The 60936-nt window shown below is 48.6% G+C and overlaps 1 protein-coding gene and 1 long non-coding RNA gene across 7 annotated transcripts; one reads left to right on the forward strand and one right to left on the reverse strand.

The window, feature by feature from the left end:
• Window positions 1–17728: 17728 nt before the first annotated feature.
• LOC311586412 lies at window positions 17729–20280 on the reverse strand. The gene is made up of 2 exons (XR_014775529.1): window positions 20109–20280; window positions 17729–19102 (listed from the first exon to the last, which is right to left on the reverse strand). It is a non-coding gene; the product is annotated as an uncharacterized lncRNA (long non-coding RNA).
• Window positions 20281–20664: 384 nt separating this feature from the next.
• On the forward strand, window positions 20665–47311 carry ZNF496 (zinc finger protein 496). Of its 6 annotated transcripts, XM_084762372.1 has the most exons (10): window positions 20665–20817; window positions 21019–21153; window positions 23386–23453; window positions 23830–24122; window positions 24422–24599; window positions 27813–27889; window positions 34285–34417; window positions 34784–34891; window positions 35743–35856; window positions 45047–47311. In XM_084762372.1, exons 2-10 carry the CDS (start codon window positions 21059–21061, stop codon window positions 45784–45786), a joined length of 1806 nt encoding a protein of 601 aa, XP_084618498.1. In that variant the 5' UTR covers window positions 20665–20817; window positions 21019–21058; the 3' UTR covers window positions 45787–47311. The 6 variants fall into 6 exon arrangements, with proteins under 6 accessions (XP_084618498.1, XP_084618500.1, XP_084618499.1 ...); XM_084762374.1 differs by lacking the exon at window positions 20665–20817 and having other exon boundaries at window positions 21018–21153; window positions 23364–23453; window positions 23783–24209; XM_084762373.1 differs by lacking the exon at window positions 20665–20817 and having other exon boundaries at window positions 21019–21208; window positions 23364–23453; window positions 23783–24209.
• The last annotated feature ends 13625 nt before the right edge of the window (window positions 47312–60936 follow it).

The following is a 60936-nucleotide window of genomic DNA, read 5'->3' on the forward strand; positions in this document are numbered from 1 at the left end:
AGCCGTAGACAACCGCTGGGAATCCCTCTCAGAAAAACCAAGCTGCAAATAAGAAGCAAAGATTAGCCAAGCTGCCCGGAAAAGGTGCGGACCAGCTGAGCCACCAGGATGGGACACCCTCCAGCCTGTGGCACTGCCTGCAGCCTGTGGCACTGCTCTAGGTTTCCAGCTTCGGCGAGGTGTCACCCATGCTGGGGAAACCTTTGGTGATGCCACTGTCTTTGAGTCATTTCTGCTCCTGTAAATAACCCTAATAAAACTTGCTGGCTCGCCAGACGCGGTAGCGCAAGCCTTTAATCCCAGCACTCGGGAGGCAGAGGCAAGCAGATTTCTGTGAGTTCGGGGCCAGCCTGGTCTACACAGGGAGTCCAGGACAGTCAAAGCTACACAGAGAAACCCTGTCTCAAAAAAAACAAAACAAAACAAAAACAAAAACAAAAACAAAACTCACTAGCTCACCACTGGACTTTGGTGGTATCCATACTTGGTCGGTTGTGGGCTCCTGATCTGGGGTGAGGAGACATGTGTGTGATGTGTCTCCCCAAGAAAAGTCTGTCAGCCGGGCGTGGTGGTTCATGCCTTTAATCCCAGCACTCTGGAGGCAGAGGCAGGCAGATTGCTGTGAGTTCAAGGCCAGCCTGATCTACAAAGTGAGTCTAGGACAGCCAGAGCTACACAGAGAAACCCTGTCTTGGAAAAAAAAGAAAGAAAGAAAAAGAAAAGCCTGTCATACAACATACTGTCAGCAGCCGGGCGTGGTGGCGCACGCCTTTAATCCCAGCACTCGGGAGGCAGAGGCAGGCGGATCGCTGTGAGTTCCAGGCCAGCCTGGTCTACAAAGAGAGTCCAGGAAAGCCAAGGCTAACACAGAGAGACCCTGTCTCAACAAAACAAAACAAAACAAAACAAAACAAAACAAAACCAACATACTGTCAGCAAAGGGATCAGCAGCAGCAGTAGGCTCACAGCACAAACCAACTCAGTAGCAGGAAGGAAGGCCAGAAATACCCTTTTTATCTGGCCACAATTGGGTGTCTCTTTCCATGTCAACCAGGACAATTCTTCAGATGAAGCTCCCTAATTTGTAGCAAGGTGACATTAAAACCAACCTAATAACTTTGGCCAAAACATAATGGAGTTCATTTTGGTTTTGGTTTTTCAAGACAAGGTTTCTCTGTGTAATAGCCTTAGCTATCCTGGACTCACTTGGTAGACCAGGATATCCTTGAACTCAGTGATCCACCTGCCTCTGCCTCCAGAATGCACCACCACACCCGGTTTGTAATTTTGTTTTTGTTTTTCGAGACAGGATTTCTCTGTTTAGCCCTGGCTGTCCTGGACTCTCTTCGTAGACCAGGCTGGCCTCGAACTCACAGAGATGCACCTGCCTCTGACTCCAGAATAATGTAATTTTGTTTTTGTTTTTTGAGACGTGGTTTCTCTGTGTGATAGTTCAGGCTGTCCTGGACTCACTTTGTAGACCAGGTTGGCCTCTGCCTCCTGAGTACTGGGATCAAAGGCTTGGAAAATAATGTAATTTTTAAAACCCAGACTTTCAGGTAACAGTATACAATATTAATGCTCTCCTGAACAAATTCCCAGAGTTCTACTGGGCTCTTTTCGTCTCAGTTAGCCAGCCACCTCAGTCCACATCACTTGTCCAAGTTCCAGGAATTCTCTCACACATCCCCCATAGTAGATGTGTCATCACCCTCAACCTGTGTCATCCAACCCTGTTCCTCCTCCCCAACACCCGGCCGCCCCCCAAATGATTGCTAGAAAAAAAAATTCATTTCAAATTTGTTGAAGTCAGCAAAACTGACTGTCTTAAGACCTTAATCATAGAGTTTTCTAATAGAGTTTGGGCCTGACTCCAAATTCAACAACCAAAACTGGGCGTTTACGGCTGTCTAACTAGGGTTTCTATTGGCATCATAAAACACCATGACCAAAATCAACTCAGTGAGAAAAGGTTCATTTCATCTTGCCACTCTCAGGCCATACTCCGTCACCTAGGCAACTCAGGCCAGGAACTCAAGGCAGGAACCTGGGGGCAGGAACGTTGCTGAAGCCGTGGAGGAGTGCTGCTCACTGGCTTGCCGCCATGACCTGCTCAGTGGGCTTTCTCAAACAACACAGGATCGCTAGCCCAGGGGTGACAGAGCTCACAGTAAGCTGGGCTCTCCCACACCAAGCATTAATCAAAACAATATCTTCACAGACATGCCTATAGGCCAAACCTCTGGAAAGATTTTCTCAATCAAGATTTCCTCTTCCCAGATTTGTCTAGGTTTGTGTCAGGTTAACAAAACTCAACAATGGCCAAGGGGTGGGGGCTGGAAGGCAGCAGATAAAGGAACAGAGATGCCAGCACAAGAGGGTGGACAGATGGCTTGGTGCCTGACAGCACTGGATGATCTTCCGGAGGACCTGGATTTGAGTCCCAGCATCTACATGGCGTTCACACACACACGTGGTACATAGACATACATGCAGACAAAACTCATACACATAAATAAAAAAAATTTTAAAAGAGCAAAGGACCATGACTAGATACATGCACACGCACGCACACACGCACGCACGCGCACACACACACAGACACACACACACACACACACACACACTCCACTTGTTCTGTTACAGTTGTGTTCACTTGCTTCCTCCAGCCATCACTAGTCCTGAGGAAAGTCTCCCTTGCTGTGTGGACAAGGGTCAGGGTCCCCTTTCCTTCACCTTTAATAACATCTGTCACTCAGATTCCTAATGGTGTCATGTCGAAAGTCCTAGCATAGGGAGTGTGGGTGGAAATGCAGCTGCATGGTATAGCCTTGGATCCAAGGCACAGAAGAGGAAAAAAAAAAAATCCCAGAATGAGATCATTTAAGCTTTGCCTCAGTCAAATGTTTCCCCTAAGCCAGTGGTTCTCAACCTTCCTAATGCTGTGACCCCTTAATACAGTTCCTCATGTTGTGGTGATCCTCAGCCATAAGATTATTTTTGTTGCTACTTTATAACTATTATTTTACTACTTTTTTTTTTTTTAATTACCGTATAAATATTTTTGGAGATACATGGTTAGCAAAAGGGTCGCCACCCACAGGTTGAGAACCATTACCCTATGTTGTTTCTATGTGCACAAAAGGCAAGTGTATCCTATGGCCTGAGGATTTATACCCATAATGGTGGATGGAAAAGTGAAACATTTTCTTCGGTGGTGTTGCCACTACTAAGGTGCACATATTCCTGAACAACCTTCAGGAAACTCACTGAAACATACACACATAGTGGCCAGGAGGAAAGTGTCCATGGGAAAGAAAAGGTGACAGGGATGATGACGATGATCAAAATATACTATGTACATGGATGAGAATGTCATAATTAAACCCATCATTATATATAATTCATATACTAATAAAAATCTTCAAACTGTGTCATTGCAGTAGGTTTCAAGTTCTAAAAAAAGATTATTAGCCAATGTGAACATTTAAAGCACTGCAGTGGTGTAGCTGTGCTGTTGCTTCCCTTTTTATGAACTGAGATTCTTAAACCAAAGAAAAGGAACTGGCCTCCACCTGCTGTTGCAATGCTTTCCTGACCACCGGGCTGCACTTCCGTTTTCTGGAGCCTCACTTAGGGGCTGCTCCAGCTGAGCTCCCTCCCTCCCCTCTTCCCCTTCCTCTGCTAAGCATAACCTGGCCAGGCTTGCTGGATCTCCAACTCCAATGCTTTTCTCATCGCTGTGCTGGGAAGAGGAGAGAGCACACCGCTTGGGCCCACAGGCACCTCAGGCTGCTTCCTGTTTGCCCACTGGTTATCAAGGATGTTGTGACAGTCTACCCTCCATCGCCATGCCAGATGGAGAGAGTGGAAAAGAAAAAGAGAGAACCAGAGAATAAAAAACTAGCTACTGAAAACAAGGCTGTGTGATCTGACCTGCTGAGGTTTCCAGGAGAAAGGCAAGGATGAAGGGGGAGGGTTGGAACCAGGCGTGGTGGCGCAGACCTTTAATCCCAGCACTCGGGAGGCAGAGGCAGGCGGATCACTGTGAGTTCGAGGCCAGCCTGGTCTACAAAGCAAGTCCAGGACAGCCAGGGCTAAACAGAGAAACCCTGTCTCCAAAAAACAAAACAAAACAAAAAAAACAAAAAAAAAAACAAAAAGAAAGAAAGAAAGAAAGAAAAGAAGGAAAAAGGAAAGGGGAGGATTGTTATTTGTGTGTGGGAGGGCTTGCCTAGCACTTAGGCTCATAACTTGCTACATAAATTTCCCTATATTAACCTGGGTAGTAGTGGCACATGTGTTTAATCCCAGCAGTTGGAAGGCACAGGCAGGCAGATCTGAGTTCAAGGCCAGCCTGATCTACATATTGAATTCCAGGATGATCAGGGCTACAAAGAGAAACCCTGTCTTAAAAACAGTCAGGCAAGCTGAGCAGTGGTGGCTCATGCCTTAATCCCAGCACTCGGGAGGCAGAGGCAGGCGGATCTCTGTGAGTTTGAGGCCAGCCTGGTCTACAAAGTGAGTCCAGGACAGCCAAGGCTACACAGAGAAATGCTGTCTCAGAAGGAGGAGGAGGAGGAAGAGAAAACAGTTTCCCTGTATTCCAAAAAAATTAGCAATGTAGACCCTGGTAAAGAATGTGGATTTATTTACATTTTGGCCTAATAGGGGAGAGAAAGGTTTCTAGTTTTTCTCTGCCTTTCCAGATCAGAATTGGAGGTTTATAGAAAAGGTGAAACAAAAGCCAGAAATACACACGTCAACTTAACTTTGAGACAAGCTGTCAGAACTGTGTGAAATGCCTTCCTGTGGGCAAGCTTCTCCCCTGGTGGCAGGGCCCCTGCCTTGGATTCCAGGAGGAATGTTGAGTCATAGGGGTCCTTTGCTTTAGGGTTCCTGTTACACTGGTTTTGATCCCCAGCATTTGGGGGTGGGAGGGTTCTTATTCATTATAGGCCACCAGGTCTACGATACAGATGTGCTAAGTGGAGGAGGAGAAGGTGAGTGGGTGGATGAGGACATTTTAAACAGTTTCATGTAGCCCAAGCTAGCCTCAAATCCTTTCTGTAGTCAAATATATATAACCACGGACTTCCAATCTGCCTGCCTCTGCCTCCTGAGTGCAGGTCAGGGGTCAAGCACAGGCCTCTGTGTATACTAGACAGACGCCTTACCAAGCAAGCCACGTGCACAGCCCTACACAGTTCTTCCTTTGAATTTATGTCAGAAATGTTCCCATTAGGACACACAGCCTTCAGTCCTGAAATCAGGATGCTACAGGCCAGCAGCACACCTCCCTCCTCGGAAGACCGTTAACACTTCCGGGGTGGGGTGGGGGAGCAAGGAACCGTGAGCTTTCACACTCCTGCTGCCCAGCCCTGTTGTCATTGAAGCCCCAAAATCCCGCTCAGGGAGGCTCAGGGACTGGTCCCCTCTATTGCTTGGGAAAGCAGCCAAGGGCCTCCTCTGGCTCCAGGAGTCCTGACTCTCTGGAAAGGGATGCGATGTGGAGACAGGTTGTTTGTGGAGTGTCTTGCTCCACGACGGCTCTTACACAGGGCTATTATGTTCGCTTCCAAAATGACCTCAGATTCTTCAGGCTCCTGAGGACAGAGGCTCTGTGAAATGATGCCTCCACTCAGATGGAGCAAGGCAACACAAACAAGCAAACAACAAAAGCAAACGCAGCTCTCGCCTCAAAGGCCACAAGATGTAGCTTACTCAAAAGCCAAATGTTGAGTGGCCGTGGCCCATGAACAGATTCAAGTCACCACAAATTCCATGTTCCAATGTGCTAACAGTTTGATGAAAGAAAGTCAAGGCTACATGGGGAAATCCTGTAAACCAGAGAGAGGGAGGGAGAGAAAGAGGGAGGGAGAGAGAGAGAGAGAGAGAGAGAGAGAGAGAGAGAGAGAGAGAGAGAGAGAGAGACTGTGGAGCAGGAGGGTGCCTGACCCTCCCTTCACCTTTGGGAGGTCAGTTCACACACCTCCCAGGATGGGGAGAAGCCATGATCACACAGGTGACTTTCCCAGGATGAGGCTAGTTCTTTGGATTCTAGATATGGGTGCTCTGAGAGTCTCCAAATGCTGCAACTCAAATGTGCCATCCTACTGTCCACCTGAAATTGGCATCAAATCCCACAGGCTGCTTCGTGTGGCGACACAGGCCAGTAATCCCAGCACTGGGGAGACGGAGGCTCCAGGGAGAGTTCAGAGTCATCTTTGGTTACAAAGAGAGTTCCACAGGCTAAGATTTCAGCCCCACGAGATTTCCGCGGTTCGGGTGTCACTCCAAGGTCCTTGGCTATCACTCCTAGCCAACTGGCTATAAAGTCAAGATTTCTAACTGTGCCCCAATCTCAAGCTTGAAAATTCATAATTTACATCTCAGAAAAGCACTTACTGCCAAGGTGACCCGTGCCTGTGGGGCAGGGAGGGTGTCAGCATGCATGTGGTGTCTGTGGAGCCATGCTGGACTGTGACCCTTCCTGACAAGTCTGAAATCCACTCTAGAGTCACAGCAGGGTTTTTTTTTTTTTTTTTTTTTTTTTTTAAGGACTGGGTAGCATAGGAACTGTCTGCTGCCCTCTGTTGGTGAGGACGAGAACTGTCAGGAACTGCCTCCCGCTGCATGCTTGATTTCCCTGATTCTTCTAGGAAGAATACCCAGAAAGTTGCATCTTTTAGTAAGAGTCTAGGGTTGGGATGACCTTGGACACTCAAAATTAAGATGGCGGCTCTCTTAAGACCAAATGCCCTCTGCGGTGCCCAACGATGCCAACCAAGCTCTGTTCCTCTGAGGCGCAGGGGTCGGGCGGAAGTGCTTATGGTTCAGTATCCCACCAGAACCAGCCAACTACAGGATGGTGTGCCAGAGGGTAAGGGTGAGGGCATAGTGCCCACTACAAACCACCATTCTGTTTCCAAAACTGCATCCCAGCTGGGCCAGTATTTCTCTCTCAGGTTTGCTTCCAGCGACGCCCTGGTTTTGAAATGGACTGGCTACTGGCTGCTCTCTCCTCACTCTGTATAGTCAGCAGCCCCTGGCCTAGTGACTGCATTGAAGGGTTACATCATAGAGAGCAGCAGGGGAGGTCGACCTAGGGGCAGACCAGCCTTAACCTTTGTTGGGCTGCCGTAGCCATTCAGAGGAACTTTTGGATTCACACCTCTTTGCCTCTGCTCCGCCATGCCCTTCGATTTAAAATAAGGAAGTAATATAGGATACGTCTATTGGTGGACAAACCTTTTCCTAATTGCATGGTTGGTTTTGGAATTTATTTATTGAGTAAGAAGTTTGAGAGGAGTTTAGGCCTAAGAAATCGGTACGACTGAGTTCTGTATTCTGGTGGGTTATCTCTCTCTCTCTCTCTCTCTCTCTCTCTCTCTCTCTCTCTCTCTCTCTCTCTCTCTCTCCCCTTTTGTGTTTCGAGACAGGGTTTCTCTGTGTAGCCTTGGCTGTCCTGGACTCACTTTGTAGACCAGGCTGGCCTTGAACTCACAGTGATCCACCTGCCTCTGCCTCCCAAGTGCTGGGATTAAAGGTGTGTGCCACCACTGCCTGGCTAGGTGGATTTCTATGAGCTAGTCTACATAGAGTTCCAGGCCAGCCAGGCCTGTACACACACACACACACACACACACACACACACACACACAAGAGCTGGGTGGTGGTGGCACATGCCTTTAATCCCAGCACTCAGAAAGCAGAGGCAGGAGGATCACTGTGAGTTCGAGGCCAGCCTGGTCTACAAAGTGAGTCTAGGACACCCAAGGCTACACAAAGAAACCCTGTCTTGAAAAAAAATGGGGTCTGGAAAGATGGCTCAGAGGTTAAGAGCACCTTCTGCTCTTCTGAAGGTCCTGAGTTCAATTCCTAGCAACCACATGGTGGCTTACAACCACCTGTAAGGCAATCTGGTGCCTTCTTGTGGTGGGCAGGCACACATGTGGGCAGAATACTGTATAAATAATGAATAAATCTTTAAAAAACAAACAAAGAAAAAAACTTTTCCCTCAAGCTGGACCCGGTAGCAATGCCTATAATCTCAGCACTCTGGAAGGCAGAGGCCAAGTGTATCTCTGTGAGTTCGAGGCTAGCCTGGTCTACAAAGCAAGTTCAGGACAGCCAAAGCTACATAGAGAATCCTGTCTCAAAACAAACAAAAAAACCAAAAACTTTTCACCCTAGAAACTAGAAGGTGAACTTCTGGCTAAGCTAGTCGCAGCTCCAACAGCTGTGGATGAATCTAGACAGTGTTGAAACAAAACCACAGCTCTCACCTCAAGAAGGATAAGAGTTCATTTATTCCGAAGACAAATGGGAGTGACTATGGCGCATCCAGTGTGATAACAGGAAGAGGCAGAAGCAGATAAGAATCTGACCTCAACAGACCCGAGAGTGTTTCTTAGCACATCCAGCGGGCAACAGCCCCTGGGCTGCAGGAAATGGAGAACAGGTTAGCTGGGACCCGTTAAGGAGGGTGTGAGTGTTAGGGATGAGGAAGTGAATACAGCTTCAGGCGGGACCATCAGTGGTCTGCAGTCTGCCCAGCCTAAAACTGATTGCCCAAGGCAAGACCAACTGTGCTAGGAGATAGACTGTATCAGCAGACATTCCTTTCTGGACTGGCCAGTAATGGTTGAGCAAGGCCACCCGGAATCTCATAAGAATTCTGTTTCTAGAGCCCCAAGCAGTGGTACATTCCTGAATCCCTGCACTCGGGATCCAGGAAGGCCAGCCTGGTCTACAAAGTGAGTCCAGGACAGCCAGAGCTACACAGAGAAACCCTGTCTCGAAAAACCAAAAAAAGAAAACCAAAACAAACAAACATTGATTGGTGAAACATGGAGTGGGCAGTTACAGCAAAACTGAGAACTCTCAGTGCAAACTTCAGCTGCTATCTGATAGCACTAGGCTTTGGGGTTGATGGAGAATAGAGTTTTGTTAATATAGTCCAAAAGGGCCCAATATGGTGGCGCACACCTTTAATCCAAGCACTCAGGAGGCAGAGACAGGCAGATCTCTGTGAGTTTTCAGCCAGCCTGGCCTACAAAGTGAGCCCAGAACAGCCAAGGCTACACAGAGAAACCATCTCAAAACAAGCAAACAAATATATTCTGATGCTTACAAAACTCAGAGAGCCAGCAGAGCTACTGCAGTTATGGAGAAGAAACAGCAAATGGTGCTTTCAGCACCAAGTCAAGCGTCCCACAGGGACCTGGAAGGAGAGTGAGCATCCGAGAGATCTGGATTACCCTTCCTCCCTGTGAAATGGCAGGTTAATTTTTTCCCAGCAAGAAGACACTCCAAGCACACAGAAATAAAGGGGAGACAATTTGGAGTTTATCACTGGGCGTGGTGGCACAGTCTAGGACAGCCAAGGCTACTGAGGCCAGCCTGGTCTACAGAGTGAGTTTCAGGTCAGGCAAGGCTACATAGAGAAAGCCTGTCCCAAAAAAACCAACAACAACAAAAAAGATTTTGAGTTTGAGTGCCCAACATTTCTCAAGGAGTTCAAGGAGCTTTGCCAGAAACAGAATGAAAGCATTATTTTCATGGGTTGAGCACTGTGCCTTATACATGTTTGTTTGTTGTTTGTTTGTTTTTCAGCCCTGGCTGTCCTGGAACTCACTTTGTACACCAGGCTGGCCTCAAAGCCACAGAGATCTGCCTGCTTCTGCCTCCTGAGTGTTGAGATTAAAGGTGTATGCCACAACCACCAGGCTTACATATGCTTTTATCTGCAGATGGCTTTTCAGGTTCCCACCCCCACCCCCCAAGTTACACCTCAAGCAATTTAACAGGTTTCACAGAAACAGAAACTGCAAATTTGGGTCCTTATTGGTCAAATGGGAAGATGTGCAAAGCAGGAATCCTATCACGACCATCTTTGAGGCAGACCAGATGCTCTTCTCGGTAACCGTTAGTCAAAGTCGTTTTCTCTGAGCAGCCTGGCTGCCTTTCGCTCTTCCCGGTAAAAGGATAAGACTTAATGACTAGGCGAGTGAATTCCAAAGGGAACAGATCCTTGGTGAATCTGAATCCTAATTATGCTAGAAGCACAGCCCTAGTTCCCTCATCTTTTACAGTTGCTAAGACGTCTGCTTCTCTCAGGGCTCCAGGCGAGGCCCTGCTCCTTCAGCTAAATTTACTTTCGTATAACTTGGCATTTGCTAAGCAGGTTTATTGGTAAATCTTCTATAACATTATCCTGTTTTTATTTTCTTTTTCATCCACCTCCACCCAGACAGGGGGAGACACAAAACTAGGAGTCATGGACCAAGTGTTTTGGTCCCATAAATTCCTCCAGATAATGTGTTCCTGAACCTATTGACTGTAGCCTCTTTTGACTCAATTATGAAGTTTGGTGATGGGGAATTAATCGGTATTGATTATCTGCTACTAGAAGCAACAAATTAAAAAAAAAGGGTAATCTGAATATTTGGGAAACAGAGACAGAAGAATAGCTTCTGGGTTACATGGCAAATCCCTGGCAGCATGCAGCTCCCCTGTGTAGCGCAGACAGCAGTTCAGAGACTGAACCTTCCTCTCTACTTGGAGGTGTTGGGATTTTTTTTCTTCTGGTTTTTCGAGACAGGGTTTCTCTGTGTAGCCTTGGCTGTCCTGGACTCACTTTGTAGACCAGGCTGGCCTCGAACTCACAGCGATCCGCCTGCCTCTGCCTCCCGAGTGCTGGGATTAAACACCTGCTGAGGTGTTGGGATCTTATGAGACTTATCCTAAGTACTGCCATTTTGTTTTCAGATTCCATTTTGATCATAAGGTGAAATTAAGTTCAGGCTCCCAGGCTCTAGCGGAGCTTTCCAGATGGCTAGCCAACTTACTCCTTAGTCTTCTTTTGTTCCCTCAAACATAATGGTTATTCCTAACCATGAAGGAACAAGTGATTCTGATAGTCAGCCTGGGTGTTTGCATTAGTTCCCAGTCTGCAGAGAAACAAAAGTATAAATCCAGCATGGAGATGCAGCACAATGTACGCGCCTAGCAATGGAAGGCCAGAGTTCCATCTGAAACAATGAAAAAACAAACAATAACAACAAAAACAAATAACCCTGCCCCCAAAAATCCAAAACACACATGATAGTGCACTGATATGAAAGTAGTACCCAGATGGTAGGACACAGCTATGATGATGTCAGGACACAGCTATGATGATGTCAGGACACAGCTATGATGATGTCAGGACACAGCTATGATGATGTCAGGACACAGCTATGATGATGTCAGGACACAGCTACGATGATGTCAGGACACAGCTATGATGATGTCAGGACACAGCTACGATGATGTCAGGACACAGCTACGATGATGTCAGGACACAGCTACGATGATGTCAGGACACAGCTACGATGATGTCAGGACACAGCTACGATGATGTCAGGACACAGCTATGATGATGTCAGGACACAGCTACGATGATGTCAGGACACAGCTACGATGATGTCAGGACACAGCTACGATGATGTCAGGACACAGCTACGATGATGTCAGGACACAGCTATGATGATGTCAGGACACAGCTACGATGATGGCAGGACACAGCTGTGATGATGTCAGGACACAGCTATGATGATGTCAGGACACAGCTATGATGATGTCAGGACACAGCTATGATGATGTCAGGACACAGCTATGATGATGTCAGGACACAGCTATGATGATGGCAGGACACAGCTATGATGATGTCAGGACACAGCTATGATGATGGCAGGACACAGCTATGATGATGTCAGGACACAGCTATGATGGCAGGACACAGCTATGATGATGTCAGGACACAGCTATGATGGCAGGACACAGCTATGATGATGGCAGGACACAGCTATGATGATGTCAGGACACAGCTATGATGATGGCAGGACACAGCTGTGGTGATGGCAGGACACAGCTATGATGATGGCAGGACACAGCTATGATGTCAGGACACAGCTATGATGATGGCAGGACACAGCTGTGATGATGTCAGGACACAGCTATGATGTCAGGACACAGCTATGATGTCAGGACACAGCTATGATGATGTCAGGACGCAGCTATGATCTCAGTACTTGGCAAGTGGATGAAGGATGGCCAGAAGGTTCTTTTTGCCAACATGAGACCATGTCTCAGACACACACATACAAAAGAGTTAGCCATCTGTTCTATATTTCTGTTGTGATAGACACCATGACCAAAAGCATGGGGAGGGGAGTATTGATTTTACCTAACAGGTATAGCTCATCATCAAGTTAACTAAGGCAGGAGCCTGGAGGCAGGAACTGAAGCGGAAACCAGGGACGAACGCTTACGTGACATTCCCTCAACTAGCTTTCATATACAGCCCCAGCCCACCTGCCTAAATGTAGAGGAATTTGAATCCAGAACATGGCTGCTCGGGCAAGAGATCATACCCAAAGACCGTCTAGGTCTGTGTGATCCATCTGGAATACAGACAGGCCTTTAATTCCAGGAGACAGAGGCTAGCTGACCTGAGTTCAAGGCCAGCCTGGTATAGAGCAAGTTTCAGGTAAAGAAAACCTTAGGTCTAGACGTGGTGGTACATACCTTTAATCCCAGTGCTCAGAAGACTGAGGCATGCAGATCTCTGAGTTCTAATTAGTCTATTCAGGAAGTTCAGTTGGGTCAGTGAGTTGAGAGGCAGTGCAGGGGAGTTGAATTCATGGCGGTACAGTTGGTGGGATTCAGAGGCAATTTTTACCGGAAGAGTTTTACGGAGAGAGGTTGAAGAGGGAACAAACTAGACGTAGGTAAAGACAAAAGGAGCAAGCGAATGAGAAGGAGCCAGAAGATTAAAATAGATTCCTATAGTTAGTTTGAGGCCAAGCAGAACACATCAGAGGCTGAGAAAGAAGTCAGATTTAATCAATCGGCTAGGAGAGGAATTTGAGCCAGCTAGTTAGAGCTCAGAAAGAGCTAAAAGGGTGAGCTTATTCAGCAGGAAGTCTCAGAGGCTGAAAACATTCCAGGCCTAGATTAAATTGTACAGCGGCTAGAAGCTTCCAGGGCTAGGCCTAGGTTAGCAAACAGAGACAATAAGCCTGGGAGACAATTCCATCAGGTGAGTAAGTTACTTTTTACACTTAAGGATGGTGTCACCCACAGGCCATAGTAAGCTAGGCCTTTCTACACCAATTAACAAGAATAATGATGCTGATTATAAAGATGCACAGGTTGTTGGGCCGACCAATCTGATGAAGGCAGCTGAAGGTCCCTCTGTCCAGGTATATCTAGTTGATAATCAAGAGCCCCTGTCACACCATGCCAGCGTTCAAGTGTTCAGCGGCAGAGAGGCATCGATGTCAGAAGTGCCAAGTAGGTAACACATTTGAAAGTTCCGAGTGCCTGGAGGTGTGGGGGAAATGGTTATGATAAACAGCAGCTGAAAATTGTCTTTTGCTCTGTGCTGAGATATTTTTATTTTGTTTTTCAAGACAGGGTTTCCTAGAACCCTAGCTGTCCTGGACTCTCTTTGTAGACAGGCTGGTCTCCAACTAACAGAGATCCGCCTGCATCTGCCTCCCGAGGGCTGAGATTAAAGGCATGCGTCACTACACCCGGCTTGTGCTGAGGTATTTGTAACTACAATTTTGCTTTATCCATAGGAACCAGGTGTTTTATCAACAGTTTATGAATGGAAACCATTAGGCAATGATCTCCCCCATTTAAGGAGACAGATGTGGGGGTGCTCTACACCTTCATCTGATGGAGGGATATTGTTGAGTAACCACCAGAGAAGACTACCTAGACACAGGCTTAAGCAAATAGAAAATCTTTATTAGCTGGCTGGAGACTACACTGGGGTTTTGGGATACCAGTGTAGCCCCAAGCCTTTCTCAAGGTGAGCTTTTGAGCACAAAAGAACATATCGTGGGTCAACAAACTTCAGTTAGCAAGAACAGTTAACCAGAAGCGGGAACTACAGAAGCCAAATATCAAAGTTAGTACATTTAAGAGACATTGCCAGAAGTGTGGACTTTGATAGGTCAGCTCTCTGTTCTCACTTTGGCAGGTGGTGCTGTCTGCATGTTGAGTTTCACAGCCCGAATGTCACTGCCATCATGGAGTCAGTTGTGCTAAGGTCTGGGGGCCTATTTCAGGAACAGTCTGCTCACATAAGTTAACAGGCCACAAGTGAGTCTGCGCTCTTACATGGAAACACAACATATGAAGGATGAAAACTCCAGGATGAGTATGTGGAATGGAATCAGGAAACGTCATTGGACTTCATCACACGAGGCTGTAGGATCTAGGATGCACAGTGATCTGCCTGCCTCTGCCTCCCAAGTGCTGGCATTAAAGGTGTAAGCCACCATGCCGGGCCTTTGTAAATCTCTTAAAGCTTCATAACTTCCGGATGCCTGACTATCCACTCATAGGCTGTGAGCACTCCACCCACACCAGACACTGAGAAGGTAAGGCTAGTTCTTATAACCTGAGGCAGAATGACTGAGGTGTGTGAGAGAAAGTATGCTAAAAGTCGAGATTGCTTCCAGGGATGGCTTGTGCTTTCCAAGAGGACAGCTCCTTAAAGACAGTAAGTAAACTGCTTACTCAGGACCAAAACGCTATTTAACCTTCAGTTACTAGCACCAACCCTTTTCTTTGTTTGGTTTTTCCAAGACAGGGTTTCTCTGTTGTCGGCGCAGCACCGTCCAGCAGAAATAAGATGCCAACAACCAGACTTCTTCTCAAGATCTTTACTCAGGATTAAGCTCAGTGGGAATGGGCCCCGAAGAAGGGAAGGGCCAAGCTTAAGTACAACTCAAGGGCCAATCAGCTCATGCCAGGCGCCACCTCCTCATAGGTCCGCGTCAGAGCAGGACTGCTCATCATCAGATCACCAGTTACCCTTGCACAGCCTTTTGCCATATAAGGACTTGTTTATCTTAGAGAGCGCTCGCCGTCGGGATGGCGGAAGGCGGAAGGCGGAAGGCGGAAGGCGGAAGGCAGAAGCCTGCGCCATGTTAAGGCGTGGCACATCGCAGCTCTCCACACTCTGTGTAGCCTTGGCCAGCATGGACTGCTTGGTAGACAGGCTGGCCTTGAACTCAGTGATTCAATAGATTTTTTTTTTTTTTACTGTTTTTTGTTTGTTTGGTTTTTTGTTTTTTTGTTTTGAGACAGAATTTCTCTGTCATAGCCTTGGCTGTCCTAGACCCACTTTGTAGACAAGTCTGGCCTCGAACTCACAGAGAGATGCCTCTGCCTCCCCAAGTGCTGGGTTTAAAGGTGTGGGCTACCACATGTTTTTACATTAAAAATTTTTTAAAAATAAATTAAATTTGCTTTTCTTTTTTCCTTAAGATTTACTTATTACATATACAATGTTCTGGGTGCACATTGTACACCTGCACACCAGAAGGCACCGGATCTTATTATAGATGGTTGTGAGTCAGCATGTGGTTGCTGGGAATTGAACTGAGGACCTACTGGAAGAGCAGACAATGCTCTTAACCACTAAGCCATCTCTCCAGCACTGTTTTTACTTTTGTTAACCTTTCATTAATCTTTTTTTTTTTTTTTTTTGAGACAGGGTTTCTCTGTGTAAACATGGCTTTCCTGGAACTCTCTGTAGATGGGGCTGGTGGCCTCAGGAAGCAGAGGCAGTCAGATCTCTGTGAGATGGAGGCCAGCTCGAGCTACAAGGTGAGTTCCAGACCAGCTAGGGCCACATGAGACTCTATCTCAGAACGAGGAGGGGAACTGGAGAGATCGCTCAGTCAGGGATGGTTAAGAGCACTGGCTGCTCTTCCAGAGGACCCAAATTAATCCCAAGTACTCACTTGTGGATTTGGGCGCTCTGTAACTCTATTCCCAGGGAATCGATACCCTCTTGTGGTCTCTATAGGCACTGCATGCCCATTATAACAGACACATGCAGGCAAAACACTCAACTACATAATACAATAAAAAAAATAAATAAATTTACATTAGAATGTCTCTTTATGGGGCTGGAGAGATGGCTCAGTGGTTAGGAGCACTGTCTGCTCTTCCAGAGGCTCCGGGTTCAATTCCCAGCACCCACATGGCAGCTCACAACTGTCTGTAACTCCAGTTCCAAGGGATCTGACACCCCCACACCAAATGCACATAAAATAAAACTAAATAAAGTATAAAATAAATAATTTATTTTTAAAACGTCTCTTTACTGAGGCCACTAACACATTCGGCCCGAGTGAAGGTCGCTAAGGGAAAAGAGAGCCCTTCAGACTGCAGCAGGAATGGAGTACAACTGTGCCTCTGTCCCTACGGCCAGTGACAATCTAGTCACACCTTCTGCCAGTGGGCTGTTCCCTAGCCCACCAAGCAAGGCGCCTCAGCCCTAGTTCTTTTCACCCCTCCCCACCTGGCTAAGTTCTCCTTTTGGATTCCTGTGATGGGACCCATGGTTTGGGTTCCCTCCCCATCAGCTGAGGGGACCCTGCAGAGAGTGAAAACCCAGCGCAGATTGCTTTCATCAGTTTCCAGGAGTCTATTGCCAGGTGGCTGGTTCATTGTCAGCATATTTAAAACCCAGGACAACTTGGAAAAAGCTTCCCAGGCAACCACCAGTCCAATTCCAGGTGCACGCTATGGAGAAAATCTTTTGTAAGGGCCGGGAGGGTGCGCTCTACAGCTAAAAGGCCTAGAACCTAGCGTGGTCTCTGACCGGTAGCATAGAGATCAGCAGACCATAAAGTACACCTGACATCTCCCCTAAGGACGGGTAACAGCCCAGGGAGAAAAAGAGTCTGGGATATTCATTCTGAGGAATTTGGGTCAGGTCTGCCTCTAAAGCAAAAGGTGAGTGAGGCTTGCCTCCACAGATAAAAAAAAGATGGCCAGGTCATTAACAAAAGCCACTTCCATCCTCTGGAGAGAATGCAGGTGTTTGATTTTTATCTCAGCTGAGGAGACAGCCCTATGTAACTAACATTCCTGGTTCTTTTTAGTGTTTTGCTCTGAATGCAAGAACCTGTGTCCCAAACAATGAGCCAGCAGCAACCTCTTACCTCCTCCATCTCTAGGAGTACAACAGAAGTTTCCAGAAGATGAGGTGGAGGGAGAAAGGAAACGTTGGGACAGGGACAGACAACACAGGGGGAGAGGGGGATGTGCACACACCTGTTCTGAAGATTCAGCAATCCTGATGGACTGATTTAAAGCTTCTCTGATTGTGCTGAGTTGGGAATGTGATTGACCCAAAGCCAAATTTTTCCTGGGCTATCTCTAGTCCCCTTAACAGCCATTCACTGGCCACTTCAGTGTCCGACCTAGCATCCTCAAGATCATCTACTCAAGCCGGGTGTGGTGGTGCACGCCTGTAATCCCAGCGCTCAGGAGGCAGAGGCAGGCAGATCATTGTGAGTTCGAGACCAGCCTGGTCTACAAAGTGAGTCTGGAACAGGAAGGACTACACAGAGAAACCCTGTCTCGAAAAAACAAGCAGTCCAGTCCTGGCTGTTCTGGACACCTCCAGATTACAGGTGTGCAAAACTGTGCCCCATCATTTAATGTGGGCAATTAATAAAACAACCCCCCACCCCACACACAAACCAACTTGTCATTGATTTGGACTTAGCATACTTCAGCCTAGCAAGCAAGCCTGTCTTCTTGGCTTTCTCCCCTATTTTTTGTTAAGGCATCTGTCAGTTGATGACAATATATAATTTTAAAAGCTTTTATTAACCCATATTAGTTATAATAATGGGTTTGTCATGACAGTGTTTCTTGTGTTAGCCCTGGCTATCCTGGACTTGCTTTGTAGAGCTGGTGGCCTCGAACTCACAGAGATCCGCCTGCCTCTGCCTCCCTAATGCTAGGAATAAAGACATGCACTTCCCACCCCCACTTCTAGTTTTTTGAAGCTGAGTTTTCTTAGGTTCCTCTTGTGTCACCCTGAGTTCTGCCTCAGTGACCTAGCTAAATTTCTCTCTCTGTAATCCTTTCAGAGAGCTGGGTGTCTAAAGTCCTAAGTGCCTTTTCTGGTGGGCCAGCTCAAGACTGGCTAGATCTAGCTCATTTAAGATGCAGCGAAGCTCTCCCACCTGCAGGATAAAGTGTCTCCTAGCTCCCGACAGGTAATAGTTACCAAGGACCATAGGAGGAATGCAAATTTTCCATGCTCGTGGAAATTTTCCAGAAACCCCCAGAGGAAAAAAAATTGAACATTCCTATTTTATTAGTAGATTTTCCATCTTTCTTTTTTCCCCTAAAGAGTCTTGAGTCAAGCGTGGTGGCCTATACCTTTAATCCCAGCACTCGGGAGGTAGAGGCAGGTGGATCTCTGTGAGTTCAAGGCCAGCCTGGTCTACAAATCGAGTCCAGGACAGCCAAGGCTACACAGAGAAACCCGGCCTCAAAAAACAAAAGCAAAACAAAACAAAAAGAGATAAGAGTCTGCCTATGTAGCCTAGGTGGACAGCTACTAGATAATGTAGCGGCATAGTGCAGGCTAGCCTCCAACTCTCCATCTTCCTGCGTCAGCCTCCCATGTGCTGGGACTGTAGGCATGCACCACGGCACTTGGCTCCCCCCATTTATTTAATCCCCACACCCAAGGCGTGAGAGGTTGGCTTTCAAGTCTGTCGTCTCTCATTCTTGGCAAGAGGAAAAGTCTCCCTCACTTCAAAGCGGTCACTCTTGTCTGACTAGTGGTAATAGAGATGGGGACATTGGTGGGACAAACATGTACCGGTGACAACAGAGCAGGGTTTATAAGCAGAGTGTCATCGCGCGGCTTCACCCAGAACTCCTGACCGAACCCCAGAGCCCCAACGCCTCCACTCCTTCGTTTCAAAGACCACCTTTGCGAGGATGTCCCCACCCTACTCTTTAACACAGTGAGGTGACAATTCCCAGACCCTGTTCAGTGCTCCCGTCTTGAAGCTGCTGCGGCTGCTTTGGATTCTTCCTGTGGCTAAGCGAACCAGAATGCTCATTGCTTGTCCTTCACGTGGCCAGCACTGTGTACAGATGTGTCCTGGGATCCAGATGGTAGCTTCCAACTGCAGACGCCTTGTGGACGCTCAGGGCACCTTTCCTGAATGACCACGAAACGAAGCAGACAGCATCAGTCTTCTCTATGAGGCACCTGGAGCACAGAAAGGTTAGGTAGGCCTGAGATCACCTGACTGGGCCTTGGTGGGCATCACTTAACACCGGTGCTCTGATTCCTGAACCCAGTCTACTAGTCCTCCTTGTGCGGGGCTCGATGAAGAAGAAACAGAAGATAAAAGCGTATTTGGAGCCAATGCCACACAGTGAGAAGAGACCTGCATGCTGAGAGGTGTGAGGTCTGGAGAAGGAACTGAAGGAGAGCTGTGTTTGGGGAAAACAAAAAAGCAAAAAACCAGTCCACCTGAGGCTTATCAGCCATCTCGCCATCTCACCACCTAGCGCCCCTGCGCTTTACCTGCTTGAGGCTAGGCAAGACTATGGTTTTAACAGTAGCCCTTCAGGATGCACAGCTGAGGTAATCTTCAGGCTTGCCTGGGGATCTCTGGTTGCTCTAGGCTGCGCTTCCTGGCTCGTGTTCTTGAAAAGGGACTGGCAAGAAGCTGTAAATCTAGATAAAGGAGGGTGCAAACCTCAAATCCCAGCCCTGGGTGAGCCTTGCTTAGATCAGCGGCACCTGGGGAATAAATAACCCCGTTTACTCAATCACTTGACTCAATACCTATTAGTTGGAAGTAATCATCCCAATTAGAAGAAAACGGAAACACGTAGGCCCACAAGACAAAAGCAGTGTGTGTCGGTGGTGGAGTGTCTCCGTCTGTCACTTCTTTAACGGACCTGACTTCCTTCCACTTATCCTTGAATCAGCACAGTAGCTCCCGGCTAGGCGGAACTTCCTTTGCCTCTTCCCTTTGACAGTCCGGTTCCATTGTCCAGACTTGGAGAGGAAATGGACTCTACTCAGCACAGGGTAGATACAGCAAGAATCGGCTCAGATGCCCTTGTTCTTGGTGGTCCCGCACTCTCCGTGACTCAAGTGGAAGTCTGTCGGGTCTCTCTTAGCAGCGTATCTTTCACTAAGCCAGCAACAAGCTCCCTGATTCACACTCTCAAGACTGGCAACCTTCTCTCTTCGTACTCACCAGGACCGTCCTAGTGCTCAGAGGGACAGAGTGCTACAACCCTCCTTAAACAGAGATCATCTACACGGCGCGAAGGCGCGGGCCGACGCTTCGGCCGTGCACAGTGGATCTCCAGCCGTGCGGATCTGGGTAGCTCTGGAAGCGCCGGCTTTGAAATGGAATTTTGGCTGGAAGGGGTTGGGCCACACGGGCACACACTGGATGCGCGTGGTCAGAGGGAGATTCCCCCCCATACCCGCCCCCCCACCACCACCTCATCTCTCCTCCTCCCAATTCTGGCATTTCGCCAGCGCCGCCAGACCAGCCCTTCCTTGCGCCCACACAAGAGGAGCGGCGCCCCAGGCCGGCCTCCCGGGCTAGTGGCCACCCGAACGGGCTCCCAGCGCCCGGGTCCCGCCCGGTCCCGCGCGCATCCCGAACCAGCCGCGAAGGCTCACAAAGCTAACGCCGGGGCCCCGTGTCCAGGCCGGGCGAGCACGGAGCGGAGCGGGGCGGGGCAGGGCGGGCCGCGCGGGCCGGGGGTGTCGGATGTCACCCCCCGCTTACACCTCGGCCGGGAGGCGGGGAAGCGAACCACTGAGATGAGGAGACCTCCTCGGTCCTAGAGCGGTGCAGGAAGTGTCCCAGGGGAGGGAGCCGGAGGGCTCCGGCCTTTCCTTTCCGCGGCGGCCCGGCCTGCGCGGCCCGCCAACCGGGACGCTGCGCAGCGGTGAGTATACCATGGCCGGGTTTTCTATGTCCTGCTGCCTGAACCCGGATCCTTCTCCCCACTTCCCGCGCTCTGATCCCCAGCCCTGCGCCTGAGTCCTGCTCCCTGTTCTCCGCTTCCCGCGCCCGGGCCCAGATCCCTATCTCAGCGCCGCGTCCTTATCGGTGCCCTCAGGGATGAAGCAATACGATTGTCTTTCAGGCGTCTCCCTTCCCTCCCAAGCCCAGCTGATGCATTCTAGATGATCCCGAGGCAGGGTTGGCCTGGGCAGGGACGGAGTCTGGCTCACGCAGAGGAGCCGCCTTGGCCGAGACGCCAGAGAGACCCGGCTGGAAGGTGAGGACCTGCTGTCCCAGGCTTCGAGGAGAAGAGCCAGCAAGGCTGAAAGAGTGTAAGCGACCGAAACCCTATAGCTCTCCTGGCCTAAAACACCCTCCTCAGTTCTTCCCTCGGATCCTGCTCCTTCTGTAACTGCTTAGGGCAAGCCCGCCCCTGCGGGAGCCCTCCCCTCACTAACGGTAGTTCATTCATAAAGCTTCCGCTCCCGAAGCTCCTGCGCGCCAGGTGCCAGAGTGACAAAGAGACACATGCCTGTCTGGCCTATAAGCTCTCAAGAGAGCAGCCCCACAGCTGAACTGGGTTCCGAGGGTGGGGTGGGACGCTGGGTCCCCTGCCGCCTGGCAGACTTGAACCATTCAGGGCCCAGCAGGTGGGAGATAGTGGGCGGGGGAAGCTGGGAAGAGAGCGGGCGGGGCTCAGATTGGGTTCTAATACCGGAGTAAATTGAGAGAGTAGTCTCGGGTTCACAGCCTGTTGCTTTCAGAGTGTTTTATTTTTGTCTTTACTTCGGAAGTCAAAGGGATACAGAAAAGTTGGGGTTCCAAGCGTTGTTCGGTTGCTTGGAGGCTTTTCTGGTATCGCTTATCTTGTTGCAAAGTGGTGCAGCCCTCCTGAGAAGCTCCACCAGGTGAGGTTGGTTGTAAAGAGCCGGTGGCCCCGCCTGGGGCTCCTAGAGACCTAAGGTTAGAGCCCCGAGTGCCTCCCTTTGCGGATTTTTTTTCTCCCAGAGTTGGGAAGTGTGGGTCAGAACGCAGGTCAGGTGGAGTGGCCGTGCTATAGCTGTGGCCCTGGTCAGCTTGCTGGCTCCCGCAGCCCCACCGTGCGTATGTGTGTGTGCACACGCGCGCGCGTATTCTGTAGCAGTCAGAGTTCCTAGAGAGCTGAAAGCCTGGCCATGACTGCCCCTCCCTCATGACCAGGAAGGGCTGTAAAGTCAGTGTGTAGCACTGCGCTGAACAAGGGACAGGAGCGAATGAAAGACAACTAGTTGGTTGTTTTGTTTTTGAAACTTCATTTTAAGATACTAAAGTATAATTAACATCATTTCCCCTTCCCTTTTTACCAACCCCTCCTACTCCCTGTCTAAATCCTGGCCTTTTTCCTTTTTTTTTTTTTTGTTTTTTTTGTTTTGTTTGTTTGTTTGGTGGGGGTTTTTGTTTGTTTGTTTTTGTTTTAAGAGACAGGGTTTCTATGTATCCTGGACTTTAATAGACCATGCTGGCCTGGAACTCATAGAGATCCACCTGCCTCTGCCTCTGTAAGTGCTGGGATTATAGGCATGTGCCACCCAGCCTGGCTTCTGGCATCTGGCCTTTTGCTCTGTTGTTGTTGTATTGTTTTACACACACACACACACACACACACACACACACACACACAAAACTATAACAAGTAAAAAATTTTAAGCCAGGCGTCGTGGCACCCAGGAAGCAGAAGCAGACAGATTGCTGTGACTTGGAGGCCAGCCTGGTCTACAAAGGAGTTCAGGTCAGCCAAGGCTACACAGAGCAAAGAAATCCTGTCTCAGAAAAAACCACATTTCTTTTTAAAACTTTTTCCCCTCCCCGAGACAAGGTTTGTCTGTGTGTAGCCTTGGCTGTCCTGGGCTCGTTTTTGTAGACCAGGCTGGCTTCAAGCTCACAGAGATCCACCTGTCCCTGCCTCCCGAGTGCTGGGATTAAAGGTTTGCACCACCCTTGCCCGGCTGACATTTAATTTTTTAAAATATGTGTACACCTGTGCGGACATTTTTGTGCGGGTATGTACACTTGAGTTTAGTGCCCATGGAGACAAGGAGAGGGTGTTGGCGACCCTGAAGTGACAGTGCAGGGCTTTGTGAACTGGGAGTGAGTGGTGGGGAAAGCAGTGTGCACTCTTAACCACTAAGCTGTCTCTCAGCCCCCAGAAACAATTGGTCTTTAAATGTAGGAGAAAGATGGTGCATAAGGCTTGTCATAAAGCGCTGGTATTTGAGAAAGAGGAGCAGTTTTGGTGCACAAACCCAGGACCTTGCAACTCCCTGGCCTTGCAATGGTGTTTTAAGTACAGGGCTATTCCTCTCTGGTACATGTCTGAATCCCTTCTCTGCGTGGGAGTTTTTGTCCCTGCCCACACAGCACAGGCTCTGTTGGGTTCTTGGTCATCCATTCTGTCCTTGATAGAGTGACATTGTTCCTCTTTTCCCTTGCGGTTTTTTTTTTTTCCAGTTTAATTTGTGACAACCTCAAGAACAAAGACAGTGACTTTGGCTCCAAAGCTTCAAGATTGTGGCCTCCGGGAGGACCTGTCCACCAAAGGTATCACAAACCTTGGTTACACGTATCTGCTTGTGGCCTTGTCCTCCTTGGATACTGCAAATGCCAGTGTCCTGTTGAAATGCTAACACTTTCCTCCCAGATTTCCTGCCTTCCTCGCTGCCACATTAGGGGACTACCTGGAGTGATGTTTGTGTGGGAAGGGTCATCTTTCTGTCCCCATGTGTAAGGACCTGCCTCACCCAGCACCGCTTCCATTTCCCTGGGATTCCTCAGAGGGCTGGTCTCCCATGGGCTCTGCCTAGCACCCCCCTCAGAAACCACCACAGGAGACCAGAGCATTGAAGCCAGTGATTTCTGTTTGGAAATAGGGTCGTCTTCTGCTGCTGACCCCCATCAAATCCCATCATGCCCACAGCCCTGTGCCCACGAGTCTTGGCTCCAAAGGAAAGCGAGGAGCCCAGGAAAATGTGGAGTCCTCCTGGAGAGAACCCCAGCCCTCAAGGGGAGCCTCCCAGCCCGGAGTCCTCTCGACGCCTCTTCCGCCGCTTCCGTTACCAGGAGGCCGCGGGCCCCCGGGAGGCCCTGCAGCGCCTCTGGGAGCTGTGCCGGGGCTGGCTGCGGCTCGAGAGGCACACGAAGGAGCAGATCTTGGAGCTACTGGTGCTGGAGCAGTTCCTGGCCATCTTGCCGTGGGAGATCCAGAGCTGGGTGCGTGCCCAGGAGCCTGAGAGTGGAGAGCAGGCTGTGGCTGCGGTAGAGGCTCTGGAACGGGAGCCAGGGAGACCCTGGCAGTGGGTGAGCACGGGGCGTCTGGGAGAGGGAGCCCTGTTGACCCTGTGAGATTTTCTGACCTCGAGATAAGAAATTCTTGTCTAGACCCAGTATTTGGTTTTCTAAGTCAAGACCAGAAAGGGAGACGGCCTCCCCAGACCTGTGCAGAGCATTATGCGCGGGGCTCTGTCATAGCCTCCCCACGTGGTCCTGACTTGTGCTCTCTGGGACTGCAGCTCAAGCACTGTGAAGACCCGGTGGTAATTGACGATGGCGATGGGCCTGGGCCTCAGGACCTAGAACAAGATCGCATATCTACAGAGTCCCAGAGCAACCCTGATGCCCAGCCTGTGGTCCTAGCACAGGGCCCGGGGCTCCTAAGCAGACCGCCATGCCAGCCTAGCGAGGACCCAGGTATGCAGCTTATAGTGTGAGTTGGGGAGGTGAGTTCTCGACTAAAAATGGGCAGTTTTCTCTTGTCTCCTCTGAGCTAGGAACTGTTGTTGTGGGCTGGGTCCTTCTGCAAGCTGCCGATCCAGAGTCTTCTTGGTGTTGAGTCCTCCCACGGGGAAGGGCTGTGTGAATGCATGGTGTGAGGTTTATGGTCTTCTTTGAGGGTGTTCTCAGTGGAGATGGAGATAGACCCTGTAGGACCAGGACCTGTGCCCTAATCTGAGCATGGCTCTGTCTTCTGTCTTCTCAAAACCACATTTTCTTGGCCGAGTTACCTAGTAGCTGTAGGTACATCCAAAATCCCCTTGAGAGAACGGTGGCCTCTCCTGCCCATGGCCCTAGTACCCGGTGATAGGGTTTGAGTACCTGTTCAAAGCATCCAGCAGCTGCAAAGAGGGGGATGTGTCATGCACAAAGCCCGAACCACCGTTCTTTTGAGTTACAGTAGGTCACCTCTTGGTTCCTTGAGTTTGGGACCCAAGGTAATCGTTCTCCAAAGCTTCTCAAGGCCTCAAGGCATGTTCCTCTTGTAAGATAGGCATTGCCACAGTACTCTAGTTAATAATGGGAAAGGTGCATTCCTGAGGCTTAGACAGGCTTTCTCTGTCTAATCGTTTTGGCTGTCCCGGACTTCCTTTGTAGAGCCAGCTAGCCTCTCAGAGATATCTCTGCCTCTGCCTCCAGAATGCTGAGATTAGAGGGTGCACTACCACACCCGTCACATTCTTGAGATTTTTAAAAAGATATTTCTGGCATTGAATCTGTTGGGTGAGCTGGGAGGTAGAGCCTTGCACGTGTAAGTCGGCCCCAGTTTGGTTTTTGCACATCACCCACACTAAAAGCAAAGGTTTGTCTTTTTTTCCTCTTCTTTTCCTTCCTCATCCTATACTTTCTCTTTCCTTTTTCTCTTCTCCCTTCCTCAGGCTGCCCTCAAACTCCAGAGTCGCCTACCTCAGCCTCCTGAGTGTTGCAATTGCAGGCCTGCTCAACCATACTTGACAATAATAGTCTTTTTTAAGAAAAAGAAGTGTGGCCGGGCGGTGGTGGCGCATACCTTTAATCCCAGCACTTGGAGGCCAAGGCAGGCTGATTGCTGTGAGTTCGAGGCCAGCCTAGTCTACAAAGTGAGTCCAGGATAGTCAAGGCTACACAGAGAAACCCTGTCTCAAAACAACAACAACAAAAAAAACAAAACAAAAAGAAAAGTGTGTGTGTGTGTGTGTGTGTGTGTGAGAGAGAGAGAGAGAGAGAGAGAGAGAGAGAGAGAGAGAGAGAAACTTACTGACTTCTGTACAAATCAGAACTCTTGAGTCCCTCTGGTGAAAAGTGAAGACAGCTGTGTTGCTTTCTTTGGTGCGGCTGCCCACCTATGTCCCGACACTGCATTGCTTACTTAACAGCAGTTTCTTTTCTTACAGCTGGGAGGCTGGTGGTCTGAACTGAAGTCAGCCTTGGGTTCTTCTGAGCTTCCTTGCTTTAGCGAATAACAACCACTTTTTTTTTTCTGAGACAGGGTTTCTCCGTGTAGCCTTGGCTGTCCTAGACTTGCTACCTGCCTGCCTCTGCCTCCCGAGTGCTGGGATTGCAGGCGTGCATCACTATGCCCAGCTTAAACAACCACTTCTTGCTGTGTCTTCCATGTGAATAACTGTCTTCTAGCTAGCCATGCAGTTATGTTGACTTTGGGCCAGTGCTAATGACCTCATTTTAACTTAATCGATTCTTTTAGAGAGCCTTCCTCCGAATACAGTCACATTCTAAGGCAACCAGGGTTAGGATTTGAGCCTGTGAATTTGCAGAGAACATAGTTCAAACATATCAGGAAATATAAGGAAAGAGCCACTCCCCAAATCAGCAGTCCTGTGCTAGCAGCCTGTATATACACATGAGCAATGTTGGGGGAGGAGTGCCCAGAGAGGCCTACTATGAGGAATCTTCTAGAACCCCAGTTGTATCCACTCTGGCTTTGGGCTGCTTCCTTGGGCAGTACTCAATACAAGATTTCCTGATGCACAGCCACTGGGAAAACATTACACATGATTTGCTAGAGATTCCAGTTGTAAAGCTTTTCCCCCAAAGCTAGCCTGTGTTTAGGTAGAAGGAGGCATGAACCCACCCATGACAGGTGGCAGGCGTTAGGGAACAAAACTAAAACTTGTCCTTCAGATACCAGGAAGAACTCTACGACTCTACCTGGGCAATCTATGGTACTGCAGGGTGAACTATATCTTGAGACCAGGTCTCCTTAGGCTGGACCTCACTGTATAACTTAAACTGGCTTCAGAGTTTGGCTGTTAGTGCCTCGGCCTACCAAATGCTGGGATTGTAGCTCAGCCCCCGCCCTGCTAAGGTTTTATAATTCTGTATCTGAGCAAAACTTCTCAGGCTCATCCTTGCTGCATGCGATAGGATTTCACCCTTTCTATGACAGAGTAGTATCTCAACTGTCTGCACTTTTGCTTGCATATTCTCTCTCTCTCTCTCTCTCTCTCTCTCTCTCTCTCTCTCTCTCTCTCTCTCTCTCTCTCTCTCTCCTCTCCCTCTCCCTCACCCTCTCCCTCTCCCTCTCCCCTCCCCCCCCCCTCTCTCTCTCTCTCGTTTTGTTTTTGAGACAGGTCTTCCTGATTGCTATGAAACTTGTTATGTGGACTCAGAGAGCCACCTGCCTCTGCCTCCCAATTGCTGAAAAGAAAAAAAAAATTTTTTTTTTTGTTTTTTCAAGACAGGGTTTCTCTGTGTAGCCTTGGCTGGCCTGGACTCACTTTGTAGACCAGGCTGGCCTCGAACTCACAGAGCTCTGCCTGCCTCTGCCTCATTGAGTGCTGGGATTAAAGACATGTGCCACTGAGCATATTTTAGATGCTGAAACAGGTTCCCAGATCTACAGAGGTTGACTAGCCAATTGATCTTGCCGTCCTAAACCCATCCATACCCTGAGATAGTCCCATTGTCTGTCTGTAAAGACTACCAGAGTCTTTGTGGTTTGCAAAGTGCTTATTTTGCAAGTTAAGGCAGAGTGGGGTTTATGCAGAGCACCAGGAATGGCTTCCTGTTGGGCCTCCTCTGCTTTTGTTTCCTTTCACAATCTGCAGCACAGAGCCACCCCTAGAAATTTGGGAGGTGTTGGGGACCAGGCTTGGCTCCCTTTGGGACATCTTTTTTCATCTCTTTCAGTTCCACAAGATGCTTTCCTTGTTCAGGAGCAGAGTGTCAGGGATGTCCAACCGGTGACCACCTGCCAGCTGACCCCGGTGAGTGATATCCAAAACAATGCATCTCTGAGCCGGCTCACAGGGCAGTTTTCTCAGGACTCTGGCCTACTTGCTGTTTGCCACAGGATGCTCAGCCTTAACCCAAAGAACCAAGTTGAGCAGGACTGGGCTTTAAGATGGCCGTTGTTGCTTCTGTTGATTCCTGCAGCTCCAAGTGTGGCTTGCCCTGCTACTCCCGGAAACTTGGCAGATGTACATGCAGAGCCCCTGGAGTAGACGTCTCTCCTTTTCTAAACTCACCAGTGAAAAGGAGAAACCATGAGGAGGGTTGTAGGTGCTCGTCTCAATAGTAGCTACAAGTCAGAAAGAAAGCATAGCAGTTGCAGCATTGTCACATGACTATGTGTAGGTCACATGGGGCTTCCTTGTGCCCTGACTCTGTTCTTGGGCCAAGTTTGCTCACTTCAGTGTTCTGAGGAGCACGGCTGGTGTCTGGAGTGGGTGCAGCTGGGACTGGTCTCTCAGGTGGAGTGCTCACTTCTTTTCTTCATCTGCAGAGGTTCTCAGCAGACCTATTAGCTTTTCCCTTTTCGTTGCCCTTTCTACTGCCTGCATGCTACTACTGTGTAACCACCCCCTGGGGAGTGTGGCCCCGTGGGGCACAGGGCTGCACCAGTAGAAGACTGTTAAGAACAAGGATGTGGGCTGACAACCACTCAGGGATGCTTAGGGTTGTTGAGTTTGAGGCGGGTGTTGAAATATTTGCATACATAAAATGAGAACTTAGGACAAGACCCAAGTTAATGCAGTTATTTTGTTTTGTGTTTGCTTTTTTTGTTTTGTATTTGTTTTTGTTTTGTTTTGTTTTGAGACAGTGTTTCTCTGTGTAGCCTTGACTGTCCTGGACCCGTTTTGTAGACCAGGCTGGCCTTGAACTCACAGTGATCCACCTGCCTCTGCCTCCTGAGTGCTGGGATTATAGGTGTGCACCACCACGCCCGGCTCTTGTGTTTGTTTTTCGAGATAGAGTTTCTCTGTGTAGCCTTGGCTGGCCTGGAACTCTCTGTAGACCGGGTTAGCCTCAAACTCAGAGATCTGCCTGCCTCAGCCTCCCATGTGCTGGGGTTTGTTTCATGTATATTATGCAACTGAAGTTCATTTTATGTTTTTGCTTCTTAAAGGATTATTTGTTGGTGCCTGCTGCCATGCTCCTCGCCATCAGTCGTTTATTTGGAGGCTGGGAGTTCTCTACAGCCCCAGCTCATACCCTGTCCTTTTCTTTGTAGCATCACTTTCTATGCTGTGGCCTGAATATTTGGTTTTGTGTGTGTGTGTGTGTGTGTGTGTGTGTGTGTGTGTGTTGGAGACAGTTTTCTGTGTTATAGATCAGACTGGCCTCACAGAGATCTGCCTGCCTCTGCTTCCTGAGTGGTGGGATTAAAGGCCCACCCCCTCCCCCACCTCCATTCTTTTGCAGAATTAAAAGAGAGAGCTTTGGGGAGGGGATGAGGTCATAGACTCAGAGTCCTCATGAATGAATTGGTGAGTTCCTAGCCACCGAGAGGCCCTTGTCTACCAACGGTGACAACAGAAACCAGAAAGTAGGTGGGATGGCCCCAGCGGAGCTTAGCCTTGTCATTCTGGTCACACCCACACACATGCAAATGGATGTGCATCTACATGCATACAAATAGGCCTCAGAACATAGTGAAAGTCCCCCACAGCTGGGGTGGGGGGGTGGGGGACACGCTGCAGAGATGGCTCAGCACTTAAGATCACTGGCTGCTCTTCCACAAGATTTGATTCCTGCACCCACATGGTAGCTCACAGCCATCTGCCACTCCGCTTCCATGGTATTGGGTGCCCTCCTCTGGCCTTCTTAGGCACCAGGTGTTCAAGTAGTGCACAGATGTACATCCTGGCATAGCACCCACATACTTAAAACACTTTAAAAATCTTTTTAATGTTTTTAAAAAACAAACAAGGAAGTGGCACTGTACAGATGGGGGCTGAGGATGGAGGGCTGTGACACATTCCATGAGCCCCTGGCTGCAGACAGTCAGCAACTGCAAAGTGTCCATAGGACCTGAGGCCCAGGAATTCCATAATGAGATTTTGGGAGTAGGAAAAAGATTGTTCTTTCTGAACCTTCACTGTTGTGGCTAACTGGACAGGACAGAAACTGTCAAAGGGGAAGGGAAGGAGGCTAGTCCCTGAAGAGAAGTCTCTGCCTCAAGTTCCCAAGTGCCAGTAGGATCATAGGTGTGCAGTGTGTGCCTCCATGCCTGGCTCTCAAGTCTTGCTACTTCTCAGCAGCTCTGCTGTGAGGAAGGCAATATGGGGCAGATGATTTTAGTTTCCTCTGCTGGCTTAGTCTGAAACTGTTAGAAATGACCCAATCCCTCCTCTTCCTCCTCTGGTCCAGGACATCTCAGAGTTTTTTTTTTTTCCTACCATCCCACCCACCTTTCTGTTTTTGGAATTATTTTGTATGTGTGACTATGTCCCAGGTGAATGCCTGGTAATTACAAATGGTTGTGAGCCACCGCGTGGGGGCTGAGAATCAAGCCCAGGTCCTGTAAAAACAAGGGTTTTGTTTTGGTTTCTTGTTTTGTTTTTCTGTTTCTTCTTTTGGTTTTTCGAGACAAGGTTTCTCTGTAGCCTTGGCTATTCTAGACTCACTTTGTACACCAGGCTGGCCTCGAACTCACAGAGGTCCTGCCTCTGCCTCCCTGAGTGCTGAGATCACAGGCGTGCACCACCATTGCTCAGCTACCCAGCTGCACCGAGTATTCTTAACTGCTGAGCCTTCCATCTGCAGCCCCTTCCTGTTTCCAGTGGACTCTTTCAGAGGCTGCTTCCCAGATGATTACTGTGTTTTCAATGCTTTAAGTAACCTTGTGTCCAGGTCTCATCCTCTTTGGAGAAGGCTCATTCCTAGGAAGTCGTGTTCTATAAAGGAGGAGGTTGGTGGACAAGATGAATGACATCTCCGTTGGCCTAGTTACCACACGTGGTAGGAGACAGGGGAGGTGGGGAGAGCATATCCAGGCACCATGAGGCCTGCTCTGTATTTTTAGAAGTGGCTTGTTTTGGAAAGGCGTAGGCAGGTAGTTTTTTTTTTTTTTTTTTGAACAAGCATAATATTGCTAGAATTTGGTCTACCAATTTATATAGTTAGGAGAGAGAAAATGTTCAGCGTTTAGAGATTGTAATAGCCAAAGGACTGCAACATAGAACTGGTAAGCCAGTTTGTAATAGTTGTTGTTTTTTAACAATAAAAACATTTGCCGCATGCCTTTAATCCCAGCACTTAGGCAGAGGCAGGTGGATCTCTTGTGAGTTTGAGGTAATCTGGTCTACAAAGTGAGTTCAGGACAGCCAGAGCTGTTACACAGAGAAACCCTATCTCAAAAAACAAACAAACAAAAAATCAATAATTAACTAAAAATCCACCAACAGATTACATCTGGGTGAGCCCTGGGCCAGCTGGGGGCTTCCTCATTTTTCACCCATGTCTTTGGTGCCCGCCCAGTAAGATAGTCAACCCACACAGCTCCTTCCTTTGTTAATGTACACGCTCGAAGGCAATCCGGCTCGCCGGCTGCTCTTGTTCTGATTGTGGTGTACTGAGGAGGCCGCCACTTCGGCAAACTGACCCAAAGTTCTGGCCTGTGCTGGAATGGCAAGGAGCAGTTTGTCATTGCAGAGGGCGCAGAGCCATCCTGTTCCTGGTAAATACTTTCAAGATGTTGGCCAAATAGAGCCCCTCAGAAAATGAATTGCTTCCATGGTCTAAGAAGGGGTTGAGGTGACCACTGTTGGTTTCCTCTGAGTCAGGGTACAGGTGCACTGCCTCAGGCCTTGTGGCCATCTTCTCCCCAAGCACCACAGATTTGGCATGTTTTATATGACTTGGTTTTACCTTTTTGTTGTTGTTGTTTTTGTTTTTTGAGACAGAGTTTCTCTCTGTAGCCTTGGCTGTCCTGGACTCGATTTGTAGACGAAGCTGGCTTTGAACTCATCGATCCGCCTGCCTCTGCCTCCCGAGTGCTGGGATTAAAGGTGTGCATCACCACCGCCCAGTTTATGTCTTGGTTTTATACGAGTCATTAAGCTACAGCATCTAGGTTAGTCTGGACCTCATCTTAGACAGTGTATTGAGATGTTTTCTTTTTCTTTCTGTTTTTTTTGTTTTGTTTTTTTCCGAGACAGGGTTTCTTTGTGTAGCCCTAGACCAGGCTGGCGTCAAACTCAGAGATCTGCCTGCCTCTGCCTAAGTGCTGGGATTAAAGGCATGTGCCACCACACCCAGCTGAGGTGGTTCTTAAAGCTTTTGTTTTCAGTTCAGCACCTGCTGAACTATTTGATAGAGTAGCAAGCCTGTGTCAGCACTTGGCATGGATTAACTAGACCTCCCAGTTGGCTAGGCAGAAAATGTGAGGTTGGAGTCAGCATCTCTTGGTTTTGATTGACAGTCCTCCTGAGGAGAAAGAGGTGTTGCGGATGGCTACTGTGAGAATGTTGCATGGTGAGATTCTGACTAAGTAATCAGCTCTATGTTTGGGCAAAAGGGAAAAGATTGTCTATGAAAACCTTAACAACCCAGCATGGCAGCATACACCAAGTACTTGGGAAGCTGAGGCAGGAGAATTCTGGTCTATACACTGACAGCCTGTCTTAAACAACAAAAACACAAGAGCCTGGAGAGATGGCTCAGTGGTTAGGTGTACTGCCTGCTCTTCTAAAGGACCTGGCTTCATTTCCCAGCATCTACACAGCAGCTGACATCTGTCTGTTAATACCAGTCCCAAGGGATCTGATGCCCTCTTCTGGCCTTGGTAGGCACTGCAGGCATGTGGTGCACAAACATAGCAGGCAGGCAGACAACTCATACAACATTTTAAAAAAAATTTTTTTTAAAGAGCTGGGCACCGTGGCACACTCCTTTAATCCCAGCATTCAGGAGTCAGAGGCAGGCAGATCAATGTGAGTTTGAGGCCAGCCTGTTCTACAAAGTGAGTCCAGGACAGCCAAGGCTACACAGAAACCCTGTTTCGAAAAACAAAACAAAAAGCAAACAAACAAAAAAAATTTTTTAATTAAGCCTTTTGCTGGTTTTAGTGGCTTAAAATAACAATCTAAAATACAAGGGCACTAACTGGCATCATGTATTGTAATCAAAATTACAATAAAAAATACTCAAGAAGAAAATTAGTATAGTAACTATGGAGTAAGCGAAGGGTGTTTAGTAAGAATCAGCAGTTCTGGGGGCTGGAGAGATGGCTCAGAAGAGCACTTACTGCTCTTGCAGAGGACCCAGGTCCAATTCCTAACATTCCTGGGTCGCTCACAACCATCTGTACCCAGTTCCAAGGCATCTCATGGCCTCTTTTGACCTCTGAGAGTACTAGACACTAGCATGATACAGATACATACATACGGGCAAAACAGTCAGACACAATAAACCATTTTTTTAATTATTATTATTTTTTTTTTTTTAAAGAAATCAGCAGTTTAAGACTCAGGCAGACTCTTGGGCAAAAGTAGCCCATGTCCAGCCAGCGCTAGCTCTCTCTGGTCAGAAAGACGCCCAGAGCCAGTGCCCACATCCCAGTGACAGCAGCAAGTAGAAAAAGGAGTCATTCTTTTTGTTTGGCCTCAGCATCCTCACCAAGCATCTGAAAGGTCCTCTCCAGATCATAAACAGTTCTTCCAAGATCAGTTCCCAGTAAATGAAACCACCAACCTCGAGCCAGCTAGGTAGCGGGTCATGCTTCTCGCTACAGTACAAAAGATGGTTTTACCAAAGAGGGTTTTTCCCTTTTCGGCCTTAGTAAGTTCTTAGCAGTAGTTCCTAAGACTTCCCGGGCTCCAGGGGAAGGTGGATCTGAAACTGCAAAGAACTGAAGGATAGGCTTTGGGCCGAGCAATGTTCAGAGTTCCCATAAGTTAGGTGAGGTTTAATTCCATTTGTCTTTTCTACCAACCCAGAGGGCTGGAGGTGGCTGGCATGGTGAAAATGTCATGATACTGGGTAAACTCCCGAAGAGCTTCCTTCCCCCTTCGCCCATATGAGCACCCTTGGTATTTTAGTTTTTCAAGAGTTTCTCTGTGGAGCCCTGACTGTCCTGGAGCTCACTTTGTAGACCTCAAACTCACATAGATCTGCCTGCCTCTGCTTCCTAAGTGCTGGGATTAAAGGCGTGTGCCACCACTGCCCAGCAAGGAGCCTTTGCCTTAATAAAAAAAAAAAAAAAAAAAAGCAGGCTCTGAACAGAGACCCATTCTGCCGCACCTTGGTCTTGGTTTCTAGCCTCTGAAGTCATTAGGCATAAGTACCCTGTGTTCCCTGCTTCCTGAGCATGGTCTCGGGGCATCACACAAAGGCCCTGCTCCTCCCCAGCTGACACAGCCCTGCTCTGTACTTTCAGAACCGAGTTTCGCCATTCAAGGACATGATCTTATGCTTCTCAGAAGAGGACTGGTCCCTTCTGGATCCGGCACAGACTGGTTTCTATGGGGAATTCATCATTGGGGAAGACTACGGAGTTTCCATTCCTCCAAGTAAGACCTAGATCCCCATGCAGCCAAGTATATAGATGGTGGGGAGCAGGGGGTGGGGGGGGGCGGCCTCACTCTGAGTGAGAGACACTACCTGTGAGCTGCCATGTGGGTGCTGGGAATTGAACCAGGTCCTTTGGAAGAGCAGGCAGTGCTTTTAACCACTGAGCCATCGCTCCAGCCCCTAGTATGCTACCTTTAACCCTTCCCCAATCTCGTCTTGTTCTCTGTACGTAGCCTCAGTTCCAGCCCATTGGCCATCTTTCCTCAGTCTCTTTTTGGGCTGGACAGGGGTTACCTCACTGGACCTGCCCTAGCTGTCTGCAACAGCAGGTCAGTGTTACAGGTGTCCTTCCTCTTTGTGAACAGATGATCCTGCAGTTCAGCCAAACCTCTCACCTGAAGAGGAGACTGGGCTACGGATTACGGAGTTGCCAGACCTCCAGGGTAAAGAAGTCCCCCAGGCTTCCTGCTTAGGTATGTGACAATCAGGGGTGGGTGGGCAGTGCAGTAGAAAGCCGCTGCAGCCAGAGCACCCGCGGTGTCCCGCCACAGCTCCCACTCTTTGGCATCTCGTGTCCTGCCTTGCCTCTGGCTTCTTGTAGGAGAGCAAGGAGTCTGGATTTTGCTCTCCATTGAGATTGTGTTCCTCAAGCAAGGACTGTAGGGAAGGGAAAGGCCTTCTGTTGTCCATAGTGGCCGCACATCTATGGTAAGGTCCTCTCCAGAAAAGTGCTCAGACGCTATGGCTGAGGACTGGGCACAGAGCACAGCCCCTGTAGGCACTGCTCGTCTGCTCCCCACCTGCCCACACGGGTGCTGGGAGAATTTCACGGGGTGAGATGAGCTAAGATTCACTTCACCACATGTTTGTGTGCCCATAACGTGTGTGTGTGTGTGTGTGTGTGTGTGTGTGTGTGTGTGTGTGTGTGAGACCTGTATTGTGGAGGGAAGTAGCCTTGAACAGAATCAGCCACAACCTTGGCCCTCCATCCCCTCTGGCCCTGCCCATCTCAGCCCTTAGGCTCAGCACAGTCTGGAAGGTCTGTACTGGGCAGTCCATGGAAGGTGGTAGCTACCTTCGGGTCAAGGCTGTTACTTGTTTGGCAGAACTAGAACCTACATTGATTCTGTCCAGCTCTAGAACCTAGGTTCCTGCTGTGTGCTCATTTGCCTTCAGCTTCATTCACTCAGCAGAATGGCCCCTTTATGGCCGGCCCAGGAGGGAGCACAGCGCCTGCAGGTCATCGCCCCCTCCTCTTCCTTAGTTGTTTCTGACTAGTGATCCATCTATATGACTAATCACTTTCTCCATTTCCTTTGGAAAGACCTTCCCAGTCTCCAGCCACTCCAAGTAGAAGAAAGAAGGAAATGGGAGGAGCTGCCGGTGCCAGAGCCCCAGGCCTGCCAGCAGGTGGTGCTCACTCAGAGTCCTTGTCCAGGTGAGGAGCCTGGTGGGCTGTGTGACCTGGTGGTGGGCAGTGTGGCCTCATGGTGGGCTGTGTGACCTGCTGGTGGGCTGTGTGTGACCTGGTGGTGGGCTGTGTGACCTGCTGGTGGGCTGTGTGACCTGGTGGTGGGCAGTGTGACCTGCTGGTGGGCTGTGTGACCTGGTGGTGGGCAGTGTGAGATGGGGGAGAGGGCATGCTGGGCATGTGTGGTTCCTGCTGACTGCTGCTTTCGGCCTTTTGTTCTGTTTTGTCTGCGCTTCCCCATCCCAGCGGGTGCTCGTGGCCTTTCCTGGGTAGATTGTCTAGCGCTGCTCTAACACTCTCTGTGTAGTGATCATGGAGAGCCAGAATCCCAGGATGATCTTGCTGTTAAAGAGCAGATTTTCGAATGCAGAAGCTGCGCTGCTGCCCTCCCAGGATGGAGTCTTGAGTCATAGTAAAAGCAACCGCTCCAGAGGCTGACTAGTGTCCTGTCTTTCTTTAACATCTTCGGGGACCAGATGGTCTTTTAAGTATCACAGGCAGGCTCTGCTGAGCAGATCTTTGAACACAAGATCACAGTGGCTTCCTGGAGTTGTCTAGACTTACACATATATTCTCTCTCTCTCTCTCTCAAATTTATTTATTTGTATTTTATGTACATTGAGTGCATGTATGAGAGTGTCAGATCCCCTGGAACAGGAGTTACAGACAGTTAGGATCTGCCATGTGGGTGCTGGGAATTAAACCCGAGTCCTCTAGAACAGTCAGTGCTCTTCACCACGGAGCTGTTTCTCCAGCCCCACATTCTCTCTTGTGATGCTTTTCAGGGAGGAATGGTATGTCCACCTCATACAGTACAGGGCATGCGCCATTGGTGCTGAGCTCCCCATCATGTGTAGACAGTAGATTCTAGAATGCCTTCAAAATGCTGGAGTCTGGCCTACAAACAGGCTGCACCTTCACCAGTAACCTCTTCTGAGCTCTCCTCATGGCCTCTGACCCTGCCTGCCACATGGTGCCAAACCTCAACTTCTCCATGATCCCTTCATACATTCAAAACCAGTACTACTTGGGAAACTCTTACATATTACAAGCTCAGTTGACACCAGGACAAGGTGCAACCGTGGCTCCCTCTGGGCTTACAGCTCCTGTGTGCTGGCCCTGAGAAAACACTTTCCAGAAGACTTCACCTCAGGGGTGTTGATCTCTTGTTGATCATGCTGACTTCTCAGCTCCCACTGATGGGCATTAACTGTCCCAACAAAGCAGGGGTTCACTTTAGTTTAGTAGAATTACAGCTGATTCTTCCCAACGGACCAGAGCCCCTGAATCATAATACAGAATAGCACACAAAATTGGTCTTTTGTTGCGTGCCCTGCTTTCAGGTTTGTCTTAGTTTCCACAATAGCTCACTAAGTTCTGAACTCTCAGACTTTCCAGCCCAAGTTCAAATACTACCACAATCTTCCCAGAAATAGTGGCCAGTTTGTCACAGCAATGTCCCAATGACCTGGCACCAACTAATCTTAATCTGTATTCTATTGCTAATAACACAATATTAGTCTGAGTAAATGATATAACTTTAAATTTTTGTCCTTTGTCTGTGTAAATATGTAGATGTGAACCCAATATTTATTATGTATACAGTGTTCTGTCTGCAAGTATGTCTGTATGCCAGAAGAAGGCACCAGATCTCATTATAGATGGTTGTGAGCCACCATGTGGTTGCTGGGAATTGAACTCAGGACCTTTGGAAGAGTAGTCAGTACTCTTAACCTCTGAGCCATCTCTCTAGCCCTGCATTTTACTTTATTAAAGGCTTATTTTAGTTCTGATCCAAGGTCAGGGCTTACAGGTGACATCCTTCTTCCTATAGCAGAGGCTATCACATGGCCAGAGACCCAGCCCAACTGGCTTCTGCACAAAGTTGCTCTTGAGATAGATCTTCACGAGTCCATTATTCATATGAACAGTAAAGCTCCTCTAAGCTCTGCAGATCATGATGTTCATTTGCACTGAGGTCCTGAAAGCTGAGGTTACTGTTCCACAGTGCAGTGCTCAGAGGCTGTGAGCAGTGTGCTCGGGCTGTTGAGACTCAGACTCATCTCTTTTTGCTCCACATTACCACATACCACATTCTTGTAGTTTGGTTGATTGGTTTTGTTTATTTGTTTGTGTGTTCTTACTGTTCTTGTTTTGGGACAGGGTCTCTCTCGTGTAGGCCTGGTTGGTCTGGAACATGTTATGTGGTCCAGGCTGGGCTCAAACTCAAAGATCTGCCTGCCTTGCCTCCCAGTGCTGGGATTAAAGGCGTGCTGCTGCCTTGTCCAGCTTGGTTCTCCTGTTTGGTTTTTACTGTGCTCCGGGCTTTGTGACTGCTAGACAAGTATTCTACTAAGCCATACATTCCTAAAAATCTGATTTTCTTTTCCTGTGGATTTGTGGGAACTGAGGTTGTGTCAGAGACTACAGGTATATCTCAGTTGTAGAACCTGTGCTTGGTATGTACAAGTCCCTAGATTCAGTCCCCAGAATCAGAGTGGGAAAGTCCTTTGGCTCCAAAGGCATTGGCTATTGCATATTTGCATGCCCCGCCCCCTTCTCTTTCTTGGTGTGCTAAGGATTGAACACAGGCTACCAGGCATGCTTGGCAAATGCTCTACCACTGCACCACTGCCTCAACTCAACCCTCACCCTTGGGGGGTGTAGAACCAGAAACAACAAGCATTACTTATGTCTTGTAGCATACAAATGCCTTTTATTTACTTTATTATTATTTTATGCTTATGTCTTGCCTGGTGTGTGTATGTGCATCACATGCATGCCTGGGACCCACAGCTACAAGAAAAGGATGTTGGATTCCCTGGTACGGGAGTTATGGATGGTTGTGAGCCACCTTTTAGGTACTGGGAATTGAACTCTGGTCCTCTGAAAGAGTAATAAGTGCTCTTAACCACCGAGCCATCGCTCCAGATGCCACCACACCCCCACTCTTTCCATGTTTGAAGTGTTTGGTTTTCATGACTTTGTTGAGAACGCCTCGTCCTCATCTGGACTGAGTGTGGGTTGCATAGCTGAAAGGGTAGTTTACCAAGAGGCTAAGATGAGAAGAGTGCAAGTTCGAGGCCAGGGTGAACTCGGGGCCGAAACCTCTGTTCCCCACCTCTGCCACCTACAAACAAGGACAAGAGGGCTGTCTTCATTTTATTTCTTTACAGCCTCAGCTCTTCACATTCCTCTTATGTGAGCTCTTAGCCACAGGCTCTGCCCCACACATAGCGGGGCCATTTCTCTTGGGGGCAGCTTCTTTTCTTGCCTTTAGCATTTTTAGTCTCTGAAATATAAATGTCATAGCTGCTTTGTGGAATCAAAACGTTTTGCATGCCAAAGCACTTAGACTGAAAGCTCTTTTTCCCCTTCCTTAGTCGGCTGACAGCTGATTGGAGGTGACAGTCCCCAGTACAGATGCATCACACCAGCACACGGATACCACATGCACAGACCATGCACAGTTCAGTAGAAACTGAGGCCAGATTCTACTTAGCAAATATCTGTATAAGTATGGTGTAAGCAAAAGATATATTCCTTCTTAAAGAGAGTAGCCTGTGCATTCAGAAAAGGACTGGCCCTCTTTTCTGTAGATTGGGGTTTATGTGGGAGTTGAGCTATGTGGAAGAATGGAAGAGGGTCTGTGTGGCTGCAGCCCCTGTCAGCAAGCTAATCACCTGATGATTGTGGAACAAAAGAGAAGCCACTTGGCTTAGAAGTAATTTTATTCTGATTTTTTTAACCATATACCACATATAGTACATACTCCCTACCACCACGCACTACTGCCTATGCACCGTTCACAGGCACACACGGAGAAGCACGCATTACACGTGTGGTACCAACACCCCACTTACATCTCCACTTTTGTTTGTTTTGGTTTTTTCTAGACACGGTTTCTCCCTGTCTTAGAAAGGAAGGAAGGAAGGAAGGAAAGAAGGAAGAAAGAAAGAAAAAGGAAAAGGAAAAAAAGAGAGACGGTTTCTCTATGTAGCCCTGGCTGTCTTGGACTTGCTTTGTAGACCAGGCTGGCCTCGAACTCAGAGATCCACCTGACTCTGCCTCCTGAGTGCTGGGGTTAAAGGTGTCCACCACCACTGCCCAGCCTACATCTCTGTTTTTGTTTTCCCTTATGGAACTGTGTAGCCTGGATGTCTGTGTTCACCTCTACAGCATTGCCTCCTCCACTTTTTCAATTAATTTCTTGCACTGTGTTGCTGTACATGCCAGCACAACTGTCACCCATTCCTTCATCTTGATATGGGGAGGGGCAGGGTCACCATACTTGTGCCACACCAGTCAGCAAGCATCCCATAGGAGTGGCTCATGCAACAGAGTTCTTGCCTCGTTCTGAATTTCAGCACTGTCAGAAGGTTCGTTTTCATTTTGCTTTGGGCTTGTTTTCTTTTAAGACATTCTGGTTATACAGTCAGACTAGCCCAGAGCCTGCAGCTTCCTGCCTCGGCCTCCAGGTGTGGACCACCCTCTCAGCTTTGCTTTGTTTCTACCTGAGGCCACAAGCCTGGACCTGCCAACCGTCCTCTTCTGCATAGCTTCCTCTTTTCCTCTTATGTTTGCTCCACACCCACTGGTACTGTGGCCTCTCAAAAGGCCCCATCTTCAAATACAATTACATCCTGACGTCCTGGGATGATGTAGTTAACCCACAGCGCTCCTCTCCTTGGTGTCCTCAGCTCATGTCCTTCTCACATGCAGAATGCATTTACCTGTTTCTGTTGTCTCCATTGCTCCAAAGGCTGAGAAGAGAGGGTCACTTGAGCCCAGGAGCTGAAGTCCAGCTCGGACACCACAGTGAGAACTCACAAATCTATGACAGCACCAACTTCTACCCAAACCAGTGTGACTGAGACTTTAGGTCTCGCCCTAATACAGGTTCCTTTCCAGCTGTGAAGCAAGTAAGCTGAGTATCAGGACAAGGGTAAGACAGATGCTCTCCTTCCAAAGCAGAAAAGACAGGAGAAGTCCCAAACACGTGTACTAAGGGGGCAAGTTCTACTAGGTTCTGAGGTGAAGGAGACTTTGGCTTGGTGCCGGCCTAAGGCCAAGGCAGGCTGACAGTGAGCAGAATTGTGCCCAGTCCCCAGGCTGTGCTCTATGAGTCCTTGGTGACAGTGCCACCATCATTGGCTCCCAAGGAACCGTAGGGTCATTCTTGCCCTTTATCATAGAATAATGCATATGTTTGCAGCAGAGCCACGTTAGCCTGTACAGTAGAAAGCCGCAACTGCAGCCTTCCTCTGCTGTGCCCTCTTTGTTCCGTTTGGTGTAAGTAAGGTCTCCTTGTTGGTCTCCCTCCGTACAGTTCAGAGGGCGCAGGCACCAGGCAAGGGGCTCCTGTACAGCATCTCCCAAGTGGCTGGAGCTGTGTTCTGGCTGCTGAGGCGATTGGCAAGACTCCAGGAGGCCCAGGCACTCTCTACCTAGTGCCTATTGAGCCGCATTTTGTCTTCTTTCCAGAAAGCATCCTTTTCTTTTGAAGTATCCATCCTGTTGTGGTTTGGGTATAGCTTGAGAATGTTCTCAAGGTGTCTTTTAAAGCTTAGTCCTAGAGTGGCAATATGGGAGGCAACGGGATCTCTAAGGGGTAGAGCCTAGTAGAGGGTCCTCAGGTAACTGAGTGAGCCACCTTTGGAAGAAACAAAGGGGACTGGAGAGACGATGGCACAGACGTTAGGAGCACTTGCTGCTCTTACAGAGGACCTAGCACACACATGGCAGCTTCCAAGGGGTCCAGTGTCATCCTGGCCTCTGTAGACACCAGGCACACACATGGAACATGCATATACATTCAGGCAAAATACCTGTACGTGTAAAAAAAATCATCTAAATTTTTTTAAGGGTTGGAGATATGGCTTAGCAGTTAAGAGCACTGGCTCTTCTTCTAGAGGACCTGGGTTCAATTCTCTGCACCTATAGAGGCTCACAATAGTCTGTAACTACAGTTCCATAGGATTTACCACTCATCTGGCCTCCATGGGCACTGCATGCACATGGCACACAGATGTACATGAAGGCAATTACCCATACACATAAAGTCATCATCCTTTAAAAATTATTTTAAAAAACAAACTGGATGTGGTGGTGCGTGCCTTTAATCCCAACACTTCGGAGCCAGAGGCCTCCTCTACAAAGCAAGTCCAGGACAGCCAGATCTCTCTTACACAGAGAAACCCTGTCTCAAAAAAACCAACCCATCAAGCAAACAAAGATGAAATGAAGGATTCTCACCTGAATACCAGTAAAAAAAAATAGTAGCCTTCAGCCCTGAGGAGCTAAGTAGCTTCCTGATAAGTGACATGATCATTGTATGCCCAGGGTGTGTGTGGGGTGTCAGGTGGTGGATGGGGTTTGCTGTGCCTAGGTATGAAGACAAAAGGTCAACCTTAGATGTCACACACATTCCTCACAAATTATCCATATAAGCTGGGCAGTGGTGGCACATGCCTTTAACCCCAGCAATCGGGAAGCAGAGGCAGATGATCTCTTTGAGCTTGAGGCCAGCCTGGTCTACAAAGCAAGTTCTAGGACAGCCAGAGCTACACAAACCCTGTCTCTAAAACCAAAAAGACAGGGTCTCTCACTGGAACCTAGGGTTCACAGCCAGCTCCAGGGGCCTAGCTCTCTCCATCTCCACTGCTATAATTACTAACACACCCCACGGAACCTGGCTTTTGTGGATCCTTGTTTGTGTGCTGAGCACATTCCCTAGGCATAGTGTGATCTCTGGCTCTGACATCCTGCCATTGCTATCGTCCATCAGTGATATGGCGAGGGGAAGCCTTCACCAGAGCATCCAAAGCAAGGCTAGAAGCTTTATAAGGAGTTGCCTTTTAATGCCATAATGAGAAAACCTGGCTAAAACAGCTGTGTGAAAACTTTGTCCATCTTGACGAGTTCCCGTTCTTTTCTTCACCAAGTTTTGTGTCTCCAACTTTTAAGAAATCTTTGTTCATTCGTTTGTTTGTTCATTGGTTTTTCGCAACAGGGTTTCTCTGTGTACCTTGGCTGTCCTAGACTTGCTTTATAGACCAGGCTGTCCTCACAGGGATCCACCTGCTTCTGCCTCCTGAGTGCTTGGATTATAGGCATGTGCCACCTTGCCTGGCTGCTCCAACTTTTAATATAAGCAGCACAAAAAAAGAAAACAGGGTCTTCAACTGTTCGCTTAGAAATCTCTTCAGCTAAATATCCTTGTTACCACTGCTTCTTGTTAGAGAATGCCTCTAACAGTTTAGCCAAGTTCTGCCACTTCCCCTTACACTTCACTACCTTGTTCTGGCTTCTCTCTGAGGGATACCCCCAGGAGCACATTACCTGGTAATGCCCTATTTTTATCAGTCACCTCTTCACGTCAAGTAACTTTTATTCATCTGATGTAAGTATCATCTCAAGGTTTGCTTCCTCTGTCTGCTAACCTAGGCCTCATCCTGGAAACTTCTAGTCCCCATACAATCTAATCTAGGCCTAGGATGTTTTCAGCCTCTGAGACTTACTGCTGAAGCTCACCCTTTCTAGTTCTTTCTGAACTCTAGCTGGCTGGTTCAACTCAGCTGTTCTGGCTCAAACTCCTCCCCAAGCTGACTGATTCAAACTGACCTCTCTCACTTCTGACTGAATTGCTGTGCTTGGCCTCAAACTAACTCTAGCCATCTGTTCTAATCTAGCTCCTCATTTTGTGGTTCATCTGTCTTTACCTGTGCCTATCTAGGCGTGTTCTCTCTACAACTTGTCTCTGTAAAACAGCCCTGGTAAAACCCTTTCTGAGACAGGGCTTCTCTGTGTAGCCTTGGCTGTCCTGGACTTGCTTTATAGATCAAGCTAGCCTTGAATTCACAGAGATTTGCCTGCTCCGCCTCCCAAGTGCTAGGATTAAATACCTGTGTCACAGTTCCGGGCTTGTGCCGCTCTCTTAAATTGCCTCTTTTCTTGTGACACAAGCCAACTGTACCCATCCTTTCTGGTACCAAAACCTGTGAGGCTGACGCTGTCACAGCTCACCATAGAGGAGTGTTTTTGTCTTTAATGTGTGTGGATGTGCCAGTGGTGGCCAGAAGAAGGCATCAGAGTCCTAGAGCTGGAGTTCCAGGTTGTAATTCACATGATCTTTGTGCTTGAAACCAAACTTGGAAAAGCATCCATCACTTTTAACTACTAAGCCAACTCTCCAGCCTTCTTTTCCAAATTTTAGGTTCTTCATATAAGTCAACTTGCCTTTCCAAAAACTGCCTCGAGTGAGCGCAGCAGCGTTCTGCCGTCTTGGGGATTACTTTAGCAGCGGAATGACTGAGTTTTGGGGCCCAGTTGTTCAGTTGGAGCTGTCATAATTTCTCCTCCCAGTGAATAAAGAACAGGCCTGTGTAGTCTGCTGTTGCACTCCCCCGCCCCCATTGAAACCTATAAGTAACTAATAAAAGAAAGTTGTCATTAACAAGGCCTCAACAGCACCCTAGGTCTAGTCTGTGAAGTCTAGAAAATGTTTCACACCGTAAGCTGCCTGCCTACCAGCAACCTAGAGAACGGCACATCCGTAGTCTTTTCAGCCATACTGATATGGCCACACAGGCTGGAAAAGCCACCTGACCAGAATGAGGAGAAACAAGCTTCGAAGCCCAGCTTCTATCTCCCTTAAGCAGACATAGGTTGGTAAACAGAGGGTCAAGTCCCACTCTCTCCTTCCTCTTGGGAACTGTGCCCAGGATTGTGAGAGCATAACCCAAAGAGTGCAGCACTCATTAGGGTCCAGGAGCAAAGGGGGGCACGCTCACCATAATTAATATGATCTCTGGCCCTCCTGGGTCCTTAGCATAGTGCCTAAGTAAGTAAATAATACCAATGTGTTAATATTTTTTTCACAGGTAAGTGCCAGTTCTTAGAATTTTAAGTCCCAGCGGCTCAGGAAGAAATGCTTTGAAAGTAAAGGATTAGGGAAAACAGCAGGAAAGCCAGAAAGAAAGATACAGTTGCTACACACAGCAGCCTATGCTGGGCAGCCAGACCCTCAGGAGTTACCAGGAAACACTACAACGCCAGGAGGTCTGGACCCCCAGTTAAACCTTTTTGAGCAGGCTTCCTAAGGGCTGGGGCGGGAAATAGTCTGGGCAGTTCCACTGACCATACTGGTTTCCTGTAGCAGCAGGCGACCCACCACCCCTAAAGAGCAGCCTGGACCAGGAGGTGACCATCGAGATTGTGCTGTCCAGCTCTGGGGATGAGGACTCCCAGCACAGCCCATACTGCACAGAGGAGCTGAGGAGCCCGACGGAGGAGCCCCACAGTCTCCCGGCCTACCGGAGCAGCACTGGGGCTGGGGGTGAGGTGCAAACCTCACAAAAGTCTTATGTGTGTCCAAACTGTGGGAAGATCTTCCGCTGGAGGGTTAACTTCATCCGGCACCTGCGCAGCCTCAGGGAGCAAAAGCCACACAAATGCTCAGTGTGTGGGGAGCTGTTCAGTGACAGCGAGGACCTGGATGAACACCTGGAGACCCATGAGGTCCAGAAGCCCTACAGGTGCACTGCCTGCGGAAAGAGCTTCCGCCTCAACTCTCACCTGCTCTCCCACCGGCGGATCCACTTACAGCAACCAGTGAAGAAGAGTGAAGGCGATGCATCGGAAACAGAGGCCAGCGGTGCCCACTCCCTGCTGGAGAAAAGCAAGGCCAAGCTGGGCTTCCAGTGCGGGGACTGCGAGAAGAGCTTCCAGCGACACGACCATCTGGTGAGACACCGTAGGCACTGTCACCTGAAAAGTGAGGCCCGTCCCCTCCAGTGTCGGTACTGTGTCAAAACTTTCCGGCAGAATTATGACCTCCTCCGCCATGAGCGCCTGCACATGAAGCGTCGCTCCAAGCAGGCTCTAAACTCCTACTGAGGGGGGTGTGGTCCCATAAGCTAGCCCCTGCCCCAGCCCGGAGCCCTTACCACCTGCCCTTTGCTCTCAGGTAGTGTCCAACTTCTGGTGCCATGCCTCTTCCTCTCCAGGTGAAATGTAGCCCCCTGGTCATTCCTTCTACTGTGCCAAACCCAGGGAGGTGAGGCAACTCCAGCCTCAAGACCTGCATCGTAGAAACCTCCAGCCCTCAGAAGGACTGGGCTGTCCTCATCCCAGTGGCTTCTAAGGTTGGGGTGCGTACAGAAGGGAGCTAGCCAAAAGCACTGACCCTGGTCCTGTCCTCAGAAGTCAGCCTGAGAGGTCACTATGTGAGGGGAGTGTCCCACAGATCTGCAGATGGCCAGGCCACTGCCCATAGAGGGGCCAGGAAGCCACATTTTAAGTTCATGCATCTATTCCAACATGTCTTTGTGCTCCAAAGATCCTTGATAACTGTGTGATAGAAGCAAACTAACTGCCTGTCACCACTCGGATTCCTCCCCATTCTGTCTAGGAATTAAGAGCTTAGCCCCTCGGGGCTCTTCTGCTGGGTGAGCCAAGTTTCTGTGCAGTCTTGTCCTTCAAGGGTAGTGACTCCAAGGCAGTTCAGTTTCCTGGCACTGTTGTAGCTAGTACTAAACATAGGCTCTTCTAACAGCACATGGCATTGTCACAGTTGTGGAAGCTTCAAGGCCAAGGTCTGGTGTCAGTGGGGTTGGTTCTTTCTGAGGCTAGAAGAGGAGGTCGTCCTGGATCTGATGGTCACTAACCCTTGTCTGTACCCCTAGGCTTATACAAAGCTCTCTCCATCTTTGCCTTCATCTCTACTATGTTGGTCTCCAAACTTCCCTTTTTTACAAGGATCCCAGTATTAGGGTTGGGGCTCACCCCGTCAGCTGCAGCAGAACCCCACCTTCATCTGGCGTGGCCATTCTCAAATAAAGTCACAGCAAGGCCTTCAACACTGGGGTTCGGGTGGACGCAGCCACAACTCCAGATAGTCCCGTGGTGCTGTTGCTGTTCCTGCCTCAGACGATCCATGCAAACTTGAGGCTGCCTGCTGGCCGGCCATTCCTGTGGATGGTGGTTCGGTCCCAGTGGTGTGCTTTCAGAGCTGCTGTCGTCTGCAAGGGAGAATCTTCATCCATGGCCTTTAATTCAGAGCCTGAGGTTCTGGGAGTGGTTGTTGGTAGGAAACCCCAAGTAATCAAAAGCATAGTCTTACTGTGCTGGCACACTGGTGTTGGCCAGGCCCAGCCTGACTGGCTGGACCTGAGAACTGCAGCCAGGCTGGTTCTGTAGGCTGCGCCAGCTCTCAGCAGTCAGGAGGTCTAGGAGAATAAATTCAAGGCCTCTGGTGCTCTCTGTCCCGATTTCCACATCAAGAAGCCTCTATTCCAAACCCTCTCAAAGAGTGTAAGACTTTGCGGCGGTTTCTTTTTTGCCCCAGAAATAGTCAATGCAATAAAACCATTTGGTCACACCTTGGACAAGAAATAAACTGTTGAAGTTTTTAGTTTTTAAATAGCTTTCTTCTCTTCTTGTGTCTTGAAAAGGGAGAAGCTGGAGGCAAGGGTTTTTGTGCTTGACAATCAGTGCAGGGGTTAAAGGAGGTACCCCAAGCATACACCAAATACTGCCAGGGAGCCCTCATTGTTGGCCAAAGCTCACCAGGGGCCCCCATAACTGGAGGGTCACTTCTACCTGTGTTAGGAGCCCTGGATGATGCAGTCTGAATTCTCGGGTTTCTTCCTCTGGTTGGGGGAGATAAGAATTAACCTGTTTTGAGGAACAGTGGCAAACCACTAAGCATCCTGTCCTTAACAGACCAGACTGGTCGTCATTCCCTCAAGTGCTGCTGTCTGCTGAGAAGAGCCAATTCACCTGTCCTCGCAGGGGGTACCTACCTCTGAGAAGCCTCCCTGCACATTCCTCTGATTCCTTGGCTTTCCACAGTTGGCTCCAGTGCGTGATAGACTCACTGAATTGAGATTCGTGTTAGACTTCCTTAAACAGTGGGAAGCTGGTTATGGGAACACGGGTTTGTGATCCTAGCCACTCATGAACTGGAAGCTGTATCACCTACACCAATTGAGACCATCTCTCAAAGTTTTGAATGGTTGGGGGTATAGCTTGATGGTTAAAAGAAAAAAGAAAACAAATACAAAGAACAAAACCAGCTGCCTGATGTTCAAGGCGCTGACCTCAGGACCCCAGTACCACAAAACAGCATTTGAAGCCCTGCATGGCGAGTGGGCAGCTTTTAGGAGTGCAGAGAAGGGAAGGGACTGTTTCTGGGGACAGGGGAGTGAGTACATTCCCGGTCACAAAGCAGGAGTTCCATCGTCCTGCCCTTCTCCCCAACTCCTCCTAGCTGGGTAATAACAGGTGAGAACAGTGACCCAAAGGCCCCTGTCAGTGTGGCACAAATGGGAAAGAAGGAAGTAAAGTCATTTGTGGAGATCTACTCCATGTTCTGTTTGCTCAGGGATGTCCTCTCAGCCAAAAGCAGGATTTCCATCAGGCAGTAGGCAGAAAACTTCTATCTCCTTTCTGGCTCCATCAAAGCCCAGGTACTTTTTTTTCTTCTTTTCCTTCTAGTACAAGGAATTAAACCCAGGGCCTCCTGCTAGCAAAACAATTCCCTGCCACTGGGCTATATCCCTAACCCTATTTTCACTTTGACCAGCTGACGTAAGTGCCCAGGCTGGCTTTCAACTTGTTAACTGCCCCCTAAACTTCCTGAGTAGCTGCGCTGTGGACCTGCTTTGGGTTTGTTCCAAGGATGAGTTAGTTATCCAGTCCCCGAGTGATACAGCTCTCTCGAGAAGCCCAGACTTAGAAGGGTCTTTCTATACATCAATAGCTGTCCTGGACCAGGCTGGCCTCAAACTCATAGAGATCCTTCTGCCTCTGCCTCCCAGGGGCTGGATTAGACATGGGCCACCACACCCAGCTCTGATCCTCTCTTTTAAAGGTTAATTTTTTGAATTTTTAAATATTTTATTTGACGTGTGTGTGTGTGTGTGTGTGTGTGTGTGTGTGTGTGTGTGTGTGTGTGTGTGTGTGTGTACCGTGTGCATGCTTGGTGCCTGCTCGAGGCCAGGCCAGAAGAGGTCATTAGAGCCCCTGGAAGTAGAGTTACACGCAGTTAAAGCCACCATATGAGCAGGGCGGTGGTGGCGTACATCCTTCATCCCAGCAATTGGAGGCAGAGGTAGAACTTGGAGTTCAAGGCCAGCCTGGTTTATAAATTGAGTTCAGGACAGCCAGTACTACACAGAACAAACTTTTAGCAGTCTCACCCCTAAAGAAAACTAACTCTCCCTCAGCAGCTTTAGTGTCTCTGCTGGGAGTGGGGCTTTGTGAGCCCTCTCCCAGTCCATGCTGAGGTGTTGACTGGCCTCAGGCAAGCACAACAGCTCATGAGTGCAGAAATGTCCAGAAGACACTGTTTCACAGGAGCTCCTCCCTGGCCCTCTTGACTCTTAGACTCTTTTCCACCTTTTCCTTGACATTCCTTGACATTCTCTGAGCCTTGGGTGGAGGGGATTTGATAGAGATGTCCAGTTTGGTTTTCTTGTTGTTTGGGGTATTGTTTTGTTTTTTCCAGAGCTGAGGACAGAACCCAGGGCCTTGTGCTTGCTAGGCAAGCACTCTACCATGGAGCTAAATCCCCAACCCAAAATGTCCAGTTTGGAAGCAAACCCTCAACTGTCACTTATTCTTTGCACTTGGATAACTTGTGGCTGTTTGTGCTGATGACCTCTGACCTCTGTCCACTGTGCATATATACATATACATACATGGTATTGCATAACGTCAGTTCAGCAAAATAATACATTCTTCCATAAGGTTCATGACCTCTCTAGCCACAGATTCTTGGCCAAATTGATAGTGCTGTTGAATCAGGCAGCTAATGGTTACCCACCCCAGGACGTTTGTGCCCTGATGCACCAAGGAGCATCAATGAAAAGAAATTTAAGAGTGTGTTTGTGTACCTGAGTGTAAATGCCTGAGATAGTCACAGGAATTGGATCCACCTGGAGTTGTCTGTTCTGAGCCTTCTGATGCTGGGTTCTGTGAATGAACTCTAGTCCTTCCTCTCTCTCTCTCTCTCTCTCTCTCTCTCTCTCTATATATATATATATATATATATATATATATATATATATATATATAATCTTTTTTGGTTTTTTTGAGACAAGGTTTCTCTATGTATCCTTGGCCTTCCTAGAACTCACTCTGTAGACCAGGCTGGCCTCAACCTCACAGAGATCCGCCAGCCTCTGCCTCCTGAGTGCTGGAGAACTCTAGTTTTCTTTTCAAAAGGTATGGTTCAAGCAGGGTGTGATGGAGCACGCCTTTAATCCTAGCACTCGGGGAGGCAGAGGCAGGCGAATCACTGTGAGTTCGAGGCCAGCATGGTCTACAAAGTGAGTCCAGGATAGCCAGGGCTACACAGAAAAATCCTGTCTCAAAAAAGCAAAACAAACAAACAAAAAAAGGTATGTGTCTTAACCGCTAAGCTATCTCTCTACCTACGTGTGTGTGTGTGTGTGTGTGTGTGTGTGTGTGTGTGTGTCAATTCCTCTTCATTAGCATAGCTAATGCCATTGATTAAACCTGGACTCTTCAAGAGCCAACTTGCAATTATATAAGTAACCACATGATGTCACCATGAGCTCAAAATATTTTAGACTAACAAACAGTAATCTGGATTGAAAGGGGGGATAAAAGACAAATAAGGGAAATGATAATATGGGGCCTGAAAAAAACTCCTTCAACTAATTGAATCCACATGGAATGGTTTGTTCAGGGTGTCCAGTGAGTCACTTACGGATGGATCCAGAAACAAGAAATCAGAACAGACCAAGAATCCCTCTGGGTCACAGGCTCAAGATTGTGATGCTCGCTTTCAGGGCCTCGGAGTGGGGGGTGAGGGGTGGGAGGGGAGGTGGGGGGGGTGCAGTGATCTTGGTTCTGGTCATCTCAAAGAGGAGCAATGGTTGCTACTGAGGGAAAACTCCCTTCCCCCTACTTTTAAGGTAGGTCCTATGTTGGAACTCCCAGAGTGGAGTGTGGCTTCTTGCCTATGACCCATGACAACATTGCCACCAAATATGTCCAGTCTAAAGTTTTAGAGACCAGGAGATACAGGAGAAAAGTGTTTGTTTGGCTATACCAGATACTCAGTGGAAGGAAGGGAATGGTCCTGCAGCTCTCTTCTGTAAGCAACATCTTGCCTACGTAGCAGTTGGGAAAGTACTCGCATGTTTAGCCGTGAGAACATTCATCAGGAAAATCTGAGCTCATGAACACAGTGACCTTCCATCATCTGTCCTCAAGAGAGTCAAGACAGCAAACACCGGACAGAGTCTTGAGATAGGATACCGTGTAAAAGAAGCACTGTTGTTCCTCCAGCAGAGTGCTGACTGTCAGCATCCTCGTGTTGTTGTTGTTATTGGTTTTTTGTGTTTTTGGGGGGGGCATAAATTTATTTATTTTTTTGCTTTTTCAAGACAGGGTTTCTCTATGTAGCCTTGACTGTCCTGGACTCACTTTGTAGACCAGGCTGGCCTCGAACTCACAGCGATCCACCTGCCTCTGCCTCCCGAGTGCTGGGATTAAAGGCGTGCGCCACCACCTCCCGACCTACAAGCAACGTTTCTTTAGTAATATACTATAGAGAGATAGTAGATGGTATTCAGACACTTCAGAGATCTGGAGAATATGGCATTTTAAAGATTTTTTTTTTAATTTTAAAAAAAAAGGCTTTTCTGGGAGATACATCTGCTCCTGGCAGCACCTACAATCTGCTTCAGAGATGATGGGCATCAAAGAAATACACTGGACAAAAAGCTGCCCTTATCTCAACTGCTGATCGCAGGTTGTCACAGTTCCAAACTGTGAACAAGCAGGACTCTGGGAAGTTGTTCAACTTTGCAGAAACTAGGTAGGCTAGTCCTTCAAAATTTCTGCCTCACAGAAAAGTCTGTCAGATACTCTGGGCCCATAGACTGAAGACTGGATGCCTCAACAACACAGAGAAGTCTCTGGCAACTGTCCAGTATGAACTTGCACTGGAGAAACATCCTTTGCGTACAAGTAAACATTTTCCCGTTGGCCATCAAAGAAACTAAAACACTGCTTGGATTTAAAAAAATTATCAGAAGGTGATTGTAAGAAATATGAAAAAAATAGTTTCCTTGATTATTTTAAAGGTCACAAAAATATTCATACTGGGCAATAATAACCCTATGTATGTGAGAAAAATGGTGTAGACTTAACATTCCCCAGTTTTCTTAGATTATAGAAAGAACACATACCAGAATACATGTTATGAATAAGAATGTGGGGGAAGTATTCAGCTTTTCAGTTTTCTTCAAAGACATAAAAAGGACTCAGGGGTGGGGGTGGGGGGAAAGCCTATAGCTCTAAGTAATGTGGCTAGGCTTTCAATTTTTACAGTTCTTTTTGAAAAGCATAGAAGGGCTCTAGAGAGAAGTCTAAGAAATGTCAGAGGCTGGAGAGATGGCTGAGAGGTTTAGAGCACTCAGTGTCTGTTCTTCCAAAGGTCCTGAGTTCAATTCCCAGCAACCACATGGTGGGTCACAACCATCTATAATGAGATCTGGTGCCCTCATCTGGTGTACAGGCACACATATGGACAGAATAATGTATAAATAAAATCTTTAAAAATAAATAATAAATGTTAGAAGAGCTGGGCATGGTGGCGCACGCCTTTAATCCCAGCACTCGGGAGGCAGAGGCAGGTGGATCGCTGTGAGTTTGAGCCCAGCCTGGTCTACAAAATGAGTCTAGGACAGCCAAGGCTACACAAGGAAAACCTGTCTCGGGAAAAACAAAACAAAAACAAAACCACCTTCAGTTTTCCCATTTTCATTAAAAGATGAAAGAACTCATTCAGAAAAAGACTGTTGGAGGGCCCAGCATGGTGGCGCACGCCTTTAATCCCAGCACTCGGGAGGCAGAGGCAGGCGGATCACTGTGAGTTCAAGGCCAGCCTGGTCTACAAAGTGAGTCCAGGACAGCCAAGGCTAACACAGAGAGACCTTGTCTTGAAAAACAAAGCAAAACAAAAAGCCTGAAAAAGACTGTTGGGTACACAGTCTACTGACTTTATTTCTCACTGAGGGTACGTGACAATGCACACTGGAGATGGACATGCATTATTTGCAGGATATTTGATCCCATTGTGAGCCCTGAAATTGTGAACTGAAAAATCCTGTTTCTTGTTTAGTGTGGTTCACCTTTAATCCAAGAGCTTTCTGTACACAGGAGTAAATAGTTAACCCTAGGTCAAGAGGCAGAGCAAGAAACTGGCTGACAGGGATTGAGTGGAAAGCAGGGATTTTGAGAGAAGGTATGGAGAAGAAGAAAGCTTTTGGCTTTTTCCCCCTGGCCTGACAGCTGAGCTAGCACGTGTTTGGGTTTTGGCTTTTTCCTCTGGGGCGTGAGCTGAGTAGGAAGGTCAGCTGGGTGCTTTCTCTGCCTGTATGAACTAAGTTTTAACCCAGCATCTGGCTCCTGAGTCTTTGTTGGTAAAATCAAATGATTTGGGATTTTAATTCTTTATAACAACAGCATTGACTTTATAATGTGAGCATGTCTCGATGCCTTTCCTCTTCATTGGCCTAGCAAGTAACCACCTTAAGAATTAGTATGGGGAGGCCGGGCGTGGTGGCTCACGCCTTTAATCCCAGCACTCAGGAGGCAGAGGCAGGTGGATCACTGTGAGTTCCAGGCCAGTCTGGTCTAAAAAAACGAGTCTAGGATAGCCAAGGTTACACAGAGAAACTCTGTCTCAAAAAACCAAAAACCAGCCGGACATGGTGGCAACCGCCTTTAATCCCAGCCCTTGGGAGGCAGAGGCAGGTGGATCGCTGTGAGCCTGGTCTACAAAGTGAGTACAGGACAGTCAAGGCTACACAGAGAAACTCTGTCTCAAGAAAAAAAAAAAAAAGAATAAGTATGGGTCTCCACAATTGTGGGAAGAGTGGGAACTGCCTCAGACAAGAACTCTGGGGCCCCCATTTGATCATTCCCCCTTGGTGGGAAGTCCCAGGGGTGCACACAGAAGGGGAAGCAGGCAATGGGAGGTAGGGGTCAGAAGACCAGACATTCAAGATAATTTTGGGGAGGCCAGCCTAAACTACATGAGACCTGCTGAAACAACAAACAAACACACAAACAAGAAAGCAAGACTGTGTAACCTGTGACCTTCACCAAGAATATTCACACATAATGACCCATGGCTCAAGGAGCTGCTTGCCTATCCAAGGGTCAGCATTTTATTATAGACATACTCAAAATGAAGGCCAGTTGCTATTCAACCTTTGATTTGGAAAAAGTCTCACCATCTTTTAAGTCTTAAAAACAGAGCTCATTCCAAAGAGCCTGCTAAGACCCCTTGGCCTGTCTGCCAAAATGCACTTGGAATTAATTAATACGGCCGACACTGAAAAGACATCCAACAGCTACCAGGCCTGCAGACAAAGAAATCACAGCGCTAACCCTCCAAGCACTAATACCTTGAGAATATTGGTAGCCCTTTTTCTTTAAGAGAAGGATTGAAGTAATTAAACAGCACCGCGCACATTCCATACTACGGGATGGAAAGAATGGAGCTCGTGAAGTCTGGCCAGACCTTAAAAACAGTTGTTCCCTCTGTGGCCCGGGATGACAAGCTGTCTAGTCATCAGCACATAATGCTGCCAGCCTCTGACATACACGGGGCCCCTAGATGAGCCCTCTCTGGCTGTGAGTCAGAGACCTGGCTCCAGTGGATGTTCCCACAAGTCCCTCATAGGCAACAAGCAACAGAGTAGCCAGGCAGCTTCACCTGTGGGGACTCCCTAACCGGAAATGCTCAGCCCATGTTGGACGGCACGACACATGAACACGTGCAACCATGTGTCCAGGAAGGTCTGGGAAACCGAGGGGACATCTTCTAAGGAAGGTATGGGTGCACCACAACATGGCAGCAAATGCGACACTGTCCCTGAGTCACAGCAGCTCCTCGAAGTGCCTGAGGTAGGAGGAGGGAACAGTTTAGGTGGCTCAGCAGGAAGTAAAGAGGAGCAGGGAACTTCAAAGAAGGAAGCAGACAAGGAAACCCGCAAATCTGTGTCCTCAGGGCAGCACTAACACAACTTTACAAGAGGCCATGCCCTGGGAATCCTTGGCCCCAAGGCTGCTCTGGACAAGAACTCACAGCTGGGTGGTAGGTGATGTGTGGTCTATCTGCACAAAGCTGCCTGGACTGGAGACACCAACACAGTCCTGGCTGCAGCCATGTCACAGCAGGCACACCAGAAGAGCAAATACAGAGACCCCCGCCTCCTCGCCATTTCTACACCGTCCTTAATGTCAGCGCATTATGGAACCAGCACTGACTACAGCAGTTTAGATGCGCTGACCACGCGGCTGAGTCTCCACACACACACTCAAGGGCTCTTGGCCTCGGGATGGTGATGGAGAGCTGTGCTGTCACGACACCTAGCTTGGGACACACTCTGTGTGCCCACTCGTGTTGCACCACACTGGCTGCTGTCTTCATACAGATCTGAGAAAAGATGATGCTGCGGGGCACGCGGTCATATGACCCTGGAATCTGGGGTGTGACACATGAATACGATCACCTACAGTTAGTGTGAGCGAGGCTGTGTGCTCTGAACTCGTCTTACACTGACTCACCCAGAAACTGTGAATTTTCCTACAGTGAGAAATTAGCAACCACTTAAGAGCAGAGCTGGGATAAATCAAGCTGTCTGCGACTTTGAACAGTTCCTCAGGCTGAGCTATTAACATGCTGTGGAGAAGGTAAAGGGGAAAGTTGGCTTTCACAACAGCGATGCTCTGGGGGCCGCGGGAGCATGCTCGGCTGCAATCCATCACACGCAGAGCTCACAGACCACCCTAGTCTCAGGGCCCAGTTGCTGCATTCCTAGGGGCTCCCAGTGGTCTAGGGCTGGCAGGGAGGGTGTGTGTGAGACTCTGGTCTCATGGTCCACACACACTGTCGTGTGCATGGGCTTGCTTGTGTCATTTCTGAGGCAAATTAAGGGTAACTGAGCCAGGTCCTCAGGTATTTGTGGGCCTTGAACTACATCTGGCAGCTAGCTGCTGGTGACAAATGGCTGTTCTCAACTGAGGGCTAACACTGGTGCTTGACTACACAGGTCCAAGGTTGGCCCAGGACACTGCTGTACAGCTCAGTCACAGGTGACCTCAAAGTGAGGCAATGTTGGAGACAGATGGATCTTCACAACACACAGAGGAGACAGAGGGAAGATGTGCTGAGGTGTGGCTCCCAGTCTCAGCTGCCATGTGAGAGTCACACGCTGCTTCTCAAGCCACCATCTGTTCCTATGCAACCTTAAGTACAACCTGCTGTGTGACGGGGGACAGTAACACTTGCGCTACTAACCACCATGACTTACATGGTAAGGCATGTGCCACCTTCACACTGCACACAGACAGACAGAAGGCCAGGCAGCCCCTAGGCTGACCCTCTTATTCCTCTGACGTGATCCAAGGGCACCAGCTTCCCAGCCGAGACCAAAGCTACTTCATACTTGCTCCCCACTATGACAAGGTAATAAAGGCGCACTGTAGAAGACACTGTCTGTAGAGATCATTTAAGGAAGTGCAAGGCTGCAGTGGATTATACCTGGATTGAGAACGCGGGAAGAAGAGCGCAGCCTCACTGTACCAACAACACCCTCGTCACACCAGGAGTCTGGGGGCCTCTCCCCACCAGCAAGCAATCAGTTCCTCTGCAGGGAGTCCTCTGATTCACCTCAGCTCTGATGTCTACTGCCCTGAGACTGTCAGATCCCAAGGATGGGGGCTCAGTCCCCAGGTGTGTCCACTTCAGTGCCAGACATAAGGCCCCTCCTGGTGACCAGCTGTGCCACCTTCCCGGTGACAGCAGTTATGTCAGGTTCCTACACCTCCCCCGTGGGTTGTATGGTTTGCTCAAGTACTTCCAGGAACTAAGGGAACACTAAGTGGTGGTGACTGGTTCATCCTGAGGATAATTCCCAAGGACACAGACACAGAGACCCAAGAAGAGGTCAGGGATGGGTACAGGGGCTTCCATGGCATCTGGGGGCACCCATCCCTGGGAGCCTCCAACTCTTCACCTCTCAGCAAGCTACCTGAAAATGTCCTTAGGGCTTTATGGGTTCTTGATTGATGTGGAGCAGTGATTAAACCACTGGCCATGGGTGATCCACTCACCCTCCACCCTTCCTCTGATGTGAGGCTAATGGTCCTCACATTCTATATTTGCCCTGGCTCTTCAGTAACCAGCACCACCCTGAAGCTATGTTAGTGGCTGTGGCTACTGGCCACAGAGGCACTTGGGGAATCGCTTCACTTTGGGATTCCCAGGGTTGGAGGAGTGAAGTGAATGCCCCGTGCCTCAGTGACTTTCCCCAGCATACATCATAAGCCAGGGAACGAAGCTCATTAAATGCACAGTGACTGAAATAACAGTTTCTCTCTGACCACAGTGGAGTCAGAGTAGAAATGTGGAAATCCACAACATTCACAGATGTATACAAATTTATCAGCACGCTCTGAAACAACCAATGAAAGGGGATTAGTAAATTCTTAGAGACAAAAAGAATGAAAACACTACACAGGAAACAAACTGAATCCACATGGGACAGATCCCAGAGTCTAGGTGTTTACATGAGGAGATCAGGGACTCACCATGTTAGGAACACAGTGTGAAGATCTCCCCCTGACACAGCAAGGGGATAGGCCGAGTCCATCATGCCCTCATGATCAAATGCTCAGAAATAAAAGAGAGAACCTTCTTTAAGAGGGCAACATGGGTTCATGATAAGCACACAGCACCTACCAACAGGGCACCCATATCCCAGAGGCCATAGTAGTGAAGGAAGGGGCTGCAGAGATGGTGCAGTGGTTAAGAGCACTGGCTGCTCTTCCAGAAGATGTAGGATGGATTCTCAGAACACACAGGTTGGCTCACAACTGTCTCTAACTCCAGCTTCAGGGTAGCAGATGCCCTCTTCTGTCCTTGAGGGAATAGGGCATGCACACGGCTCCACAGACGTACAAGTGGCTAAACACTCATAAACATAAATATTGGAGCAGGAAAGGAAAGAAATGCAACCGTCTTGGAAAGGATATTCTGAAATGACTCCTGCATGCCGAGGATGTTACCTGGCAGCAGAAACCTGAGACTGAGCTAATCAAGTGGTCAGGTCTGAGCCCTAAATGTACCACAGCTGCTGGACCAACATGACAAAACCCTGTAGCTCTCTATAGCAGCAGCAAAGGACTGGACGAGGAAGCTGAGAAAAATCATCCCATTTATGATCGCATCCGAGACAAGGAAACAGCAGCCTACCAAAAGAGGTGACATGGAAAATGCAAAGTTTGCCTGAATGAATTAGAGACTGAAACACACAGACAGATTCCCTAGGTGCCAGGTCAGAAGGCTTCCAGCTGTCCTGGCCACAGAACCTCCCAAAGGGACGCAGAGCCAATGTAGGCAAGGTCAAATGCAAGCTGTGGTTTGTAAATGAAACGCAACGCACAATCTTCAGGTCCTTATGGAAAGGACCCTGAATAAGCAAAGCGGTTGTCCCACACACTGGGAGCTGGGGGTGGTGGCCTACACGTGTGATGCCAGCACCTAAGAACACGATGCTCAGGAGCCCATATTGGCTACGTGATGAGCTTGCTGGCAGCCTGGGCTACCTGCCTCAGAAACTTAAAAACTGAACAACTGCCGTATGTCACACTTACCAACTTCACAGCTTACTATGGAGCTACAGTAATGAAAACACTGACCAATAGACAAGAATAAAGAAGAAAAAAAGACAGAAACCGAGACCTCCATGGCTAATGGAAGTCTGACAGGGATTCAAGAAGACCCAAAGGGGGGGATATCAGTTCCCTCACAATGTGGAAGCCACCTCATTTCACATGCAAACTGCACTCAAAATGCACTAACTACTTAAGATGTGAAAGGTGGAAGTATAAGAAGAAAAGCAGAGCTAAATCTTTAGGCCCTGTGTTTGGTGATTTTTGTTGTTCGTTTGGCTTTTTTCTTGTCTTTTTTCTTTGAGACAGGGTTTCTCTGTGTAGCCCTGGCTGGCCTGGGACTCGCTATTTATGTCAAGTTGTTCTCAGTCTCAAAGAGATTCTCCTGCCTCTGCCTCCTGATTTCTGGAGAGTAAAAACACAAACCACCATTGCTGGCCTAGGACAGTGTGAGACTTAGTTCTCTCTTTCTACCACGTCGTCTCGAGGATCCAACTCAGGTCATCAGGCTTGGTGGCAAGTGACATTACACACTGTGCCACTTCACTGGCGCACAAACTTCTGGAGAATCACAAAATGATTTTCAGAAAGCTGCAGTCACCTATCTGGGCAGGTACAGGTATGTGTGGAGCTGGGTACAGGACGCCTGTGAGAGACTCTACAGATACAAACACGAAGCTGCAAGACCAACATGCTTGCAGGCCGCAGCTGCGCAGTGTGAGGCGCTGCACCAGCCTTCAGAGCAGGACATCACATCTTACACACAGCGGACTCCATTCTCCACCACAGTGTGTGTTAGGGCAGCTGTGCCTTCCTGCACACAGTCCGCCAGACCCGATCGCCTGGATTTCCACCGCTAGCACCCCAGTAAAAGGCAACGTGGGATGAAGAGTCTCCCACCTCAGGTCAGGACACAGAACACAGACAGGAAGAAACCCTGTATGGACCCAGCATGCCTTGCTTTGGGACAGCAATCTGCACTTCCTGTTTTATCCTGTCAAACCTTTACCACCAACAATGTGTGCTCTGAAGATCCCAGGAGCCAAGTGCAGCCACAGTTCTGAGGGAGCAGACACCATCCCAGTTGTCAGTTGAGAGCTTTGCCCATCTGCCAGGGGACTGGTTCCCTTCAGCCTCCTGGGCTTTGCTCCCCTAGCCGCAGTGACGCGGCAGCTGGTGGCCACAGACCCAGCACCCACTCAGCTCACTCCCACCCCTGTGGAATCCTGGCCACTTCCCATTAGAACCCCCAACTGCAATTCACATCACCAGGACACAGCTCAACATAATGGCTTTAATAGCGTCTGCAACCAAAACCACAGCGGGATGGAGGGTTTCTTGCATTTTTGTTTTCCTCAGACTTTAACTCATTCCTACTTGGGCTAGAGCTTCATCTGCACAGCCAGGGCCTCTTCTCTAAATAGGAAGCATGTGTTTTCCCTTCAAACCACCGTTGCATGTAATCTAGGCTGCACCTCCTGACCAGAGCTGAGTCCCCATCTGCCCTCAGGCCCAGCTGGCTTCATAGACTCTGTTCCAGCACCTCTGCCCTTAGTGTCCCAATGCTAAGACCTCTACACGAGAGTCTCAGTGTGGCCACCATGGACCATTCCAGGACTTCTAGGGACTGTCACAGACAGGCACTGTGGAGCCCTACCACGTTCTTGGCTTGAACTGTGTTCAGCCTGACATCATCTCACTGGCTTTTAGCTGACGGATGTGAGCCTTGACAAACTAGGCTTTCTCAAAATCATATAGGAATAAGACCACAGCTGGACCGTCTTGGGAACACTGTGACCAGTGACCTGCAGAGGACATTGCTCACAGCTGGCAGTGTGCTTGGGTCATGCTCACCAAAAATGTTGGACCATGAAGAAAAAGAGACAGGAGTCTATGTTTAAACTATCTCATAGAAAGGATGGTTGACCCTTCATATCTACCTCCCAGTGCAAACAGATAGTACTGTGCTTGGGGCCTGTCCCCCACAAATAGAACCCCATGGATGAGGGGCAGAGAGGTCCCATTACTGAATGTGGATACAGGTCCTGGTTAGAACAGACAGGCATTATGGGAGTTCTAGGGCAACGTGAAACTGACTCAACATTTTAATGTTTTACTTTTTAAAAGAATTAGTTAGCATCATGTTATGTGTATGAGTTCTTTGTCTATATGTGTGCATGTGCATGTGTGCATGCAGTACCCCCAGAGACCAGAAGAAGGCGCTGCAGATGACTGTAATCACCATGTGGTTCCTGGAAACCAGTCTAGGCCATTAGAAGGAGAGCAAGAGCTCTAACTGTCATGCTGTCTCCCCACTGCCCA

The sequence above is a fragment of the Acomys minous genome (genome assembly GCF_964271855.1).
Source record: "Acomys minous genome assembly, chromosome: 16".
NCBI classification, from domain to species: domain Eukaryota; kingdom Metazoa; phylum Chordata; class Mammalia; order Rodentia; family Muridae; genus Acomys; species Acomys minous.

Bases quoted from the DNA above. Each gene is read 5' to 3' on its own strand.
- ZNF496 (XM_084762372.1), top strand. From the start codon at position 21,059: ATGATCCCGAGGCAGGGTTGGCCTGGGCAGGGACGGAGTCTGGCTCAC. The intron at 27,890-34,284 runs GTGAGTGATATC...CTGTACTTTCAG, and splicing joins CCACCTGCCAGCTGACCCCG to AACCGAGTTTCGCCATTCAA. The intron at 34,892-35,742 runs GTATGTGACAAT...TCCTTTGGAAAG, and splicing joins CCCCCAGGCTTCCTGCTTAG to ACCTTCCCAGTCTCCAGCCA.